This window comes from Anopheles darlingi, chromosome 2 (assembly GCF_943734745.1).
Source record: "Anopheles darlingi chromosome 2, idAnoDarlMG_H_01, whole genome shotgun sequence".
Classification (NCBI taxonomy): Eukaryota; Metazoa; Arthropoda; class Insecta; order Diptera; family Culicidae; genus Anopheles; species Anopheles darlingi.
The window spans coordinates 65,956,057-66,011,056 of record NC_064874.1 but is presented as its reverse complement, the minus strand read 5'-3'; the positions used below and the strand labels follow the sequence as shown (position 1 = coordinate 66,011,056).

The following is a 55,000-nucleotide window of genomic DNA, read 5'->3' as shown; positions in this document are numbered from 1 at the left end:
AGGGCAGCCCCTGTGGCCGGGTGTCAAATCGCGCAGCACAAAGCAACCGCCCAAGGAAATCCTGCAACCATTTTGTACCGAAACCGTACGCGCACGCGAGGCGTGACTCCGATATCCGGTACCCGGTCCGGGAACCGACGCCACGTGGACCTAATTTCAATCAATTAGTCTGTTTACATGACGTTTATCGGTCGGTTTTCCGGCTCCTACCGAGCCACGCTCCTACCACTGTTGGAAGCTGTGGAAATTCACAGGCCAACCTGCTGCTGCTGCTGAGTCCGGAAACCCCTGCTCGGAAAGCCTGCACGAGGACGCATATCCTTCTACACCGCTTCCGCATGACTCGATCAACCCTGTGCCCCCTCTGTTTGGTGTCCCGGAAGTCGTCCACAAACAGCGTTTATCATATCCCGCTAGGAACGCTATTTTTTAAAGATCGAATTTCCAATTCAACAGCAAACACAAGAAGTCCTTCTGAGGCCAGCATTTCCCGTTCTCGCACTCGCCACACTATTTGTGTGTGATTTCTTGTTCCGCTTCCTTTTTTTAATAATAATTCCCCAACCAGCACCACATGACGCCCGGCACACGCACAACGCGGCGGCCCCGTAATCGGAGACGTATGTTACGGTATTGTTGGTTAATTATCCGGATTATTGTTGCATTCGAGTGGGTTTTTGGTAGCAGAGAGAGTACGTCGGGACACGTTTTTTTTTCATGATTACTGGGATGCCTTTTTTTTTTGGGTTGCACCATCACCACACCTCTGACTGTGACGATTGGCCCGATGGCAGCCTCGCAGCGGGACGCGAACCACGGGACCATTTAGTGAGTGAGCGTGGATAAGATGTAGCGTGTTATCGGTGGGAATTTGTGCTTTTGCTGTGGCTGACGGCTGCATGCGTGATTGCATTTGCACGGTATGCTACGGTGCAGTAGCCACTGGTAGGGAGTGTTTTCCCAGGGAACGAATAGAGTTCGTCCACGTGAAATCAATCCATGTAGCACATACTAAAACGCGGTAGGCGAGTATATTTTGATCCTAGAAAAAAATGCAAAGAAGTTTATTGAGGACAAGAACTAGAAGGATTTTTCCTATTGTACTCATTACGACACAATATTGAAATCGTGCCTCAAGTTCTTTCTCTTTCCAGTTATTTGATTTCTTTTTTAAGCCGGAGCTCCGTAAACCGCAAAAGATAGCTAGAACTGGGGCCATTCAAAGATGAGGTGAAAACTGAAGCTTACCAGATAAGCGGATAAGTCCATCATGCACCACCAACGGTAGATCATGAAGAATATTGAGATAGACGAGGGTTTTTTCAATTCCAAAGAAGGTATATTAAACTTTTTTTTAAATATTCATTCAATATAATAAAAGTGGCCTAAAATCTTATTAAATCTTTTATAGGACTCAACAAGTGGTTTTCATCTAGAAACAGGAACTGAAAAACACCAATCGAAATAGAAGGACTTTACGAAGGTTCGTACAATTAGTATTCCCTCTGATAGTTAAACAGAAAACAATGCAAACAATGAATGATCTAGCGCATTTGTTACCTTACCGTAAAAAATTTCTATTAAAATCAAAATGCTATTAAAAGGTTGATAATCCGACTATTGGCAGCACTGTGGCAGCGTCCAATTAAAGTTCCATATTTCCGAATGATCTAGGATTTTAGAAGCGATGATTGCGATGCTTTAAAATAACAATTTGAAGTTGTAAACCTACTTAGCCAGCTTAGTATAATTGAAAAGAAAAGATTTTCTGGAATTATTTCGCATAATTGATACATCTTAATGATGTACTAACTAAGCTAGAGGAATATTGCTTCACAACACCATGACTCTGCTCAGCTCGGATCAAAATGTTGATTTAACTTTTGCCAAATAAAAATCCAACCAAAACTGACTGACAGCCGAGCACCGAGTCAGTGGGAAAGCCGCAGGGAAATCACAACATTAATTTGCGCTCATCAAATCAATCGCATCCACCCGTCACCGATAATTGACGCTAAATTTGTGCCAAAGAGATGCTACGCACGCTACAGCCCAACACGAAAGGGGTACGACCATCCTGCCCGCTGTTCGATGTCATCTCATTTGTTGCAATTCATCCTTCGTCATCACGCGGTTCGACCTTGCCCACCGCCGCCAACTGCTAACTCGCGGGGAATGGAACATATTGAATACCGATCATTCCGATGCCATACGCGAATGGTCTTAGCGAAGGGAGGGCAAGGAGGGCCCATGGGCGTGAGCGACGAAACATAATCACGTTTGCACCCGAGGCCGGCACCCAAAAATACAACTTTACGGTCGAGACGCATCAAAGCGAAACCCATGATCAGTGAATTCTGTTGCTTAATTCTCCATTAATCCTACTAACAAGCCGCTGATTGGGGTGTCCTGGTGGCAGGGCAGGTCGGAATGGTGGGAGGCGAGCTTGTCAGAGCGTGAAAGGAAAATCGAAAGTCGGAAAAACCATCACATTCACCCTCCTCCCTTATGCGTCTCGAATGGAGGGCAAAAAGTCACTTCAAATCTCGTGCCCAAACCATTCGGTTCGACTGACTCTCCTTCATCGTCCTCGGCTTCGATGAACTCAAGTGCTGTTGTCCTTATAGGCGCCGGTTTGGAAGGACGAACTTATGCCTTCGCGCTTTGTCGCTATTGCTTTTTTCTTCGATTTTTCCACGGTTTGGTTCAAGTGGAAATTCTAGGAACTTCCTATCCGCAGGAAAAAGGACATTCATGTAGTCAAGCAGGAGGTGGAAGAGGAAACCGGAAAGGAATCTTAGCTACCAGCGTACTGTGCCGGGAAGTGCCGCGTTGTTATGGTAATATGAAGTGTCTTTTCATATTCGTCGAATGGCGATATCCTGTGGCGAGTTGCTAGAAGATGGCCGGGGCTGAGATTATCAGCGAATCGCTGTCGCCTACTGGACGCTTTATTAAATTTCGAAAGCCCTCCATGCGCTGGCATCGTTGCCAGTCAAACAGCAATCGCTTGAGTCGAGCAACTGCTATTGTTCTTCGTTCAGGTCCATAACAGGTGAGAGAAATTGTAAATTTATATCGGATTAGCTTGAACAAGCTAAGGGAAGCGAACGTAAATCGTAAAATTGATTCCAGTTTCCGGCCATTTCCATGTTGCACATCAGCGTTTAGTGACATATGTTATCGTATTCATCAAACAAACTTTATCACTCAACCAACCACCCTCAGCATGATGTTAAACAAGAATAATTAAGAGGGTCGAGATACAATCATATCGCACACCGGACCCCCTTTTGCCTTTGATCTGGTCGCCATGATATCGGTCGAGGTGGCGGACGGAAGGCAATTCAATTGATGTACGGAGCGTACCTCTTGTAAGAACGTTTTGCACTATCTACCATCAGTAACGCACCGGGAAAGAGGGTCCCTGGGCACCGGTAATAACCGAACAAAAGGTGACGAAAAGCCGGCAGCAGGAGGGCCGCCCGCCTATGCCAGCGTGACATTACTCGACACGACACGGGAAGTCGGCAAAGCCAATTCAAAATAGATAATGCCACCTGAATTGTATTACGGGAACAGGGGTTTTCTGTCTGTCTTATGGCACTCGATGCAAACTACTATCTTCGGTGTTTCCGATAGGATGTTCAACGTTCTTTGAGGGAGAGGGTTGAGAGGTGCGTTACCATGGCATTCTGCCATGTTGGCTTCGGTGGAAAACGACAGACTAAACATGTGAATCATCACATCATTATCGATATGATAGCTTAATTGATGATTGTGGCCGAGATGGTCGTAGCAATTCAGAGAAGGAATCAATGTCAGTTGGACAAACATTCGATCAGTGTGTCAACGGAAATCATGTGTTAAGTGCTTAAGCCAGCTTATAGGTGCCACGAACTCATTTGAAGGAAATTTTATAGAGTTCTTCCAAACTGTTCTATAGAAGTGGTCCTATATTTATGTTGAGGAGTAAAATGCAAATCGTTTTGCAATCTCAATTGCCTATATTTTTGCCTGCACTCAAAGTTTGATTTACGTCGATGGTTTGAGCATTTAAAAGTAATTATTTTTTGAGCATCTAATACGACCTTTCTAATTGAATGATATTTTATATTTTATGTAAAACTGTTAGTTTCATGTAATAGTTTATATAGTTTATTTGTTTATTATTTGTTTATTAAATCGTACTAGAATGCACTACTCTAACTTTCTTATTTCTTGAAATTATTAAACGTCATTCGCAATACTAATGAGAATTATGTTATAGTAAATCTACTGTAGATGTATCTACTGTACAGTATCAGAAATTCTATTGATTTTCCAACCTTGTTTACGAATTTATCCAACATAATGCATCTGATGCCCTTTTCCTATACTTGAATTATCCGAAACGGATGAAACTGATGCGTCAGGCGTGTTCGCTTCGAGTCCTCCGCTCCCGATCTTATCGTTTCGGTATCTTTCGCATTAACCCAGCGTCTCCGTCCACGAGCCACGGGCCTATTTGGCATTCTAAACGGCTGCGAAACGCTTAATTACGCCTTTATTGATGGTATCTTGATTTAATAACAATATTTACATGCGCACCACCCTATTTCCGGCCACTTCATTCGGTTTCCGCCACTCAACCGAACTGAAGGGACCACGGGCGCACATTTCCCATCGCGACCGGTCGCTCACACCAACCGCTACAGTTTCCCTTTGACTTTTTGGCCCAAACTCAGTCCAAATAACCACTTTCCCGATGTGTCGTCCCGTGACATCCCAGCGAACGATAGGAATAAAAAATAAAAACCGGCAAAAGCCTCCGCCTAAGCGCGCGTTCGCTAACTCGCTGTCTGCAATCAATTCGATCAATTTTCCATTTGTCCTGTGTCGCGTGTTGCCACGCGTACACACACACAGGTTCTGTTCACGGGTGATAAAGACCCCTTGAACCGTGGATGCTGGGATCCGTCGTCGGTCGGTCCCGTCGTGCTCCCGGTAAATCAAAGCGAAAAACTGAAGCTCCCTACTTGATTCCGATTTTCGCTGCTGGTGCGGAGCATCCAAACCCTTTTTTTCGGTACGGCAGATTTCATGTGCCTACGGAAAAATGTGTATTGGGCAAGTGGTGCGGTAAATGTTTTATACTGAACGCTACGGTAGTGTCTGACAGCGCACTTACGCACCACTCACTGTCGTTGCGACTGGTGAGAAGAAGGGAAAAACTGGCAAAAACGCTTCCAAAGTGGTTGTTGGCTTGATTTAGCTGAATTTGGGAAAATAGATTGAATGGAAGTAAAAAAGGTGTTAGAAAGTGCCCGCATTGTTGCGATCTAAAGAGATTGATACATGTTTTGCACTTAGTTTGTGATAGTTACTTGGTCTGAGAGCGACTCCATTTGATGCACTACTAACGACTAACTGTCTATTAGTGAAATGAAAAACCGGAGATAACCGTTTGTAAATAGGCAAAAGAATTTGAATTTTATGGAATTATCGGTAGTATTCCAATATCCCTCGCTATTTCATCCTCCGTTATGCCATTCACTCCACTTGTTTTTATTTTTATCGTCATTATTTTTTTCAAAACTGAGCTCCTCAGGGTCAGGAATAGTACCTCTTTGAGCCTAATGGTCCTCAGTAGTTTATACAAAGTAGAAAATTGATAACGTTTTCGAGCAACGTTACGTACGTCAATACCTGCAGCATCCAGCAATTGTTGCATTATTGACTTCCGACGAGTTGCTTGAACATTTCTAGTAATCAACCCCCAACAGGAGGCATCTCGAATGATAGCTTGAGATAACAGTTCCTTCACTCCTAGGACCTTTTGTTCCTTTAACTTTTCCAGACTGTTTGCTTATTATTTTTCTTTCGTACGATTACACAGCAAAAAGTCTTGATACTCATTAAACCACTAACGAGATTAATTGCTCGGGTAAAGTACATCTCTTGAGTGTTGTGCGTTGTGTAATCATTCCTGACAGTGAGCCCTACGACCTATCTATGCTCTCTACTGTCGACAAAACATGTGTTTACAAGGAAGCAATAGACTCCCATTCAAATAACAATGATAGAATAGACTTCCGCCGGAGCACCACATCTTTGGATCAAATCTAATCTCTAACAGCCCTTAGGTCATTCAACTATGACCATATCTGTCCATCTTGGTTGCGCATCAAACAAACACTTGAGCACCCCGTTGATTGTCACTCGTCGTACGCGTCATACATTGTATCACACAAAAGCTTAATAAACATTCCTTCCTAATGATGCCATCGAACCCGCCGGGGTCCTCTTCCCTTTACCGTAAACGACCTCCTAACCGTGAACCCCTTTTCCATGTCACAATACGTGTGAGAGACTTCTTCACCCGTTTCCTGCTGCTGCTGCTGGTGCTGCTGCTGCTGCGGTGAATGACTACCAGAAGGTGGGATATGCTTCTCCTTTACGGATCCCAGGCGTCCGCAGTGCAACAAACAGTGCAAAAATGCACATTGCCCCTAATTGCAGTGCATCATCTTTTGCGGCCCAGCATATGTGTGTGTGAGAGTTAGAATATTACTTCACCTCGCACTCGCGCACCGGGCCACTTCGGAGTTTGTCACTCCTGCGTCTCGTCAGGTTCCTGGGACCGGAAGTAAAACAAAGCAATCCGGGTTGACGCTCGTTGACAATTTGACAGGTATGAGGTGTGTGTGAATGAAAAAAACTCCGGAAGAGGTTAAGTGGGTTTCGTGTAACACGGCCCGCTCGCTTCTCACCATCCCGCTAATGATGGTGTGTGATACGGTGATACGGCTTTGCTGGCAGGATGCAAAACGATAATGCACCGATCATGCAAGTGCGCCTCACACAAAAAATAAAGGCATAAATCTGTCCTTGCTCCGATTGCTTTTCCTCAAACTCCCCGGCGGACCCGGCGCCCACCTCCCGACGGTTGATTTCAGCTAACGTTTCCACCGGAAAACGGATCCACACATTACGAGACCGATCAACGACGCATCGGTGTATCTCTATTTTCGCCCTTCGCCTTTTTGACGCGCTTTGTGGCGTCAGAATTCCGCCGGAAACGGCAAGTGTCACCGACACGAACTCTGCCTACTTCATCGTATCACTTACCTGTGTAGGTGCCTGGGAACAGAACACTCCCGTCCGCCGTCCGCCGATCGCAACCACACAAACCACCATGGGAAATGTCGGGGAACAAGGTGCGAAACTTGGAAAGCCAGGAAACTGAGGACGTCGCCGCTAGGAACGAAACGTGACTTCAAACCGATCAGCAGCGCAACCATTTCGCTAATTAGCTTGTGTTAAAGACTTTGTGACATGATGGCACGGATCCCTCGCTAACCGGTTCAGAATCCGTGGAACCGTGTCTGTGTCACGTACGTACTACCGCGTATCGGTTGTTCTCACAGCTATACTGTTTCAAAATGTTGCGCGAGATGGAAGCGACAGACAGTGATCGTGCTAATGAGTTTGGATCGATTATAAGCTCCGGGTGTAGGGGAAGTATCTTCAAAATGTGTGTTAAACAACTGTCTAAGGTCGAAATGTTGGGTTGCAGGTTAAATGCTATACTTGCAAACTATTCCTATCACTTGAACGATTTCTTCTACCACCACAAGTAATCTTTTAATCAAAATTCGAAGTTTCTCATCATAACTAGGCTCTAGTCAAGAATACTTCCTGCAGATTGATATCAAACACACTTTCTATTCATAAAAAGACGTTTGACGAATATTCAGACATTTTCTTCTACCATCTACTACCCAATTAGTTGCAGGAAAATGGAAAATTCCTTTTTCCATTCCCTTCCACCATCCCGCTTCATCCCGCATGCTCACGGAAGCTAACGAATCGGAAACCCGAAGAAGAAGGCACGACGGCGAGCGGTCGAGACGTTTCCTTTTCTTTTGCACAACGCGGTCATAAAGTTTAATAATGCGCTCAATCAGAAGATGATTTGTGGTAGAAGGTCCTAAACGAATTAGCCAACACCCAACCCAACCCATACCCCATCCCCATCCGAGCATCAGTAGTAGCCCCGCCGTAGCCCCTCGGATGACTGACTTCCGACTTCCTCCTGAACGGGCGAATCAGTGACGCCAGCGGGTTGATTGGCGAAGCGCACGTACATGTTTGTGTCGTCGGCGCACATCAACCATACAACCAACACACTTCATCCTCCCAAACCCCTCTCCTGACATTCACCTCCCCCCCCTCCCCCTCCTGCCCACTGTCAACAACTGCGCTCCAACGAGCGGACTCCACAAACGAGAAAAATGCCAAACGAGCGCCGTCACGAGCACGGTATACCGTGTTCCGGGGTCTGCCATATCTTCATCAAATATAATTGGAACTAATGAGCGGCAGAATGTTTTTGTGTCCCCCCCCCCCCCCGCTATCTCACTCTCTGCTTTTCCAGATTTTCCTGGAAGCGAAGTGGCAGGAGTTTTCCTCGCTTCCCGGCGAGATCCTTAGTTGAACGCCAAGGTTTCCACTGGACAGCGAGGAGATCGAGGACATATGTACACATGCGCGCCCGTGTGTGTGTGTGTGTGTGTGAGGGTTGTATTTTTTCGCTGGCAAGGATAACGATGCGCACGCCCGCTGGCCCCCCAGGGCAACGAGAAGCCATTCATTCTCAAGTGGCAAGTGCCACAGGGGATAATCTTCGCTCGTTCCTCCTTCCCGAGGATTCGAGGCCAGCCAGTCTGTGTGTGTGTGTGTGTGTGTGTCCTTTGGTGAAGCTTTGAGACGTGTCCTTATATACCAACTCATCCGCCATGTGTATCTCGCACACAATCAGGTGAGTGCGTTGGCTCCGCCCATCTCGGGGTCTGATGAAAATGTGGCCGGAAAATTGGTCAATTTTCGATCCGCTTTTTTAGCTGCAGTGCTTGACCTCGTTATGGCTGCCATACGGAACAGTACATTAAAATGGTTCTTCCACGGTCATAATTAGAACTTACATTGGAGGTTTAAAAGTAGATGGAAAGGATTTTTCGGACCAAGATATTGACGGACGGTGAAGACGCAAAACCACTACGAGTCACTTTATGTTACATTCGATTTACAAGCATTGGTTTTTTATTACTCTCTGATTATGATTAATTGTTGCACCCATTGTTACGGCTTTACAGATGAGACAGACGATCATTTGCACCTTACTCTCTATGACTAGCGCGGCGTTTCTTTTGACTCATTCTCTAAGCTAAGCCTACTCTATGCTTTATCCAACTAAACCTTACTGGCACGTCCTACGTCATGTAACCCTGATCGTCACCGATGATATCGACGTCACTACAATCCGACTCACTATCGTTCAGTAAATCGTCATCTTCCTCATCATCCGGATCGGGACTTAGTGAAGCTCGTTCACCGGTACGATGCGGTGGACCTAGCGGATGTCCTAGCTGGTGCTGATGATGCGGAACCATCGATTGATACGGATGGGAGTGCAGCAGTTGTGCGTGCGGATGAGATGGATGGTGCGACGGAAAGGGATGATGCACACCACCAGAAGAAGGAGGAGGAAGAGGAGGAGGAGGATGAGGTCCTTGTCCAACGGTACCATGCATCGAGACCGGCGGAGGCAGATGTGATGGAGCACCGTTGCTCATGGCCGCTACAGCCGCAACGGCAGCCGCACGCTTTACCAAACTGAACGATGAGTGAAGCGGTCTACCATCGCTGCCCGGTGGGATGTTGGTTAATGTTTTCAGTGATACGGCCCCTCCACTTCCGGTGGATGATGGTGGATGAGATTTTGATCCGAACGCGCCACCCGTTGGCTTGCCACCGTACGCCGTGAATCCGTTTTTCTCCACCATCGCTCCACCGGCCGAGGAGATGATCGAGGAAGTTGAACCAGAAGAGGTGGAAGTGGAAGGTCCATGAAGACGCCCTGAGCCGCTTGAACTGGTACTGGTGGAGCTGGTATTGACGTTGCTGGTGGCGCTACTGTTGCTACTGCTGCTGCTGGTGTTGCTGTTGTTGCTACTACCGCCAGTGTTACCGCCAGATGTTCCACTCGTGCCGTTCGTATCTGTGCGTGAGAAATCGATCGGTTCTGAAAGGAATTAGTTGTCAATCCTTTTGGAGCGATCCATAGAATTCCAAAGCGTCCCGGTTTGGCTCGGACAAAAAGACTACTAACGGAACACAAAAGAACCTTTTCCCAAGAATCCAATACCCGTATTCCCGAGGATATGGCACAATGGACGATTCCAATATAAGGTTCTAGGATCTCCCGCAAAGTCATTCAAGTTTGTGCTCGACGTGCTAGCGTCCCCTCAGGCGTATCCCGGTCTCGACAAGAGTCCCTGGCGACCTACTACAGCGCCGCTAGTATTCAAACCGGAAAAGACCTTTTGTCTGTCTACGGCCCTCAATATTCCACTCGTTTCCATAAGCGGCGGTCGAGCGATTGAATTGAAGATTGTACGGCGCAGGAGTACAATAGACGGAACCACTGCAGTTGCCCTGGCAACCGGCGAGTAACCTGGTATGCCATCCAGTCAGGTGCTCGAATCTCTTTGTCAAGTGGAATGTTCGGTGCACTTTACTCTGGTCTCTGGGAAAATGGCGTTGCTAGTACAGTGCGGTTTGGTGCGGAAGTTGGACTTCGTGGACTTCTTAAAAGCAATCCCTACCCTAGCTTGTGTTGTCCCCAGAAGTGGGCGCCAAGTCTTCCAAGAAAGTGTTCACTTCCCTAAACCATCCTTCCGTTTTAAAAAGCCCAACCCAAAATGGCAGAAAATGGCCACCAGGCCGGGCGAGCGTCTTTGACTTGGTAATTCAATTTGTGCCTGGACCTAAACTGGTCCGCCTGTCCTTCGGGAAAGGGTTCTCTTCTTCGTTCTTTTGCATAAAATGAAGCCCACCGCGCCGTAGAAGTTACTAAGACACTCTCTGGACCAACCACGGGGTTGGAGCACAAACTTCTGGAAAGAAACTTTCGGCATGGACGGCCACCGGATGGCCACCATTTTGCATTGGATAAAAGGATTCGTCCCGAAGTTCGGTCAGAAGGTTCAATTGAATTTGAAGACCATCCAGTCCAGTTCAGCTGACACTTACCAGCAGTGGCGTTCACCTCCCGGCGTCGTAGCTGTTTCTTGTGCTTCATCCGTCGGTTCTGGAACCACGTTTTGACCTGCGTCTCGCTGAGTCCGAGGGCCGTCGCCAGCTCGACACGTTCCGGTGTTGATAAGTAGCTGTCGAAATGAAAGGTATTTTTTATTGTATCATTATCGAGGAGAAAGTTTTGGTTCCACAAAAAAAAAAACATGTTCCTACGGTAGCACACTGGCCATCAAATTTCCTTTCTGTTCAGACCAACTTTTTCAGTTACAACACCCCGCCCTGGCAATCGACCGGGTAATGCTTACCGTTGGGCTTCGAAGCGTTTCTCCAAACCGGTCAGCTGCGGATCGCTGAAGACGGTGCGAGCTTTACGGCGTCGACAGTGACGCAGGGCGCTCATGCCCATACCAAGACCGAGCGCTATGTCCGGACAGCCGGCCCCGGGAAAGAGCGATGAGCTGGCAAAGATGCCTACATACAGGTTGGAGAAAAATCGAGAAAAAATTAAATGAAAACTAAATTAACTATGTCCTCATCACCATCGAACCAAAGGACAAACTCCTTTGGTTCTCCAAAACTCAATTATACTTTGGCAAACAAATGGGACCATTGCGGGGTATCCTTTAGCTTTCGATGGTCACTCGTGGTCAGCCGAACGGTACGTACCTTGCGATAGAAAGTACGGATCGACGGTCTTGTAACCGGTGGACGAGGGGGCCAGATAGGCACCGAGGGCCATCTGTAGGTAGGCAGGATCGTTGTACGGATTGGCGGCATACAGGACACCGGCCGACGGTCCGCTGGTAAACTGCACCGGTCCACCGGAAGGACTGCCCGTCCCGGGCGGTCCACCACTCGGTAGCGCTGGAGGTGGTCCTGGTTGCCCCGAAGAAGGTTGTGTGGGATGCGATGCCATGGAGACGGTATGTGGAATGAGAGGTGAAGCACCGAGCTTACCGTATCTAGGGATGGATGGAGGTCGATGGAAAAGCAGGCCATAAAATGTTTTGTAAACTCAATTGATGGTTTTTGAATGTCAAAGGGCACGACCAGAAGGCCAGATGAATAACGCTTTTACCGGACTGGAGAGTCTTTCATCAGAATTTTACTGATCACTTTTCATTATCTGGCTATCAGTGCTCGATTTTAATTAATTGACCTACATAATACAATGAATGTTTTAAAAACATTTTTCATTTCTATTCTTTATCGGTTGTTTAATTTTTTAAATAACTCTTGAATCTAATGGTTTAGCTTGAACGAAATACCCATTATGACAAGACATTTCTCTTGCATTTTACATCTTTTTGGTGTAGTTATGTAGTTTAATGTGTTTACCGTCTACTCTGTGTGTTGTATGACTGTAAAGTTAGTTTTAACTTTCAAAAACAGTCCGTTCTAACTTATTCTTCACATTTCTTCTTTTCTATTTGTGTGTTATTCCTCACAATTAATTAGGACTATCTAACTTTGGCTTTAGGCGATTTTGTGCTAGATACTTAAGCACTAGACTCATTATCGTTTGAGAAACAGTATTGAAACACACGAAAGAGATGCATAAAGAGGTGGTTGATGATCATATTCGTTTGATAAAATCAATACTTTTACATTCCGTAAAGGACGAATGTAAATTTAATCTCTTAAAGATACATCTGATATCAACTTGTTTAAGAGTAGCTAATAATATAGGAATCGAAGGAATTCTAAACGGCAATCGGCTACTAGCCTTGCAGCTAGAAACGAACATTCACCGATCTAATGCTATGTTCTTTTTCGGGCAAGATAGATTATCAACCGAGAGCGTCATATCCAAAGCAACACCAAACGGCATCTCACCTTTCCGATTGCAACACTTTCCGGTAATCTTCTTCCGCACGGCACGGCAATCCCGCACCGGCCGCTTGATTCGGGTGGCACTGCTGTTTACCATTGCCACCGGTATGTTGATTGTCACTTCGATTAGTCACACTAGCATACGCACCATTACTAGCGCTAGGTTTTCCACGGTTGTTACCACCACTCGGTGCCACCTTCTCACTGACACCACCACCATCTCTGCTGACCGACGACACCGGCGACGAAGAGGATGGCGACGACGAGGAGGACGAGGAAGAACTGGAACAGTTTGGTGAATGTTTGGCAGATCGAGCGGCGCGTGTCACGGACGTGTCGGTGTTATCCGGTGGTAGTAGTGGTTCACCGTCGGACAACGGAGAACCTTCCCTGGCCACCGTACCGACCGCCGCTCGCGGACTTTGACCACCGGCCGAGGCGGCCCCATTCTGGAACAGAATATCCTCGATCGAGAACGGTGTCTTGACGGAGATGGCCGTCGCCATCGTCGGGGATTTACACATGCCGTTGGCCACCAGTAGAGGCCCCGAGCCGGGATGCAGCTGCTGTGTCATCCGCTGATCCGTAGTGCACATGATCACAACACATACGAGATCGCGCGCGCGCACTTGTACTAAGAAACTGATCACTTTTCACTTGCTTGTTGGTGGACAGTTCGTTCTTCGCTTGATGCTCCCGGAAATCCGTATCCTCATGGCACTCGTTGGATGAAGTGTCCGTCCGATGCAGTTCCCTACAGCCTCGCCAATGAGTCTATCTGTATCCGTGGCGTGCTGCTGCTGCTGGAGGAGATCCTTTCACCACCGTGCCACACGGACGACTGTTGACGACTGCGATGGCGATGGGCCGTCCTAACGAGCCGTCGGGATGTCGTTCCGAAGGGATCGAAGGGATGGGCGGGCAACGCTGGCGTTGATGGTGATGGTTGTATTATGTAGCTCTCAAAGTACCTCCGAACACACGACCGTGCCATGGCTGCTATGTACAGACAAAACCCGGGGGCAAACGGGGCGAGAGATCCTGCTCGGAGGGAGTAGCAGAAGGAACAAGAGGGTCCTTCTTCTTTCCGCAGAGGGGTTGTAGTTGTGTCGTTTGGCACAAACACCACAATCACGACGACTAGTACATAGCCAGGTTCAGCTCCGGCATCTCTTCTCCTCATCATTTCTCCCTGGTCTGTTCCCGAGCGACGATTGAGGCGCACAAATTGTCTGCTAAATTGTGGCAAAATTATGTTTTATCAGCTCCGTCCTTCCGGTGAACGCCCGTGTCCCGGTCCCTCGCACAGATCACAGATCTGTCAGTTTTGCGATGGCGCTTTATTGCCAATTAGTGTGAGTCAACTCGGGCGGGAAGAGCGGACAACCAGGGTGAGTTGATATGAAATTCATCCAGGACCTGCTGCTGCTCCTGCACACTGCCTCACTGCGTGTTGATCCTTTTAGATGAGTTTTGCCCTTTTCGGGATCCAAACGAGAATGGCATTTACTCCACGTCTAGTGAAAGAGTATCCCTCGCGCCCCTCCCCCGGGGGGTCAGATTTTGTTGCAGATTAGGTTTTCGTGAAAAGGCTGCGATTACGGTTTCTGTGAGTGATTGGTTGCGCGGAAGCGCGCTAATTGTTCACTGTAAACCAATTAGCTGGCGTCTCATTATCATTAGCGTCGTAGCGTAGTTGACAGGGCAGCAGGGCTCGAAACTCTTTAATTGCTTCAGTATTTTACTTGCAAAGTGTCCAATGGTAATATCAAGAGGAACAGGGACATAGAATAGTATTTACAAACGAAAAGAAGCTTTTTACAGGACCACAACAGTTGTTTTACTGGATACAATAGTACGTGCGATATTGTTTAACATAATCTTGAGTTATATAACTGAAATGGTTTGATAACGCAATGTGCATTTCAACTTTAAATTTCAGGAACATATCCTTCCAATGCCTGGAACCACCAACCGCAATGAGAGGAATGCAACACGCCAATGTTTAACATTACAAAATCATGAATCCAGCGAATTCTTACAATTAATCAACCGCATCAAACTGGAATGCCAACCACCGCCACCACCACCACCACCGGGCAGCAGCAGATCCACGGGAATGGCAACAATGTCCTTGACGTCCTCAGGGTGGTTGGTGTGCGTATGTGCGGTCGATCGGAAATGTTCGTTCCTGATGCCCCACGGTCAGTGCGCCCGAGCTCTGTTGTGAGTAATGCTGTGCTTTACAGCCTCACTCCCAAACTCCTGGAGTGAAAAGGGGTCCGGGGTAGAGCGGACCATAAAATTATTATCCCAATTAGCGGTCGATAATGTGCAGTGCGTAAGCGAAGGCGAATTTGCACTGTGTTGCTCCCCCGGGGGGAACGGCTGTTAATGCTCCCCATTCCCTGGCATTTGCTGGAATCGCGGTCCCCGCGGCACGGCCGGAAAGCGAATTCATTGAATTGCTCGACCAATTCCTCGCCGTGACACACACACACACGCACGCATACTGGTTCGCTAATTAGCTCTGGTGACAAATCCCGGTAGAAGAGCTTTAATTTAGTATTTCATCTTTTACGATAAGCAGCGCATCGTATTTGAGTGTTGAAGTTTGAGTGAAGAAGAGTTTTACGGAAAATTATCCTCCTCTCCGTGGCAGGGAATCATTAGCTTTCAAGCAACGGTAGAGTGTGGCGGGTGTGGGTTGAGGTGGCTGCTAAATCGATTACGTAGGCGCATCGTTGATGATGGTTGCTGATTACCTGTTTATCAAAAGTACATTTTACCTCACGACTGCGTCACCACCGGCTGTGGTTGTGGCGGAAAGGGCAGGTTAGCAGCTATCGTTTGATGCGCTCGTTTATTAACTTTCACCATGGACACGGACATGGCCGCCTGTCGTACCTACCACACCCACTCCATGCCCACCCCCGTAGGATGTGAATGATGTCGATGATTTTCAATGTTCTAAATGAAACCATAATGCCTTCCCGTAACACAGTGCTTCAGGCGACGACCATATACTACTGCGTGAGAGGAAGGGGGGGGGGGGGGGGATGGGCGGATGATTGCTACTGCTCGTCAAATAGCATGTACAGTGTGGTGTGGTGGAGCGGAAGGACGAAAGAGATCCTTGCTAATGGCACAACAACGAGGCAAGATGAAAACCGTAATGTTTCATTTTCACATTAAACTCAACCGGGAGCAGCGAACGCGTCAAACAGGTATATACTACCTTATGTACAGCGGGCACGCTGTCCTCTTCAAGGGGAACGACGAAGCCGAGGCGAGCGGAGGGAAACGAATGGATGCGGCAGGTCCTGCGCACATCATCCGGTATAAACCACGCCCGTGGAAAACCGTTTTTGAAAGCTCCGCAGGAGCGAGAGGCGAGATGTAGAAAAGTCAAGTGGTATGAGTAAACGGCACGTTTCTGTTGGTATGTAGTGGACGGTGGTGCTATTTTATTACAAGGTAACATATTTTACAAGCTTTTCATCATAAAGACCCCAGATTTTCACGTTTTGTACGGTTAGAAGGAGAAAATTGTTGTTATGAGTTTTAATCTAACCGTTTTTGGCACATAATCGAGGGGGGTATAGCTCAGTGGTAGAGCATTCGACTGCAGATCGAGAGGTCCCCGGTTCAAACCCGGGTGCCCCCTCAGGCTGAAGTTTTTTACATTTTTCCACCGACTACGCTTTCTGCCATCCACAGCAAGAGAACTTTCCAGTGTGCAGTGTGTGTGTGTGTGCGGATAGAATCTTCTTGGTTTTTGTTGGTTCTTTTGTCGGCAACTGGATAAAAAAGCGGACTCCACCATAGAGAAAAAGAGAGGTTCCACCGAGATTTGAACTCGGATCGCAGGATTCAAAGTCCTGAGTGCTAACCGTTACACCATGGAACCTGCGATCGGGAGGGCACAAAAAACATGTTTTATTCATACGCGGACTTGCGGTACTACTAAGCTTTTGTCATAAATGATTACGCACTATAACATTGCATATTAAGGCTATCATGTCTGTTGTCTCATTGTAATACTTTTAAAGCCAAAATTACATTAGAAATTCCAATGAAGATTTACAGTTGTTTACATTTTTTTACTTGCACTGGATATCGTAGGAATAATACATAATTTATTGGAGTTGTGATAAGCTTGATTAGAAAATGAACATCTCCAGACCATAAATTCAATGCAAAAGTCCCGTGCTCCAGGGAAAAATGCGTCGTGGCAATAACATTCAAAAACTCGTATCGGATCCGTTTACAAGTCATCAGACATTTCGTTAAACTGTTTCATTTCGATATAACATGGATTAGTGACGGCATTATGCACTGTAGCATTGGCAATCTGGTGCTCTTTAGTGCTGCCTAACGATTCGTTTAAGCTAGAAGGCTCAGTTTTAGCCTTCTCTTTGATTGTTTTCATGCAAACTGGCTCATTAATTTGATTGTTGGAAGTATCTACAGTCTCTAAGTTCAATGGATTGTATGGCAATGCAGCATCATTATCGTCAGCAGTATCTCCATCAGCATTCGTTTGGGTTTCTGTTACTTGGCTTAAGTTGGTTTGTTGAGCATCAGGTGCTGTATCAAGAGAACAGAACAAGTAATGTGGGATGGGTGGAAGAATATGCTCACTTTCGAAGGATGCTTACATGAACGAGCAGAAGATTTTGTAACATTCACATAATCCGGCTCCGAAGGAACTGCAGCAGGGTCCCTAGGAAAAGGAAGGTCTGTTACATCTCGTTTTGTGCCCTCAGCATTCGTTGCAAGGTACGATTCGTTCAGTCTAAATAAACGCTACAAGGAAATGTAGTTAAAAACGGGCTAACATCAATCTTACCTCTTTACATACATCTAGCATCTTTTGGGGCATCATGGCGTTGAATTGGCTCTTGAGATCTGTAAACGATGGTCGTGAACGCGGATCATCTACCCAGCAACTCCGCATGATATCGTAGATTTCTTGATTGGCAAAACGAGGCTTTTGCATCCTATAACCATCCTGTAGCATCTGGTACAACTCCAGATTGGCTTCCAGCCCGGGGTACGGTGTATTACCGAGGGAAAATAGCTCCCATAAAACTACACCGAATGCCCATACATCCGACTGAGTGTTAAATACATTGTCCCTGATGCACTCTATTGCTAGCCACTTGAATGGTAGCAAAGCTTCGCCCTTTTTCTTGTATACATTTTGTCGGTAAACCCGGCGGGCCAGTCCAAAGTCGCAAATCTTTACCACATTTTCATCGCTCAATAAAATGTTACGTGCTGCTAGGTCACCGTGCATAACGTTCCGAGAAGCTAAGTATCCCATCCCGCTTGCCACTTGCGCTGCCCAACAGATGAGATCTGTTGTGTTGAATGGTCGTAAGGGAGCTACGCAATCATTCCCGGACTGCTGCACTTCTAGACATTCTGTGCGTGCATCATTTATTCGAGAAGATTGTTCGTTGTCAGACATATCAGTCCGGCCACCAGAGTCGGGATTGTTTAGATTGTTTGTAGAAAATAATAAGGTTACGTATTTCAACCCTTGACTGCGAATAACAAAAAAAAGAACACATTAACAATTAAAAACTTATTATATAGTGTGAGGCGCATTATATCATCAACACAAGAGCCAAGACTCTTTGTGGATACCGGGTTGTACTTACACGTTATATTGATAACAGCAATCTTGTTCATTTGATTTTATTAGCTTATCCGTTTGACGGCTTATCCGATCCATGAAACACTCTCGATTTTTTTGCAGGAAATCTTGTAAGTTTCCGAGCGGACAATATTCGACTATAACCATCAGCTCATCTGCAAAGAGAGCCATGATGGCAAATGACAAACGAACAAGGAGGCTAGAGTGCTGTCAGCAACTTACGATTTGAAAGGTTTTGCGTGACGGCTCCAAGAAGGTTCACCACGTTCAGGTGGCGACCTATATATACCATTATCTTGAGCTCCAATAAAAGGGCACGCATAGAAACACCATCGTGTTTGTTCTTCACAATTTTAACGTCAACTGTCGTTGTCTCTTCGTGTTCCTTGATACCAGCGGCTGTTGCTTTCATTACCACACCGAAGGCACCGATGCCAAGTTGAGTGAGAAGATTCAGTCGTTCTTTAGGGAATTCGTACTGTGGGTTATATGGCAGAAGATCGGCCTGCTCGTTGAGAGCTATATCGGGGTTATAGCGTTCGAAGTTGCCGTCTACTAAGATTGGAATACCGAAAGGTTTCTTCATGTTTTTGCAGTAAATCAGATAAGCCAACACGATGACTATTATTAGAAGAAAAAGAAGCGCCACTGTGAGGTACAATATCGGCTGGTTCGAATTGTTTGCTGGAGTAGAAGATAAAATGTCACGAAATGCTTTAATAACATATTCAAATTATTTGGCCGACAGCTTACTTACTTTGTACGGTAACATTCCTGGTGATCATCATGCTTCCTTTCTTATTTTTTGCAACGCATTGATACAGACCCGAATGAGTTAGAATCGCATTATCGATTATGATCCATGTCGCATTGTTTGTATTGCTCGTAATGTACTCATAAAGCGCTCCATCTTTGTACCAAATTATATCCGGATCAGGTGTTCCAATAACATCGCAATTGAATTCAATGCGATCAAATACGTCAACGATTAAAGTCTGATTGATCGCACCAGAACGCAATCGAGGAGCAGTAGCCTCTATTACTTCCATGTGGATAAATCTTTCTTCTTTTGCCATCTCGCTGTGTATGTAATTAACTTTACATGCTATGTTACCCGTATCATTCAGGCCAACATTCCACAATTTCAGTTCGACGTTCCGCATTTTCGAAATGCCGGGGGAATCGAACTGTTTCCCTGGATCTTTATATTCTTTTCCATTATGCTCGAATCTCACGTTAACGGTATCCATGAAAGTAAATGCTGAACAGATGCACGTAACATTATCTCCTACAGTAATTAATCCCTTTGGTTTTACCAATTTCAATTGAACAAAATCGGAAACGTTTTCCATCAATAAATATGCCTGGGTCGTATAATTTCCTTCGGAATTGTTAGCGTTGCAGTATACGACTCCAGGTTCATCGACAACCAGTTGGTACGCTACTTTGAATTGCACGTTACCCAGCCACTTGTCATACCACTTATTTGTCACTACCTGTTTATGAAGAATCAATTAAAATAATTTTCTAAAACACTGGTTGACCAGTTTACCGGTTGTCCAAACATAACATTTTCATTTTCATTCATAATTGCTTACTAAATTTTTGACAATTATTGAGATTGCTACATAAACGCTACTTACTTGCCATATTGCTTCTGTATCCTTGACGCCATTACATTTTCGCCAGGGTATTTCCTTACACGGCTGGAACATAAAACTCACCTCCGGTGGCGGATAAGCTTGGACATTGCACCGAAATTCAACCGTTTCCCCTTTATTCGCTCTTCTGCTATCCATATCCAGGAAAGGCCGACCTGAGAAATATTGTTGGAATTAGAAGGTCGGCTAATACTTCTTTACAGGAGGTTCGCTTGCCGTGGACGTAAACAGACATGGTGTACTTCGCTTTTGCGGTTCCTGCAACGACTTTGACTGTATAATTAGCCGTACTCAAGGTTGACGGTTTCATGATTTTCAGTTTGATATAGTTTTTCCTTTTATCTACTTTATAAAATTCTATATCGTTGCTATCTATGAGGCCTTTGTCTTTAAACCATTTATAGGATATTCTGGTTGGATACGCCGTATACTGGATTATGATTTCAATCGGTCTAACTTCTCCATCCACCCACATAATCCTTCGATTGATTATCGTTCGATTGTGAGCTGCGCTAAGTATAACGAAGTCATCCGGCGTTTCGCGTACATGCAGCTTAAAGTTGTGATAGTAAGTTTTGTTTTCACGATCAACCACTACACAACGATAAGATGCTTTGTGCGCTAGAGTAACATTATCAATCATGAGATGACGTGTGAAAATGTATCTGGAATAGTCGTCCATGTTGATCATACTGATTGTTCCATATTCTGGTCCAATAAATATTTTATTATTCTGGAATAATACGGAAGATACAAACGATATCTCACAGCAAAACTGATTCAATAATCTTTTGAAATAGTAAATATCTTACAGTCTCGTTGCGCTGGATTCTTAAAGGCACGTCCCACGTTAAATGATAGCCGTTATCAAAAATATCTTCGACCTGGCACGTGAGTTGAACGCTTCGCCCAATGGGAACCTGATCGCCAGCATCACTGTCGATAGTTAGTTTTGGTACTCTTGCTGCAAAATTTAGGGAAATTCAATTATTGCATGGAATAATAACAGACCAATACAGTTCAATAAATAAGAATGACTGCATAAGTTTTACGGGCTTATGTTATATTTATGCCTTCGGTCAATTATTTATGTAACAAAAAATCTATACACTTTTTAAGAATCTGAGTGTTAGTTACATATAACAGTGCCTAGGTGTAGTTTGAAAGCACATATAGTATAGTACAAAAGATATATTGTAAAGGTCATTAGAATGTGAAAAAATATATTTGGAAAAGTCGGTAGTAACATTTTGAATATTATGAGAATGAAAAAAATATATTTCATTATCATAATCGTGTTGAAAACCTAGTTAATATCGCACATTTTGCTACTTTCAGCAGTTCAGAAGATCTTACGTTACTCAGCCGAAAAATCGACGTTTGTTTTGTTAGATCACGATTTTTGTTAGATGTTAGATTTTTGCAGATATTCTCGCAATGTTTGTATTTCGTTATCTACATCAACCTTTACAACACGTGAATTTTCAATCATTGTTAGTTTTCTCCGATCGATACCTGCATTTTTGATTGTATATGAGAGGTGAGTACACCCAAATCTATTTTTTATGTGTTGTTATGACTAATCATGGCATATTGATAGGTTAGTAAATGAGAAAAACAAACGTACATTCTGGTACTTCTACCAAATATACTCGTTTATCCCAACCATTTGCTTGGCAATAAATTTCTACAACAGTAACGTAGTTGCTTAATAAAAGGGAAAACCCTTTTGTTGGATCCGAAGTCGCCATGCAGTCAAGAGGATGCTAGAAAACCATACATATGTATTTTAATTCAATATCTTATATTTGATTTTCCTCGTAAAACCTTACGTGGAGTGAATGGACACACAAATCCAGCTCTACTTCTGGATACGAAGGTTTGCAGGGCACAAACAATTTATGTCCATAATTGTAATATTTATATGGAGATGGCGCAATGGGATGAAGAGGATCCTCAACATACACGTAAATGCTGCTGGCCCCGTTTTCAACTATCGTTTCATCTAAATAGTCATGTTGCTTTTCGGAATGTACACAGTAGTATCTGCCAACCATCAATGCAGATGCGTTCGAAATAATAAGCTTGATTCCATATGGCATTTCAATATCCGTTGTATTATAGTTGAAAATGGTGATGTTCGGAGGGTCCTGCGAATGTTATTAATGACGTAAAGCTCGGTAAATCTACCTACATTCATAAAATAATAGATTTTAGTCGACAAAAACGCTTACCCATCGGTACTCGGGTTCAAAAGTTGTCCATACGATTGGCTTACGACACATACAGGTAACGTTCCAAGTTGCACCAAGCCGAAGTACTACCTCGTCAACTGGGTATTCGATTTGAGGCAAGTCAATTATACCCTCACCATCGCTTATGTATACAACTTCATAATCTACGGCTGCTCACATAAGATGTATGCAGTGGGTCAATTAGAGGATCGATACGTAGGATATGAGATTCTAGAATCTTTTAAAATGCATCATTTCGAAAGATTTAGGGTTTATATTTTATCAAAGCTGGTAGAAAGCCTTGGCTCATGAACTAACTCATGAATCTATCGGTAACAGTAAATGCACTAACGATTTAAGCAAAAGAGAAAAATTATGTAACATTCTTCTTTGGTAAGCGCCAGTCACAAAAAACACCTCAACAAATCACAAGCGAATTTGAAATTCACGGATCACAAGATGAATGCTTTAATTTTGTTCTTGACAAACGGGAGACAGTCGATTGCCTGAGTCCATCCGATATTTAACCTTTAACTCACCTTTTACTGATGTCAATTGATCAAATCTTTCGAAGATCATACTGCTTATAGCAATCATTAGAAAAGATCTCATCACAGTTCCTACCATTTTGACACCGAAGAGAATCACACGAAAAAATTTACTCTCTCACATGCTCAAGAAAAATTGGCAATGCACTGTATGATGTAAGCTCAATAAGTTTAATAAGTTTCACGAAACATAAAATCACTATGAATAACGAAATGATATATTTTTTGCTTAATATTGTGAACAGTCGGTAACTGGCCCCGCATTTATTCTTTGAGAACAATTGGTTTGCATCGTTTCTCCCAAAGGCACGCTATTCGACTGACCATTGGACCTGGAAGGAAAGACCGAGCACAGTCTTTCAAAATTCTTTTACCAAATTTATCTACATTTATTCCCAATTACTCATTGCCTCATGAGTAACATAAAAGATTACTACATCATATTTGGATGATATACGAGTGCTGAATGCAATCTGTGCAGCATTTGGGGGGTCCAACTTACAGTCCTGTGATAATAATGTACAGTTGATGATTGGTTGTTTCAATTCTAACGTTAATCATCATCGGCTACGGAGGAGAACATTCTAATATTTCCTAGCAGTTGTTGTGTAAATACACTAAGGTTGCAGTGGTTGTGGTTAATGCAGTGGTTAATTGTGTATAGCTTATGTTAGTGTTATATGGTAGTAGTGGAAGAATGTAGAGAGAACAGCTAATATTAGTGGATGAATGTTTAATGTTTTGCTTTGGTCATGGTTTAAAATTTGTTTTTGTGATTGATATATTTGAAGATAATTGAAACCCATCGATTATTACATCACCTTCGAAGGGGTATAGTCAGTCAGGTATAGTTTCGACATAGTATAGTCGAAAGAGGGTTCTTCTAGAACATTGGCAAAACGAGACAAGTCATCCAATGATGTTGCAGTTATTCCTCCTTTTTGCTCTAATTATCGCGACAAATTATATGAATAATTTGATGATGCTTAAAAAGGTAAGTTAAGAAATCCTCGATAGAACAATAGAAAATAGATTTTAAAATATACTTATTGGCATTAAAAGCCCAACTCAGCGAAGGTTCCATGGTGTAACGGTTAGCACTCAGGACTTTGAATCCTGCGATCCGAGTTCAAATCTCGGTGGAACCTCTCTTTTCCTCTGTGGTGCCGGAGTCCACTTTTTTATCCAGTTGCCGACAAAAGAACCAACAAAAACCAAGAAGATTCTATCCGTACACACACACGCACTTCACACTGGAAAGTTCTCTTGCTGTGGATGGCAGAAAGTGAGTCGGTGGAAAAATGTAAAAAACTTCAGCCTGAGGGGGCACCCGGGTTTGAACCGGGGACCTCTCGATCTGCAGTCGAATGCTCTACCACTGAGCTATACCCCCCTCGACATGTGACCAAAAACGGTTATATAAAAATAAGCAGTTACTACATTGCATTGTTTATGATAATGAATTATGATAGTTAATCAAATAGCAACGTATCTCGTGGCGACATTACCCATGGTTTACTTAGTTGCTTTTGTTATGTGTAGGAAAGCGATGAATCATCTTATCCTTTATACGTTTCACACCAGTGATGCCGCATTGTGCTAATGTACTAATAGTTCTCAACTCCAATCCTAGAAATTTCGTCAATTACAATTGCTTGCCGGGACATTGCTTGCCAAATTGTTGTCTATCGACGATGTTTACGTGGCCTTCGTGCTGAAGTCAATCCAGGCGAAGCTAACTTTTCAATGAAAATTGCTAACATTTGCCATATGTGACGGACACATCATCTTACATTTTTAAACCTGAGCTCGCTCGGAGGCAACTACTCTTGTTGTACGTGATGGAATCATCCTTCATGCCCTCCTTAGCAATCGTAACACGGCAAAAAGCAATCCTAGGAGCTTTTGGATATGTGCAGGTGTTCTTCACTGTTAATGAACTTCATTAAGGCATGAATGAAAAAACCAATAAAATTTTGACGTCTACTTAATAGAAATCGTGAGTTGTTTGTAGATAAGATTATCAAAATCGAAAGGAACATGTGAAACAGTTGAAAAAAAGTTGCCATTTTTCACACTAAGGTTCCACCGAGATTTGAACTCGGATCGCAGGATTCAAAGTCCTGAGTGCTAACCGTTACACCATGGAACCGCTTACTGAGTGGCTGTTAATAACAAATTTAACCAGTGACAAGTTCGTGGTACAGCATTGCAGGTCTGGACAAAATCATGATAAAGAAGCAATTCCAGACCCTACGAGAGAATAATTTTCTTTAGCGACACCTGTAAATTGGTATTTAGTATAACGAAGGATAAAGAACGGACCATTCTTGTAGATCACAACCTGTTATTTAATTGGATAGTTCTTCGGATCTTCACTACAATTATGTAGTCTCACTGTTCCATTGGTAGACGAGGAAACATTTTTACTCTGTTTCCATGGGGTCCCTTTAAAAAATGTATCCATCCGGTTGTTCTGTCCCTTACCACCAGTGTATCAGACACGCTTAGTCTTTGGACTAAGTATTGTACACACCTTTGACGCATGAAATAGAACTGGTTTGTCGATTCATTTCTAGCTAACTTGAATTTCGTCTTTGTCGTCGCTAACAATCGTAAACGTGCTCGTAAATCCTAAGGAAGCCGATACGGGATTGGAGATAAGGGATCATCACCGCGTGGTATTACGAGAATCTTAACTTAAATTCAGTCAACCTGTGATCGCTTTACAAGACGTTTTGCCTAAGGGTCGATTTTATTTAAGTATATACAACTTATTGTGATACCATTTTTATAAAATTCAACGTGTTTAAGACTGCGTAAACCGTAGGTAATTTTCCAAAAGTGTTAAAGCAGAAAGATCGCTTTTTGGTAGGCATAGTTTACAACAGTTAACAAGCAATTGATCGACACAACGGAAGCTTATTTTAGTTCACCCTAAACCAATGTACTTCTTCTCAACGTACTGCTCACGATATAGAACCATGTGCATTACAATTTAAATTTTTTTACACAAAAAGGATAATCACACGGCTAGACAGCAATCGTTTATAATATGCATGCTCAAGAAGCTGGCAAATGGTTGACCGTAGCACTTTGGCTTCGCTCTAAAACTAAGCAGAAACTTGTTTCTCGAAAACTTGTTTCGGTAAAAACCCAGTATTGGACCCTTCCTCTTTACGTACGCTGGTATCCACTGGGTCACATCTTCAGAACGTAAATAAATTAGTTAGGGAGGGGATGAAGGGTGGATTTGAACACTAGATTTTATGTAATACTGTTTGAATTTGTCCAACTGAGTTTATGAGCTTGCGATAAGGGGCCATTCAGAGACTTGGGTTTTTACCCTTGCCAACCCTGGTGTTAATGGTGGGTTTTACCCTTGTTTCTCTGAAAACGTGTTTTCGAGAGCCGGCGGACGTCCTAATCAGTGGTTTGTATTGATGGCACCAATGATCTTCGCATCCAAACATGATTGGCTGGTATTTCTATGTAGGTGATTGGAGTCGGGGAAGGTTTAAGTAGATCAGGAATAATAATCGAATAGATCACATAGAAATACGCTAAGCAAAAATGGACGATAATCGGTTTCCTCGCATATTTATTTGTATCATCACTTTTCATTGCTTGTTGTTGTTGAAGCTCGCTTTTTTAACACATTTTTTTCGCTTTGTGAAGAATATTTCTCCTTCGGGACACTGTTTGTTGACTTTGAGGCTGTACTAAAATAGACAAAAGAAAAAAACGTTTGAATTCCAGCCAAAGTTGTAAATCACCGGTTAATTCGAGCAACACTAGCACAGACAACTTTCCCAAAGCCATTGTTGAACAGTACACAAAACAACACCCGTAAACGAATTGTATATTTTTTTATCACACTTTACACCAAACTATGGTTGACGTACTTTGATACATACTTTGCCAAATTTAGACGAATCCGAATATTTATGTTTAACAGTTTCGTCGGTTACAGATAGTTCTTCGTCCATAAAAAGCTCAACCTCTTCCGCTGTAGTTGTTTCGATTACATCTGATGGCTCTGTGTTGTTGGTTGATGGGATATCTTCCGAGGGAGCATCGGAGTTTAAATGGTGAGAATAAGTGATCAACAAAACCACACTGGAAACTATCGCCAGGACAACGAGCGCTAAGACAGTGATGCGCTTCATGCTGAATGCAAACAGATACTGAACGATACGTGCTCCCGATCCATGCGCACCGCTCCATCGCGGAGTTCGCTGCGTAGCCAGGACGCCCCAAAAGAAACGAGGGAGCTACAAGAGAAGGTGTCAAGGCCTCCTCGCTTAAGCCTTTTATACTTCCCTTACCACAATATTTCTTGCGATCCATTAAGAGGCGGAAATCATAAATTGTAACTTAAAATAGTACAGTGTGGTCGTATCGTAGGTATTATGGGCACATCATAATATATGCATGAGCATAGAAGCCAACTCAAATAGCTAACTAATGGTAAATAGTTTATGTATTACAATGAAGGTTATATATTCGCCATATTTGGTGAAAGAAATGAAAAGTTGATTCCGCATGAAAAATTGTATAGAATGATGCGTTAAATCGTTGCGATTTAATAAGGAGACGTGCCCTCAGCCAGTGGTGTTTGTGATTTATCAAGAATCGGGAGCAGCTTAAATAATCCAAAGAACCATCTCTTTTGGAGACCGCACGCCAGTGTCTCGATTTTAGGGTCAATATCAGGTTGTGGTAAACATAACAATACGGTTCTTGTTACAAGGCAAACTATCAACAAACTGTACAACTTTCTTTGCACAAAAATCACAGTCCTCACATTAGTTCAGGGGGAGCGATCAGTCACAATCGGAAGCAACTCGCTTCGAAATGTTGATATGATGAGAAGAGACATAAACGACAGCTGAACGAGAAACACGATTGTTAAAAGTGCGAGCGTTTAGTAATTATCGATGGGAAACAGATCTGTAAGCAAGGAAATCACATCGCGTCCTTATTCTTTTAGGTTTTTAATAGTTTTGCGCATATTTGTCATTTAGCGAATATTTTTCCTTCGAAACTTGACTTATAAACTGATAAATTGTAATTTACGTTGCACATCACCTGGGTGGTTGCACTGACACAGAAAACTTTATACTTTATGTGAATATTTGCGATAATCAGGTGCATCGTTGTTGTACCTTCGACTAAATCCAATCGGTCAGCGCTTGTGATGGTTGAGGTATCTTAAGAGGTAGTATCAGAGAGCCAAGCGTGGGTGTTTGGCATCAATAGACACACAGAGAAAGCAAGTGCCAAGATAGTAATGTGCCTCATGGGGAATGGAAACGGAGACTGGAAATGTTCCCCTGGTCAATACGCACAAAATCGGTTGTGATAGCTGTAGCGAATAGCAAAGGATGAGATAAGGCCTTCTTCTCGCTTTTCATTATTTGCATTCAACCGTTTGCCATTAGAAAATTGAGATGGATTCAATTGCGTTCTTTCCTCGTCATCTCACAGCGAGCGTCTTGCTAGACCGCATGGCTGGATGTTCTTAGGATTTCTTTATCACACTTAAAGAAGCGTGAACGAAATTTGATGTCGATGGGCCGAAATGGAAGCAAACCCTCTGTTAGTATAGAGTATTTGCCACTGGATGCTCCGTACATGAAATCATCTATCCTTATCATATCAACGACACCGACAAATGATTTATTGATTCTATGTATGCCACATAATGAATCTGGTCTTTCTTAACCTATTCGACCCTATATTAACCATATGAATGCGTAACAGGGAGCGTCTAAAATTCAGATTAACAGCTCGTCAACCAGAAACACGCGACCAATCCGAACATCCGTGCTCCGTTTATGAAATGCGCATTATCATGGTCATGCCCTTTTGATTGTTTCCAATCATTGTTCTAGACGTAGATTCAGTATAAAACATTCCCCCGAAATCGTGGAGTATCATTCTGAATGGTCGCATGGTAGGCGATAGTGTGCTCCATTCATTAATCATGAAATTAAGTGTTTGTTTCTTCGTGTTATGTGCGATGATCTGTGTGGTTGCGGGTGACCAAAGTGCCGATCACACCGAGCCTGTCATCGCTGTAGGAAGTGAAATTTCCCTGATCGAGTTAGTTCTACGGACGGATCTTTCTATTTACTTCCGAGGTGAATTCAGCTCTCAAGCGAACTCCGAACAATATTTGTTTGTTTTTACAGATCCTCAAACCTGGATCAGATGATAGCTGCACCAGCCAAGATAGAACAACCGTTCTTCTCCTCGTGCAGGGATGTACCGTCGAATGTGTCAGGCTTCTATCCATTCCGTGTCAGCAATGATAGTGAAACGTTTCCTGGATACTGCGACCAGCAAGAAGTAGGCGGTGGATGGCTTTTGATTCAGTTCCGGTTCGATGGATCGGTAGACTTTTATCGTAATTGGACCGAATACCGCGATGGATTCGGTGACAATCAGAAGGAGTTTTGGATCGGTCTTGAAAGATTGCACCAGCTAACATCTGCCACTCCGCATGAATTGTATGTTGCACTGAGGGACTTTGAGGAGGTCAACGCCTATGCTTAGTACAGCGAGTTTGAGATCGGAAGTGAATCTGAGCAGTATCAGCTGAAAAAACTTGGAAGATATTCTGGGAGCGCCGGTGATTCGATGAGGCAACAGCTAGGGATGAAGTTCTCAACCAAAGATCGAGATAATGACGAGGACAGCACAACACATTGTGCCCAAAAGCATGAAGGCGCCTGGTGGTACGGACATTGTGGCGATGCAAATTTGAATGGGAGGTACGATAGACTCGAACACGCAAAGGCATCATTTTGGTATCATTTTCATAAGAACTATGCAGGAATGGATCACTCAAAAATGATGGTTCGCCCACTACAGTAAAAACAAGGTTGACAGCAAATGTGCAGCATGCTGATCGTATTACGAAAAGGTATGTTCCCTTTTTGGAGATGCAAATAAAACTGTATCAGTTTCTACAGAGTGATGTAAGTGAGAACCTCACGAAACGGATAGTCAAATTGCGGAATAAGATGCTTGGGGGGGGATTTGAGTTCAACATAAGATCACAAGATCACAGAGGATCCGAGATGCCATTGGTGGAACTGGCGGAAGAAGTTTAGTTCCTCCTTTCCTTTGGCAAAGTTCCTTTGCTGAATCAGGGACATCCCAGAAAGGGGGTGATGAAAACCTTTTTGACGATAAATTCCTTTTAGCAAGTAAAATTTTAAGCCTCGTCTTAACAGTAAGCATATTTCGACATATAATTTTATTTCAATTGTAGTAGATATAAAGTGATGATAATAAGTTGTTTGTTTTAGTTAGTATTTTTTTAAATGAAAAGTAGATTAATTACTACTCATAAGTGTAGCATTTGAATTAGAATTTAGAGATGGTCAGTATTATTCAATTCCTTTTTAGAGGGTAGCTATTTCGCAATTCTTATATTCATAAATTTACTCCGACATACTTCAATTCAGATCAATTCAGAACATTCTCATTCCGCTGGCGACCATTACTATGTGTCAGCTAACTCGTCATGCCTTTGTTAGGTACACAATTATGTTCAACAAACACTGCCTCTAAATTAATCTTCTTCCTCAGACTCTGTAAAAGACAGTGAGTTCAAATGTGTGTTGTACATCTCATTCCCACGAACGCATTTCGTAAAAGTAAGTTTCTTTAAGTTTGGAAATTTTTCCTGGAGCCCAAGAAAGCGTCTGGAACTAACGTTGGATTTCTCGAAATGTAACTGGAGCAGAGAGTCCAAGGGAGCGTCCATGCAGAGGAAACATGACTTCTCAAAACGTCTACGGTAGAACTTGAGTACTTTCAGTTGTTTTAAACGCGACAAGGCCTTCATAATTTTATACGGTGCATGATATTTTAATGATATATCCTGCTCATGAATCTCCACTAATAGTTCTGTCAAATGCGCACTAGAGCTAAGGATTGTGTTACATATGTTTAGTTCAATCTCAGAGGAGATACACACCTTTAGCTTTCTGAGTGACATAGGAAACTTTACTGTTTCCGCCGCATTCTCTGCATGGATGTTCCGGATGTGAGATGGTTCGACTGTTCGTTCCCTTGGTCATCGGTTCTCCGTAATCTTAATTTCAGGAGATCTTGCCGTGATGATGACTGGAAGGAGAATTCGATTGTTAATGCAACTGGTTAATCCAGAAACATGAACTTTAAAACATACCGACTTCAAATGGTTTCCTTCCGAGGTTTCCCGGATCTCGGTCGCAGGTTTCTGTGCACTCTGTGGTTGATTGTGGGTTGCCTGATTGCGTTGCGAAGGATTTAGAATCCTTTTTCGTGGTTTCAGAACGGTCTTTTTGGAATCGTTCGCGATGCGGTTTTCTAAGGTTTTTTTACGCTTTTCCAGCCTACTTTTCCAATGGGAACGACGGCGGGAATTACAAAAAAAAGCTAATCTGCCCTTATCACCTTCGTCTACATTAAAAATTCTTCAAAAGAGTTCCACTTCTTCAAAAAATCCACTTTTAACAACGATTTTCAAAAAATTTAACCTCAAAACCAATGGCACAGGGTTGCGCTTATTTCCTGCTCAGAATTTTGTTTAAAATTTTGCTTTTTCTTGTTCAAAATGCTCATATTTCATCGATCATCACTGTTAAATTACATTTGGGCTGCAACCCTGGAAAAGTGTTTTGGCTTTGAGGTTAGGTCGCTGGGAAAAGGAAAATTTTTAATATTTTCCAACATTTTTCGTGAATTTCGGAATAAATTTGCGCGATTTCAGAGCAAATTAGAGTCATCTGCAATTCCCGCCTTTGTTCCCGTTGGAAAAGTAGGTCTTTCTTGCCGCACAGCTCCTACATTTCTCGTGTATTTCCTTTAACTTGTTTTGGTTTTTCTAGGGTGAAAATCGGCAGAAAAGCGGCTGAAAATGGCTCTTTACGACGATCTGGATAGTAAACATGGTCCGGATAAGGTGGCCGGTTGGTCGTCAGGTATCAAACTGCTCCAAACGCAGCTGCAAGTGAAGAAAAATCAGCCGGTCATCACACCGAAGGCGATCCTGCGAAAACCACTTGGGAATAAGGTAAGAACTGCGTGATTCTACATCCCTGGTGTGGCCGCTAATCCATCATCGAACCTTCAGATACTGCCACCGGTCGTGCTGAAGGCACGAAAAGAAACATCCGCCGAACCGACGGCCGGCCAGGTAACAGTGGAAACGACCGCGATTGTTAAGGCGAAACCGATTGTGGTGACTACGGCCATCCCAGCCCCGAGCCCGATCACGACAGCCGCATCGGAAGATTACAGCTGGGACGTGGTCGACGAATACGATCCGATGTGGCCCAATGAGTACGACAAGCTGGTGAAAGACCGGAAAAAGGAAGCCCCGATCAAACCGCTGCAAAACAATTTCGGACGGAATCGACGGGAGTACAAACGGGGCGGTGGGTTCGGCGGTCGAATGAACAACAATAACAGTAACAGCGGTGCTGGTGCCATGCCGAGCCACCCCAATCCGGCAGCCGGAGTTGGTGCCGAGGATGAGGGCCCGACCGCAAAGAAGTACAGCGGTTTCGCCGGCCGACCATCATCGGACGATGAAGAAGAATTCCGTCCTGGACAGTCTCGCCCTTCAACGGGGGCCGCTATTGCACCGCCACCGTCGTTGCAAGAATCCAGTGGTGCTCCGTTGCCTGAAGGTGGATCCAAGTAAGTCGTGGCTGCTAAAAATTGGAAAGCGAGTGGGAACGTTTTCAGCGTAAAGAATGGCTCCTTTTTCTTTCGACAGAGTACCGCAGTTGGCTGCTTACGGTGGCAGCTCGGTTGCTGCTAAAATTATGGCCAAATATGGATTTAAGGATGGCCAAGGATTAGGCAAACAGGAGCAGGGGATGGCAGTTGCGCTACAAGTGGAGAAAACGTCCAAACGCGGAGGAAGAATCGTCCACGAAAAGGATATTCCTGCGGGAGGAAGTAGTGGTACTGGAGGGAATACTGCAACGCCGGCTGGCGGAGGTGAGCCTGCTACTGGGTCTCCACAGAGAACCGGCTCCGCCACAGAACCATCAATCACCGAAATAATGAAATCACCCAGTAAAGTGGTGCTTTTGAGGGTAAAGCTAAAGGAATATTTAATCCTGCTGGTCGCGTGCGATGTGTTCTAACTTGAGTTGCTTGGTTTTTGCAGAACATGGTCGGGCCGGGTGATGTGGATGATGAGCTGGAACCGGAGGTAAAGGACGAATGTAACACAAAGTACGGAGACGTTGTGACGGTGGTGATACACGAGGTTCCGAATGTGGTCCCCGAAGAATCGGTTCGCATCTTTGTCGAATTCAAGCGGATAGAGAGCGCGATCAAGGCGGTAGTTGATTTGAATGGACGTTTCTTCGGTGGCCGACAAGTGCGTGCCGGGTTCTATAATCAGGAACGTTTTGAAAACATGGATCTTGGTGGTTAAACAACGCTGCGGTCCGTTGAAACTTCTTATAGAAGTTTCTTCTGCAAAGTACCAACCTTCTATTATTTCTCACGCGGGAATCCCTACGATTTCATTTGCTACGTGGAATTTTGCGGTATGTAATAAAATAAGCTGTTTCCATCCCAAGGACGCAAATGTGCTGCTGCAAAAGCATGAAGCAAGTTTCACGATTGTATTTTATCAGAATGCTTAACAAAAGCCAACGGAATGATAGTAGGGTACAACAAAGTGCTTCAGGTCCAGGTTACGTATGATTGAGAAAGATGAGCAAACACGTAATTGAGGTAAGAGTGTGCGCGAGCGACATAACGCCTAGTAATCCTCCCGAAAGAGCTTCATATCATCCGCCGCTGGAATGTTTAATGACTAGAGATCGATGTTAATTGCCGCGTTTAAGCAAAGCTAAGGGACATTCGATGGCACGGGTAGCGGAAGAAGCTGCTGATACAAATACCATGATCAGAGATCACTGCTGATGGACGACACTTCCGGATGGTCCATCAAACTCATCTATCGCATCGTTTATACTGGTTTCGGATTCGGTATCTTGTGGATGGATCACCAGCGTTGTGACACCGCTCGTGACCAGTTTGATCGGCGGTGGTGGAGGTGTGTTACAGCTTTCGAAGATCGTCTCACCGTCCTGCCGCGTTACGCGAGTGATGAGAATCTTACAGTAGAAGCACTGTTTATTGTTCATCAGATGCTGCATGATACACGTCCTGCAAACAGATCGTTTCAAGACGATAAGAATTAAGGTGGATCTATGCAATTCGTTTCAGAGATACATACTCGCACGATTGATGCTGGCAGGGTTCGAAGACGGCCGAGTTGGACTTGTCGTAACAAATCGAACATAGTGAATCCTCTGAGAGTACGGTAATCTCGGAAAGCAGCGTTTGCCGGAGTTGCAGCGTTTCAATAAGCCGTAGAATTCGTTCCACCTCCTCGACCGTCACGTGACTAGGGTCTGAAACGAAGCCAACACAGAGCGAGGTACTGTGAGCATTGTCCAACCGAAAATCGATCTAATCTGCTCCTTACAATCTGCCATGTTGAACTTGATGATGGGAGGTTCGGGAATAATCTCCTTTACTCCGCTAGATGTTCCCGGTTTGCTGAACGGTGACGGTGCCCGCACTTCGTTCGTGAGCGGATCGATGTGTGCCCGCATCTTCGGATCAAAGTTGCCGCGCGGTGCAGCCTCACCACTGTTGCCGCTATTGATCGGGGTTTTCACCTCACCGATCGCATACTCCAGGCTGGCAATGTGAAAACTCGTGTCCGTTAGCAGAAACTTGGAGATGAGGGGTATCTTCGTGATGCACTCGGTACTGTTGCTGCCGAGTTCTTGGCGCATCAGGGCAAGCAGCATACCGATCGCTGCACTAATGATCGCAAAGTGCGTCACGTTGCCTAGCTCCGGTAAGCACAGGTCCATCACGTGCTGAAAGCAACCGGGTGGTACGGTTACCCGTGATAGTACCTGAACGGCCAGCTGGCAGATACGATTCAGAATTATCTCTCCATTGGCACGGGATATATCCTCCAGCAGACACGGCGTGATCGTGACGATCATCTCGAGGGCACGCATCAACGATATGGTCAGTTCGAAACACATCGAACAGATTTTTAGTTGCTTCGTGTCGATCACGAGCTGTGTTTCCCTTTGCGAGAGGTTTTGTATCTAAAAAAAGCGTAAAATACGATCAGATGGGTTGTGCAACGTGATACCTCGACCACGTCCCGAAACATACGTCCTGCAGGATGTGGATAAACTCAGAGAAAGCCCAGTTGAGTTGCGATAGCACCGAATTGAGGAATGCTGTGCAGTATGGTTCGTCTCGGCTAAGCGTATCACAGATCAGCTGTTGGAAGTGTTTCGAAGGACAAGCCGGTGCTACCAGATGCAGCAGTCCGGTGTGTGACCCACTCTTCGATCGGCTACGGTATAGGCCGAGTGATCGTAAGGCTGTCGGATCGGCCGTCCCAGCTTGCCACACGCATGGTGGACGTGATTCGCGAAACGCAAAGCCATCTCCGAGCCAAAAGCGCAATAGTAGCCAGTTGCTTTGGCCCCAGGCACGGTTTTCGTACGGTCGCAGCAATGCCTTCACCAGGGCCTGCTGGTTGTCGTGTGATGCATTTTCCAGTGCTCGGATGCCTGCCTCGTGGCAGGTTAGGGAACCCAGAGCTTGGATAAGAGCGTCCTTACATGATGCCAATATAACGCGACCATCGGCCAGGTGCCGTGCAAGGAAGTTGGCCGCACTCTGGATTAGCGACATGTCGGCAGTGAGATCGTGCTGGATGGCAGTGTCGTGAAAGCTAAAATCCAGCACCGTATCGAGCAGAATGGGCGTTACGTTGATGTAGGTTTCAGGAAGGAATGCGAACAGGATCTCTTCCGCGCTGTATTGGTGTAGCGTTTCGAAGATGATACTCAGCAGCCAGGAAAGCAGCGAACGACGATGTGAACCCAACGCCACCGATCGATACCATGCCTGTTTGCGGGCCAATTCCATCGAACGTTTCTGCAACATACAATCAGCATTCAAGGCTTTCAATGTTTAATCCGTCCGAGACCTAGAGGGCCATCAATCTTACCGCAAAAATACTCTTCCTCTGACCAAAGCGAGCATCCAGCTCATGCAGTAGCTCTTCGTGCGACTGCTGACTAGCGGCTCCAGCGATACCTGCGCCAGCTGAACAACGCTTCAGTTCCTCCAGATTGTGCATTACCTCATCGCAGTTGCTTTTCGTTTCGAGCAGGATATCCGACAGGTGTGTAATGTTGTCCCGCAGATCGGCAATCATGACGACGTACTTGTGCGCCACGGCATTGTAGAAGACGACGCAGCAATCCAGAAGCTCGCACACGGTTCGGTACGGCTCTATCGGGCCAGATCCAATGGATCCTCCGGGTCCAGACGTTCCCTTAGGGCCAGCGCTTGATGAGGAACATTCGTCGGTACCTAGTTGCAACCGTCGTTGTTGCTGCTGCTGGTGCTGTTGTAGTAAATGCTGTTGCTGCGGCTGATGGCGCCGATCTGGTACGCTGTTGGCGGCTCGGGATACCAACGAGTAGGTCATGGTTGGACCACCGGACACGAGAAACATGGCCGAATCGAGGAACACATTGAAGGCAGCTTGATGCGGAGGGAGAAAAGGCGAATTTCAGGTGTCTTTCCAGCTCGAGATCGCTTGTTCGTGAGGTAGTTACCAATTTCATTCCGAAGATCGCTCGACTGATCGCTGGAGGCGATACTGGGGTGATCCGCACCAAGTCGCTCTACCAGTTGTGCGCGGAAATGCTTCCTGAGGTAGGTCAGAACACCGCCGATGCGGTCAAGATTCGCATACTTGAAAGAACCATCGTAAAAGAAACGATAGTCGATGGTGGGAATGTTGGGGCTACTGGTGTCCTTTCCGTGCTGGTCACGGCACTCTTCTTCCCAGAGTGTCTTGGCAACATCTAGCAGAGTACAGAGAAATGATAGTCCAATCGCTGGTTGAGTTGCAGAAGAGTGTATACCCTGTAGGATGGTAAAAAGCAATAGCAACTTAAACGTTCGGTGAATTGTTGCGATCAATTGGCCCAAGGTACTTACCCTCAATTCCACATTATTATCCATTACAAATCGGCGAACTTTCGCTATAAACAGCCGTCTACTGCTGGGTGCACCCGTTTCCACATCACCATCCTCATTGTTCATCAGCACGTGGATCAGATTTTTCTGTAGCGTATAGAGTACGGACGTATGGGACCTTAGCTTTCCGCAAGCGGCCAGATACGTTTCCCGTGGTCCACCCAGGCCCGCCGTCCAGATGTGGTCGTCGGGTAGGAGCTGCTCGAGCGTCGATTCGTCCGGGGGTTTCGTGTAGAGAAACAACGGCAGGCAGTTTTTCTTGAAGAACTTGCACTCGAGCAGATACTTGCGGGTGGTCGGATGGTTGCAGATGCACGTCAGGATAACGATCGTTTTGCGCTGCTTCTCGTACTCCAGATCGACCGGCGTTTCCTTGTACGTATTGGCGAGGAAGTTGAGCAATTTCTTCAAAAACAATTTCATCTCTTCCGGTTCGAGGTAGGTCCAGAGAAGGTTGAGAAAGGTACCGAGTGTACTCTCCGGTGCCCCCGGTTGTGTCGGTGCTTCATTACGGCCACCAGCATTACTTCGAATCACACAGAGCCCGCGGATGTAGCTGAACACTTTGTCCTCCACGACGTACGAGTTACCGAGCAGTGGGGCAATCCGTTCGATGAGAGTGGCCGCGAGTAACATGTACACGGCATCCGGCGAGACACCGTTCGGGGCACTTTCTGCCGTTCCACGGTCAGTGTGGCGCGAGTGTAGGGAGATGGTTCCGGAGAGGTTTACGAGATACTTGAGCAAGCAGTCCGCTTGGTAGAGTTCAATTTCCGGTGGCTCTTGCAGCGGTTTGTAGCGTTCGACCGGATGACGGAAAGGTGAACCACCAAAGTTGGCCGTAAGACTGTCGCCGAGCGCCAACGAGACGGCCGGAAACAGGGCAAGGCCGGGACCGCGTTCAATATCCTTGAATGCTTCACCGAGTGGCGCTCCGTTGCGGTAGTACTCGATCTGACCGCCATCCATATCCACGCACACACCAAAGATGTCCCCGGAGCGCCAGAATGGACCATACTTTTTGGTGTACACGTGCCAGATCCTTTGCTTGCTTCCATCCAACCCATAGCTGTACCGCGTATCGCCGACACCCGTATCCTGCGTAAATTTGCAGTGTGCCGAGCACCAGCCAATCTGCATCACACCCTTGGACCGCAACTGAACCTATCGGCATATCGGAAAAAGATTAGCACGCGTTCCGGGGCATATTGTTAACCGGCTACACCTTACCTCATACATCCACCGGCCACTGTAGACGCAGCAGTTGGCTTTCACCGTAGGGAAAGGATTCGAAGACTGGAGCGTTAGTTTATCCTTGGAAATCAATATAGAACCATCATCCGGAACATCAAATATTGTTCGCCGTGGTCCTAGCCGCCCTTCGATCGGTTCGTTCGTGGCCTGCCGGGTATCGAACGCATGGTCATTCAACTTCTCATCCAGCCACATTCCAATTTCGGCAATGTATCTGCAGGATCCGCATCGTACGGGGCACAAAGGTGAACGAATAGTTATGAGGGTATCAATTTACATATTGACGACACGGCTGATGGGTTCGAGGACTGCTGTACTCACTCCGAAAGCATAAATCGATCCTGCGGGTCGTACTCCTTGTGCCTGCCGACGGATGTTGGCCGAAAATCGCCATCGAAAATGTTGGCCACACTCGTGAGGAAATCCATTGCTGCGCCGACGTTTTTCCTTCCGGATGCCAGGATGAAATCAATTTACAAATTCACTGAAACCTCTTTCTGAATGCTACATTTTCGAACGAAACCGAACTTCACGAAACACAAATCGTCTACTGCGGCGGATCACGGCTTACTGGCGTGGAAACAAAGACACAGCATGCTTGTTCCGGCAGAAGGTGAGGCTTCGGCAAAAGGACAGCGCGCGTGGGTATCGATTGGTGTAACTTGACACCGCCGGACAAAGATAAGTGGCGCACCTCCCGGGGACACACGCGGAGCAAGGATGCGTTAGCAAACAGCTGTTTTCGAAAGGTGTGCGCAGGAGCGAAGGACGCCGTCGGAAGTCCTGTCACTCGTCCTGCAACCCCTTTTTCCCTTTTTCCAGTTGCAGTTCATTGAAGAGCCAGAATTGCATTCGGTTGTAAATCGAATTCGAAACAAGCAGATTTTGTGAATTTTTCAATAAGAATCCACTTGCAATTTATGGGCCCTATTGGATTACTCGTTGGATTCGAGTGATTCGTTTTACACAATAGGGCCCTATTTTATGAATGTTTTTTCCTTTGCTTCCTATTAAAATAATTTATTTGAGTAAGAACTATTGATAGTACCTGAAAAAGATCTCGCCATTATTCAGCTGGCTCCTAATTACTCACGAAGGACGCTTTCCGGCGGCGTACGATTTTAGGACGATTATACGCAAAATTTCCAACCCAATTTCCATTTTCCTAATTTTTCAAGTAGTCTCCAGACACTAAACGCAGTTTACGCAAAAGAAAAGAAACCGTTTATCACAAATTTCATTTGAGTAGTAAATCAAATGTTAGTGGAATTAGTCCAATCGAATAATTGACGATCGATCATCGTCTGCAAAAAAGAGTTTAGCGTTTTAGTTGCTGAAGTAGGTTCACAATAGACTAAACATTTCCAATTCAAGCAAGGGGGTCCATTCATTGTTTACAAGATTTGGCGGCAAACACGTCGATCGGAAAATGTTCATCTGGGAATCGAATAAAATTTCGGAAAAAATCCAAAAACTACATCTGGTTTATAAGCCAATAAACTTAAACCTTTTTTTTCAAAGTGTCAAGCCATTAACGATTGATGAACATTTGTTTGTTAAAAATGGATCGCTACTGTGTACGTCATTTGACCAAAAAAGAAAAGGAGTATATAATTGTTTCTAACTATTCCAAACAGATCAGAGAATAAGATAATGCCTTATGTACTTACATACCTTAAATTGAATGCCATGCTATTCACTTACCTTGTCAACAGATCTAGCCGTTCAGCTGGGAAATTCATCACAGCCTGCCAGAATGTCCTTTGGTTCTTCTCGCACACGCTCGCCAATGGCAACGGATCGGCAGATAGTACGCACTCGTGATCGTAATTCATTCGAATTTAATTATTTATTAATTTCAATTTCATACTCTACCAAGCGGGAGAACACCTCCCCGTGGACGCTGTAAATTACAATTTCATCGCCGGATCATAAATCGAACGGCATCATGTGTCTACGATTGCTCCAAGCAACCTCTCCCCATTTCCCGTCCCCATATTACAATCATTTCTCGTTCATTCTCGCTGTCTACTAGCCAGCCAACGCCGCCAACTCCAACGTGAAAGGTCCGGATCCGGCAGAAGGCAGCATTCGATGATGGAACGAGCGTAACATATCCTTGTCGCGTGGCGCTTTATTTAATCATTAACCGTACACCGACAATCCGACCGACGGGCCTGCCAGCAGAGTCCGAGATTGTGGCGAGACGCCCCGCGATGATAGTGAGGACCCGCTGTTCTCCCACTATCCTCCAGTATCCAACCGCTGCTATTAATCCACGCGGAAATCATTAATTCTGCGGTTGCGTGGTGCGGTTACGTCGGCGCCGCTGATTCCATTCCCTCTCGCTCTCTCTCGCTCTCTCTGTCTATGACGTCACGTTGTTTACAATTTTCTTCTGATTTTCCTTGTGCTTCTCCGCCTTCAGCCGCAGGTCGACGATGCTGGAATTTTTGTCGTGGGTCACGTGCGTGAATCCGGGCAGGGTGGCGACGGCCGCCGCCGCCGCCGTCAGCCCGGGCCGATACTGCGACAGGGAAAACAGTCCGGCCGGTACGGTACCGGAGCTCAGCGCCGCGGCATACTATGATGGAAAGGAAAAACGGGAAGAATCAATATGGAGTTTACTTACGGTGGTTGCTCGATGGTTTTACCTGATGGGCAGCGGCCGAGATGAACGCAGAATCGAAGGCAGAGAAGGCGGCAGCGGAGAAGGGATGGTTGGCGGCTGCGGCTGCCGCTGCTGCTGCTGCTGCCGCGGCTGCAGCGGCCGCTGCTGGACCGGAACCACCACCCGAAGGTGGAGGTCCTCCTGCACTTCCCCCAGGTGGGGGTCCACCTGGACCGGGACCTCCGCTCACCACCATCGGACCGGCGCGCAAGGATGGAACATTGACGTACGGTGTCATCCGACAGGGTTCCAGTGGAGTCGTTACCGGGGGACTGTGGCTCGATAGGATGATTCCTGGGTACATAACGGAAGGTAGAGGAACGAAAAGGTCTTTTTCTTTAGTTGCGCTCTGGTCAGTGGTGCTTGGAAGAAGAGATTTATGGGAGCACCCTTTTGAATGATGTTCCACTGAATTGGACCATTCGTTCGTTTCAGCCTTAGTTCGATCACAGGAGAACTGGTTGGTATAACGCTGTTGATTTTTAGTCTTTGCTTGCTTTAAGTATGGAATTCTTGCAAATTGTAACATAGCATTTTTAAATGGTAAGCAGAAATACGCATATCATTTTTAAATTGATTCAAGATATCATTAAGAAAAAAACAAATACTGGTCTTCTTAGTAGCTCTTTTCATTATTGCTTCATATTTCGGTATTATTTATCGATTTTACAAACAAGAGATGCATGTCAAACACTGTGGTTGATTATTCTTTAGTAGTGGAAATAATAGAGAACAATCGCAGAGGACCACCACGAAGATCACGACATCAACGATTTTCAGGACTTTCAAGATTTCCACGGTCCCTCGTTTAGTGATTGTGTTCATCAAATAAATCCTTATCCAAACGAAAGCTGATGAGTTTTTCTGATGAGATCGCATCACCTTCAAAATCAGTTCAGTAGTTTTTTTTATTTTAACTTTATCTCAGCTACTGGCTGCTTGCAATCCCTCGACTTATCTATTCCTAAGTTTTTTGTTTTTATGATGCAACGATGGCTAGTGACTTTGAACACCGTCATGTATCTTCCGCGATATTTCAAAACGTTGGTTTTTGACTATTTCATATGTAATAATCCGATTCTATACACAATTATTGTGAGAAAATGTCTCGTAAGAAAATTTAATAAATATGCTTTCTTTAACTACATTAAAAAAGGTTTCACCAACGTTATTTTGTGAATCCAGAATTAGTCCTAGAATAGATGCTTGCGTGCTGTAGTATAATACACTCTAAAGGCAACAAATAAGTTTTTATATGTAGTAATATTTATCTGGTAGCAATAATTACTGGCAGAATTTAGTCACTTCAATTATGAAAATTATGAATAACATCAAAACGGACATTGCAAGCTACGATGATTCGAGTCCATTAGGCTGCAAAAGTATCGACGCACAATGATGTATTGATGGAATAATTCGGAAAAGTACTTCATCATGCGAGTATTATTTGCTGTATTGTTGTAAACAATGTTCAAAAAATTTAAACTTGCAATAACTACAATAAGTGTGGCCTGAGACACGGATCGAATTAAATCAAATACTGCCAACAACGTGGCGTCACCGTGTTATCATGAATCATAAATGCAATTATCATACGCTTCTGTTCATTTCCAATCCGCAATGTTGCTTTAGAATCATCTCCTTATCGGCGCATCTCCTGCTCGCTGCTCACCTGGTTCCAGATGAGAATTGGATACTCAAAAGAAAATCGCCAAAAAATGCACCCTCCCTGCTTGGTGCTGGAAAACACGAAAAATACTCCTCCTTCCCCTCCTGCTAAGACGAGGACGGTCTCGACCTCAGCTTTGGTCCGGTTTTCACTTCGTCATCACGCATCACGCTCCGCGCTCCTCAACGCTGAGTTTTACGATCGTTTTCTCGCTCACCACGCCAGCGTTCGGCGCAACTTTATCTTTCCACTTGATTTGGGATTAACTTCCGGAAGGTGGCACACGCGCGGGGTGAGGTGCGGTAGGTGGTGCAGCGCGCCGAGAAGATGGAACGCGGCGCTGTTAATTCAATTATGTGATTACATTTGATGTAATCCCATAAATCCGAGACTCCGACACTATGAAGGTTCGTGCCATTGCCAGCCAGCCCAACGCAACAGTTCCGACTGCAGACGTAAACGGTGGCTGGCTGGCTGGATGGCTGGCTGGCTGGCTGGATGGCTGGCTGGAAATCCCTAAACCATTCCCCCGGAGCCAACCAACCACCGTATCACTCCATCTGCTGCTCGTTCTGGTCGTCAGACACTTTATTAAATTATCATTTCGTGTTGTATTTATTGCCAAACTGCGCCATTGCCACAACGACGGACCGAGTTGAGGCCGAGGGTGGTGGTTGCCATCTGGGGGGTATAGGAGAGATGGGGTTGATTTGGGAAAATAAAATCATTCGCCTCGTCTCGGGCTTCGCTTCCGAGGTCGACTTGATACCGTCTGTAGAGGCACGAAACCGGCGCCAGTCCAGGTGACACGCGACCGTAGACCACGGACCACCGTATTCACCTCACGTCGGTGCCACTGTTTACCGGAAGTGGTCGGAAAGTAGACGAAAACACACCGAGCTGGTGCCCGAACCGGAAACCGACCTCTCGAGTCTGGAGGGAGTTTTACTAAAAAAAAAACACCCCGAACGTGAAAAGCCATCGTTGGCGTATTGACGATGTCACGACCATGCCATGCCGTGTCTGTATGCCTGAGTGTGTGTTTGGTTTCGAGTCAGCATTTCGAGCCCGATGCTGCCTGCCGACGATGTTTATCCCGGAAGTCCCGGCCCTCGTGGGCTGTAATTTGTCAATCTCAAAATCAAACCCAGTGTGTGTGTGTCCCATGTTCCGCAAATGATGATGGTCCTGCTTGATCCTTGGCCAACCGGAAGCCATGCTCTCCACGAGAGAGCTGCGCTGCGGCTCGTGCGGTGAGGTCGAGGACGACGTTGCATAATTTAAATTTGCATGTATTATGTTCCACCGGCGCAAAACATTCACAGTGCCATGCCATGGCGAGCCCCGATGTTTACACTGTGTTTGTCTGCCAATTTGGCTACGCAAACATAGATCCTCACACACTCTTCCTCCCCGGCAAAATGGTCCTACGGAATCGATTGCTGGAAAAACCGACAGAACCGGCTTTGTGGCCTCGACTGTTTCATACCTCCGTTCGACGAAACCAATGTTTTCCTGTGTTGAACTCCGATTTTCTATCGAAAAACCGCTCCGGACTGTTAGGAGCGGCTTCTGGTGGCTTCAAAGGGGATCACCCTTAATTTGTGCCCACGCTGGACTGCCTGATCTTGGCGCGAGAGTTGATTTTATGTTGATTCAATGCACTTCTGCCTCCGGGAACGTCTGGTGTGGCCGATGTTTGACTACTGGTTCGTGTGGGAAATAGCCACACACACACACATGCCCTTTTTTCGTTTCTCGAAGACGATACTTTTGCATAATTGGCTTAATTTGGGAATGTGATTTGGGAAATGATCAATTTCATACATTGGATGGCCTAAGAACTCCCCCAGCGATCATTCTCTTCGAACTCGTGAGCTTTTCTTAGTTTTCTCGCAATATCGAATATACTCGAATAGTAAACATTTTTTAAATTTATTGGAATTTATTTAAGAAAAGCATAAAACACGCACCAAAGGTCGTTGATCAGAATAAAATCAACTTTCCATATTTCTAAACGTGTTTTAAAGAGTTTGGAGTCTGTGAAAATGGGAACTTGCTAAGGCAAGACAGATATATTGTTTGGATTTGATTTGGTTTGAGACTTTGGTAAATAAAAAATCATGTGCTTTTTTCATGACATTAAACAACAGGTTTCCTTCGTATTGAAAGCAAAAGCACAAAAATGATAAAAAAGGAACAGTGGACAAATAATATTTGCTGCTTGCGCAAACATCGTCAAATCAATTTAAAAAAAATATCAATTTTATGGTGGTAATGGTGATTACGTAAAAAGTTTTGTTGCTATCTTCACTTTCAATGCGACAACAAGTATTGCTCTGTTTTAAAATAATTTTAATGCACCTATAACATTCTTTAACCATACAATTGACTTATCTAATAAATCAAACTAATTCAATCAACTAATGTTTTTTTATGCGAGGAATCAGTGCAAGAGTGAACGTTAGATCAGTTATTCGCATCGAAATAAGGGATCCCTTAAAGACCAATAGTAAACTATTAGGAATGTAGTAAACAACATAATTTTTACATAAATAAAAATGAATAGATTTTTTCCTCTTAAAGTATAATCTTACGACAGCAATAAAAGCAACAGCAGACAATGTGAATGCAATAGTTTTTTTTCAATAAAAAAAACTAAACATCACTACGAAGTGATCTAATGCGGACAGCAAAGGCGCATCCAGGCGCAACAGCAACTTTCCCCCGGAATCTCACCACCAGCGAGTGTCGAAACTAAGAACCGAATCTGTTTCAAATATTTCTTTCCCCAAAACATGGTACAGATTGGCAAAGTCTAGCAGCAAAACAAAAATGCCACTGCCTAGCGCCATCGGGGCAAATCGGACACATTCTATTCAATTTTCCAGTGCTCCGAAGTGCCGGATCTTGTGACCCTGGGTCGTCCCCGGGCGCATATTCCCAGAGCAATAAATTACGCCACTCTCGGGAAGTAAATCACGGTGATGTCCTTTTCTTCGGTCCTCGCTGGTGGTTTCCGGCATTTCTCTTTCTCTCTTCCTCCACAAACCAGATTTTCGGCTAGGTATCTGCGAGTGTGTGTGCGCGGGCGTCTGACCACTTTGGGGAGGTGGAGGATGCCAAAGTGTTTGGCGATTTGTTTCGATTGTGTCGCGGTCTTTCAAGTGTCGAGCCTGTCTGCCTGTCTGCCTGCCTGCCTGCCCAAGCATGCCCAACTTCTCTGTGCGCAAGAGCAATGGGAAGGAGAAGAATCTCAACCCTCCCGGTGCCAGGCCGATGAGGGGTTAGCCGTTTCCCCGCTTTTGTTCTTTTGTCGACTATTTGCTCGGCAACACCCTCCTGGAAAAGGGGTTGCGGACCGCGGACCATCACCAGGGAGGGGTAGAGAAGGGCCAAAGCCATGTTTATCCGATAATTGAGTGTTTATGCTGTGATTGAAGCGACGAATTCAATAACATTAATTGACTCTAGCCACCCGGCAAACTGCTGGTGCTGGTATGTTTCTTGGGTTGTGTTGGTCCTGGAAGAAAAAGGGGACTGGAAGTAGGAGCCCGGAAAGTGAGCTGGAATACCTTTTTTGGGGGCGAGGGTAGTACTTTCGGGATGCGCGCTGTAACTGTAACCCTCGATTGGTATTCATCATGTCAATCGCTTTGGGAACGTGTTTTTATACCGACTCCAAAACTACCGACATTTAACGAAAGGGGACCGATCGCCGGACCGTTTGCCGAGGAGATGGCGCACTCCTTGTTATGCTGCTTCCTGCGATACTGGCTCGTTAAGCGGCGAGCATAATTTGATTAAATTTGTTTAATCTAATTAAATTTCGTACGCAAAACCGAAAACGCACGGCGCACGGAGGCTTATGTTTGGCGGTTAGTTGGCAGGAGCTGGAGCAGCAGAAGCAGCAGCCCTGGGAGGGTTACCGAAACGATGGACCGATAAATTGTCGACTCAATACATTTTTCATAAGCGACTCGCATAAAATTTAGAAAGCAAATTGATGACAGTCTGATCGAATAAATATCGGCGGAGCGCAAGGCGAGAACGGATCGGGACCGGGGTTTACGTATGCAAAATATTGCGAAGCGTACGGAACGGAAGGGGCTCGTCCGATTTTCTTATCGGGCTATGGTTTACTTTTATAGCAGCACGAAGCAGCAGGACCACAACAAGCAGCGAATGGAAATTGATAAATTGGTCGAAAGTAGAAGGAGAAAGAATATTGAGAGTGTAGCCATGTGTGTGCGAACATAAACGGTGACATAAGCTACATGTACCGGATCCTGGCTGGCCGAAGGGGTGTTCGAGGAGTGCGAGATGAATACATTCAGTGGAAAAGTGTCCAGTTTATATTCTTGGCCAATGACTAAGGACCATCGACAGAAGCACCCCATGGGTGGTACTGGACCATGTCTTCTCCGATCAGGCTTTAGTTTGCTTGAGAATTGTCTTTATTGGAAAACATATTTTTCCTGGTTGACCAGTGTTTGGGAAAAACTTTTTCAACATTCGGGAAAAAGTCTCTTCGATGTTGACAAACGTAAAATTATGTTATCTTTTATCATAAAAGAAAATGCTTATTAATCTCAATTTTCTTCCATTTTCATTCTATTCTATTTCATGATAAAATTCAACCAAAAAGATAATCAAAATATTAGTAAGAATTAAGTTTCTTCTACGGATTGTTCTTAAAAATTGAATAAAATTTTGATAACTTCAACTGACTCCGACTAGTTTAGAGTAATATCCCTAAAATAACGTTGCTCTTCCTTCTGCCAGATGCATCTGAAACCGTTCTCCGATAGCACGGTTCGCATTTAGATGCCGTAGTTCCCTGCTCGAGACGCAGTCGAACGATTCCCTGCTGCCCCAGCCAACATAAGGGACATAAACATAAATCAACACAAATTATTTCATCGAATTTGCAACCACCGACTCCGGCCTCTTCCCTTTCCACCGGTACGGCTACTGGCAGCGTAATTCAATAAATGCGTGTGCATACACACATACGCACCGGCGTGTACGTGTGTGCATGATGGTAGCGGAGAGGGGAAACTCGCACCTTACACTTTGCTTTCGATTTGCGTATGGTTTTATGTTTTTAATAAATTTCCAATCGTTCCAATCGAACCTCGGGATAAATTAAAATCCAGCCTTCCGATACATGCCACATTATTGCCAATTGCTGCCGATCGGGCGCTGGCCGTGCATGATGATTGCATGCGTACGTTTGAGGAGGGGAATAAGAGGAGCACTATTAGCACTGCTTGCCAGGCGGTAGCATAATTCATTTAGTTCGTTTAGCAATGCATTTATTTGCTTCGTTCACAGCCCCTTAAAAGGCGGTGGCGGCGCAATCAGAAGAGCCGCATTAAGCTGCATAGGAGAGTTGTGCAACGATGGTTTTGTCCACACTAATTGTCATACAATCGTTCCATTATACACTGACACTGTGATGTTGTGTACTCACCTTTGTGTAGCTGGTTCTCGTGCTTCCGGCATTTCGCTCTCCGATTTTGGAACCAAACCTGAAAGCCGAGAGTGCGGAAAGAGAGAAGGAAAGGAATGAAAGACGAGATTACATTAGTCCAAAGCGTACCAGAAAGGCTCCTCATCCCGTTAATTATGATGACTTATGGCGAGTAGCTGGTCGGGATTGTTACAAAACTTTTCTAACCGGAGGCGTTTTGCTCATCTCGCCACTTAATCATCGAACAACATCGGAGGCGCCGAGCCAAGACGACCTCATTTCACCCACCATAGAGGATTTGTTGGTCATCTCGGCCACCAATACAATCGGACAACAGTGCGCAATCACTCACGGGGAGCGAACTTTCTCTGAGATGCTTTTTTTGTTGGTTTGACCAGACCTTTCTTCATCTTCTTCACCACCAAAAATTCAATTAACGTCCATCTCTTTTTTTTCTTTCACTCTCTCGATCGTCTCGGACAATCCTTCTAGCGTGGGGATGCTCAAGGATGTCCTGGAAGCGATGGAGGGTGTGGAGCAAATTATGATTCCCGCCGGTACATAACTCACGGCTAATTTAACGGCCATCTTGAGTGAAATTGATATAAATAGCCGGACGGACCGGACGGTGACTGTGGGTACTGGTGAGCGTCGTCTTTTACTTTGACGCTCGGGTGTGAGTGAGGACCAAGAAGTGAAAATCATTTCTTCGGTAAATGTAACGCATAAATAACTTTTCTAGTGTAATTCCTCAACGAGCGCAAACGGCCACAATTACGCTGGTGATGCCTACACTCTGGACCGATGGTGACGTCAAACCCAGTAACAGGTCAGACCGCCATTGCCGCACCTCAGCTGGAATGACAATTTCATTGTTAAACCATAAATAACAGATCGAGAGTGTCGCTGGTTTTTCGGTATCGGGTAGTGTTTACCCCGTAATGCGTAATGAGCGCGCCATACGGCTGCTAACACTCCAGACCCTCGACGGAGCGAAAGAAGGAAGACGAAAAAAGAAGAAGAAGAAGATGGAAAAAATGCGGGAATAAAATGCGAAAATCCAATCAATTAGTGGAAAATTAATGTCCGATTCGACGCAACGAACAAATTCGCCAGCTAATGGTGAGCAAATTAATTTAATTAAATGCCACTTTTCGCACACTAACGGCCGAATCATTCCTGCAGCCAGCCAGGCAGCCAGCCGCCAGCCAGTCAACCAGGCTAGTGGCCGAGTATGTTTGGGTGGCGCAAAACGCTAAGGACAAACAAAAACCGACACGGGGGGAACAGAACGAAACGTAGTAGATTCGTTACCGAAGTTTGGTTGATGGCACATCTTTATCTGTTTATTGGTTTATGCAACATACGGATCGATGTTTGGGGGTGGACGAAAGCAATCGATTTGAGGGGAGCGTTCGGTAAATGGAGACGCCAGGCATGTAAGAAGTGCGTGCACTAGATAAATGTGTTTGGTAACCTTGTCTGGCCTTTTGAGTTTAAAAAGGTCGTCGGCAAATGTGCTTATCAAAATAATGTGTTTCCCTATTTTTAGAATTTGAGCATCTCTGAACCGATCTATAACTCTACTTAATAGCTTAAGCATAGCTTAAGCAGCTTTAAGGGTTGTTAAATAAATGAAGGTTGGTCATTAATTTTATTTACGAATTTTAACCCTCGAAACCCTTAGTTCGCGGAAAGAGGTTTCGTATTCTGCTGCAATCTATACCAAAAACGAATTCTATTGCGTTTGTTATTGTGAATTCCAGCTCTGTTGGTCCTCCCATTGGATGGGACAATCTTTAAGCAACATGATAAAAGGGAACAAGTGGTCCCACGAAAAGCAAGTGGTAATTCATTGAATTTTACTGCCACCTCTACGGCCATAAAGGGGCTATTTCATCTCCTTTATCCCTCTTCCTTTTATCCCAAAAACCCAACATCTCAAAATCCAAACCACCTAACGACGCAATCCTTTCAATTTGCCTAAGTGAGTCCCGCCGTTTGGTAGGGAATCGCGAGTTCGTTTCCAAAATGGACGTGCAGTTTACCCCTCCACTTATCAGCACCCGGCACTTACCTGCACCCGCGCCTCGCTCAGCCCTAGCCGCTGGCTCAGCTCCTCGCGCATAAACGCATCCGGATAGTGCGTCTCCTCGAAAAGGCGTTCCAGTTCGTTCAGCTGCTCGAGCGTAAAGTTGGTGCGCGAACGGCGCTGCTTGTTGGCGTTGCTGTTGCTCGTCAGCGTCGACAGGGGTCCGTGGCCGTTGGCGAGGTGTGTCACTTCGCCCACTCCGGAACCATTTTTCACCCTTTCCTCCGTACCACCACCGGTGCTCACCGCTGCCCCCGGGGTTCCCGTTGAACCCGTTGACGCAACCGATGGATCGACACTCGAATCATCCTGGTCCGGTGTCAGCGCTTCGTGAGGTCGTTCTGTGAGGATTGAAGGAAGGAAAACCCCAGTAAGCGTTGAGAAGGGAAAACGAAAGTCTGGGTTGCGATTATTGCGCTTGAATTAAGAGACGCCAAGAGCGTGCTGGAGTCGACTATTCAGCGGAGAAAAAATGATTAATGATAGCCGCAAATCTCCCTCGATCGAGCTGCCCGGTGAGATGTGAGTGTCCGCAAGTGATTACGATTTGCGGTTTCTACGCTTCGGTGACTTCGGTGGAATAAGAACGTTCATTTGTCATCCCTCGTCGGCAATGCAGCGGCGCGGTAATCAATCAGGAAAAAGAAAAACAAAAACGTAGCACAATGATCATTTTACCAGCTAACCAGCCTTTAAGAACGGAAATAGGTTTCCAATGACCGTGAACGCATTATTACGCCAAGTGCCCCACTTTTTGGGCCAGAGAACGAAAACTAGACAACTCTCATAAACAATGCGGAATTTAATCAAAGCTTTCAACTTCCTCGTTCAGAGCGGACATTGTGAGCTGCCGCGGCACCACTTCGCCCGTTTGGCCGACCTTTCCTTTCGCCTCAGCACCGCGGAATGGTTTGCAGATTAAACTTCAGCACTACTATGGCAGGATCGCCTCAACACTTCCCGCCATCCTGGGCACGACCTAACCGTGCCGTAGTGGAAGTGTTGTTCCAAGCAGGGGGTGTTCCAAGGGGGGTGGGTGCACGCGGTAGATATTTTATTCATGATTATTTGTAATGCAATTTATATCAATTTAACACAATAATAGTCTTCGCACAGAGGCTAAACTGAACCTTCGGGTCTTCGAGCGAAGGGTGAATATTAGATGCTTTTGCTGGTTGCTCCCTGACCCGGAAAATCCCTGGCCCCTAGCTGCTGCTGACCTTCGGACGCAGCATGGCGAAGATAACTTCTGACCTAACGCTCCACGCTCGCTTCTCAAGTATGAAGTGCTGGCGCGCTGTACCGTCCCGAGGAGTCGTTAATAGCAGCAGAGGAACAGGTAAAAAGTGCTCCAGAAATGTTGCTTTTCGTTGCGGGGTGATTTCTTAACATTTTCTCCCGTGTTTTTCTTTTTATTATTATCGGTGCGTTATCTTTTTTCCACTCAATTTTATTGTAACACTCACTGGTTCGCCCCCTTGCTCGGGGGAGAAGAGGAGAGATGATATAAAATGAATTTATTGTCCCGCTGTGTGTGTGCGACTCCCTTTGCTCGCAAGTCCAGGGAGCAATTTGTCGGTCTCGCAGCATCAATGCATAACTTTTATTTACTTGCCAAGGTTGTCTAGTAGAACCTGCTTGATGGTGTGTGCGAGAGTGAAATTGTAAAACAATCGTACACTCGTCGCGAGCGGGAGTAATGAGTTTTACGGGCATTATGTTTCGATTTAGCGCGTGAAAATGAAGTACACAATTCAAAAGAACACGCTGTCTCAGGGGAAATGGGAGGTAGGTAAATGGCGATAAAATACTTATGCTTACGGATGCAATTGGTGCGTCTTGGCAGATTTGCATAGTTGTAATGTGGTTATGATTTAATTTATAACATAAAGTTGAAGTGCAAACGAGGGGTGAAATCAAATTAATCTGTAATGTTGTTCCTAAGGATAATGCAGCATTCCTTTAGCATGAGTATAAAATGGTAATCTCAACAGAGAATGGAAAATTTGAACTGCTGCACTCATAAATACAGCAATCAGTAATACCTAGAATTGTTTCCAACATGGTATTTGAAAGGATTATCATTTTCCCATTAAAAAATCATTTACAAATGCCTTGTCCATCCGCGTGCTAAAGTAAATCCGACAAGAAATTAAAATGAAAATCCTTCCAAAAGTACCATCCTACCTTATGGCTCAATTAATATGAGCGCTGTCGATGAAGCTTGTTCGCAAATTAGTCTCCATCTATTGCGCCCCTTCTTTCTTCTCTTCTCATCTCATCATAATCCCGGTGCCAGTAATCCTCCCCGGCACGGTTGACATCCAATTGAACGCGGAGAAATCTTCAAGAAGCAACCATTTAATTAAGTCATCTTCCTTACGGCACGAGCAATTAATTAATTAACGCGAATGGGTGCGCGCCCACCTCGTGTACGGCGGCACGGAGTTCCTGAGCGGCCGCTAGCAAAGTTTTCTCGCGTTACAAGCACCGGAGGGCTCGGAGAATTGGAGAAAAAACCGAAGGATAGCACCATGAACGCTCAACTCTACCTAGGAAAGGCTTTTACGCGAGAGTCTGCGAAATGATCTACCAGCCTGTCGGCCCTTACATTTCCCCCTGCTACACTTCTGGCGTTCTTGGGATGGATAATGAAATGTAAATACGGCGAAGTGCAGGAAGAAGAACTCTTCTTCAGAAGAGTTAAGTCTTTGGGCTTTTGCTTTACCGGATAATGAAAAACGATTGGCCCGGCGCTGCTGCTCCCTTCCCTTTGCTGCAACTTAATCAAACTGATTAACCTTCTGAATCGTTTAGCATTTGGTAGCGGGGCTCGGGTTGGGAAGGCTCATTGGTGGAATGGAGCTTTGCTGAGTCTCGAGTTCTACCGGGAAGTTGGGATTTGACTGCCATTTGCAAACGATCAAACGAACGGGAATTGATGGTGTTAAATTAGGCGAATTGACAGAAACATTTGGAAAATCCGACTCCCATTGCTGGTGCTTCTGCCGCAGCGAGTCAGGGCCAAATTTGCATTCCAGGCACATCGTCCTGGTAGATCCTTTCTATGGCCTATTGATCAAAGTCCGCGATGAGAATACTTGGGTAACGCTCTTTATCAATATAGAGGATTAAGAAAACATGTTTTCTGAATTTGGCAGTGTATTTGCCAAAGGCTAATGCAATTAATTTTATTACTTGAATTGGTAGAAGATGATGATGGGCCAATTGATTAAGTTTATGGAAATAGCATAAGTTCTAGATTTTCAATATGCAAGTCTTGGTAGCAAAAGGTATTTTTCTGATATCTACAAGGTATGGTTAGTTGGTGAGTTATACGCATCTAATTAATGCAGGATTGTTATTCTTCTCAATTGTGCAAAGTATTATTAATTGGTTTGAATTCCTTGGCACAAAGGCCTAGTTCAGTGTCACCTACTCAAGTCGTTATTATTTGTCTAAAGAACGATCTGAACGTAAAACCAAAATTGAAGACAACAGGCGCACTAAGCATCTCCTTAATCTCTATCACATTCCCACGATTACTATAATCATCTTACCCGAATCCGATTCACCGTTGGCTGTTGTTGGAGCACTCGAAACGCTAGCGGCTATGGGATAATGCTGGTTGCTGATGATATCGACACTCTGTTTGAGCAGCTCGGAAGCCGGCTTTGGGCGCACCATCTGCATTCCGACGGTGTCGGCTTTGGCTTCATTCCGATCTTCACTTTCGGACCGCACTAGATTTAAGGCAACATCTTCTTTGGTTTTAACTAGAAGGAAAAATGGGAAAAATAGTTTATTATTACTTTTCTTCGAGGAAATTGTTGTTTTAATTTTCAGACTTGCATTATGGACTGTTCATACTTAATGCAATGTCTTCTAGACCCATAAGACTTGGCCGGTAAGCGATTTTATTCAAGTGAATCTGTTAAAAATAATTCCATTACTTTTTATCTAGGTAGGCATTGAAGTTATGGCAACAATAAACGACTTATTCATAAACTATTCATGAAAATGGTAACCCATCGCGACGATTGATAAATTGAAGGTGCCTTAACCTTTCTTACCTTGACTGCACTCGTCCACTAAATCCGCAATCAACCAATTCCGGGGTACGTGCTTCTTAGTGATTCCGATGCTCTTGACTCCAGCAGCAGCAGATCGCTCCTCACTGACCGCCTTACCCTCCTCGCGCAATCCACTCTCCGAGGATTGCTTATTGTCAAACTTACGGATCACACTCACTCCGTTCCGATCCGTCGCATCTTCCACATCACTACTACGTCCGGTAAGCAATAAAAGTGAGGACGTTTCATTTGCGGCCCCCGTTTGGCGTTCGGATTCACTTGCACTGACGTCACTGTTATTGCCGTTAGCTACCACCACATCACCACACAACACTTTTCCAGCGCCAACACCAACAGCAACTGCTGATGGTTCCAGTCCTTGCAGCGTTTGGCTGGCACTGAGTGCGGCGGCCATTGAAGGATTAGCCAAGGCAGTGATCTCACAACCACCATTTACACCCTGTCCACTACCGGTCGCGTACGAAAGATCCGTAATTTCGATGTCGATCGTTTCCTCCTCCTCATCGCACGGCACCTCGCACGGTCGAGTGTTACTTGGTGACTCTGGCCGATCCTCGATCGAGCTCATCCGCGCAGGGGCGGCCACTACCAAGGAAT

The 55,000-nt window shown here is 45.0% G+C and overlaps 4 protein-coding genes and 5 non-coding genes across 9 annotated transcripts; 3 read left to right on the top strand and 6 right to left on the bottom strand.

The window, feature by feature from the left end:
• Positions 1-9,254: 9,254 nt before the first annotated feature.
• LOC125959459 (brain-specific homeobox protein) lies at positions 9,255-13,511 on the bottom strand. Its single transcript, XM_049692282.1, has 5 exons — positions 12,919-13,511; positions 11,749-12,044; positions 11,388-11,553; positions 11,077-11,213; positions 9,255-10,042 (listed from the first exon to the last, which is right to left on the bottom strand). Exons 1-5 carry the CDS (start codon positions 13,509-13,511, stop codon positions 9,255-9,257), a joined length of 1,980 nt encoding a protein of 659 aa, XP_049548239.1.
• Positions 13,512-16,510: 2,999 nt separating this feature from the next.
• On the top strand, positions 16,511-16,582 carry Trnac-gca (transfer RNA cysteine (anticodon GCA)). Its single transcript has one exon. It is a non-coding gene; the product is annotated as a tRNA-Cys (tRNA).
• Positions 16,583-16,753: 171 nt separating this feature from the next.
• Trnaq-uug (transfer RNA glutamine (anticodon UUG)) lies at positions 16,754-16,825 on the bottom strand. The gene has a single exon. It is a non-coding gene; the product is annotated as a tRNA-Gln (tRNA).
• A 653-nt stretch (positions 16,826-17,478) lies between these two features.
• On the bottom strand, positions 17,479-19,368 carry LOC125959458 (vascular endothelial growth factor receptor 3-like). Its single transcript, XM_049692281.1, is given in 6 exon segments — positions 17,479-17,505; positions 17,768-18,438; positions 18,441-18,462; positions 18,587-18,735; positions 18,803-19,264; positions 19,338-19,368. Coding segments are annotated over 6 exon segments (1,362 nt in total).
• A 4,731-nt stretch (positions 19,369-24,099) lies between these two features.
• Trnaq-uug (transfer RNA glutamine (anticodon UUG)) lies at positions 24,100-24,171 on the top strand. Its single transcript has one exon. It is a non-coding gene; the product is annotated as a tRNA-Gln (tRNA).
• A 173-nt stretch (positions 24,172-24,344) lies between these two features.
• Positions 24,345-24,416, bottom strand: Trnac-gca (transfer RNA cysteine (anticodon GCA)). The gene has a single exon. It is a non-coding gene; the product is annotated as a tRNA-Cys (tRNA).
• Positions 24,417-25,103: 687 nt separating this feature from the next.
• Positions 25,104-25,175, bottom strand: Trnaq-uug (transfer RNA glutamine (anticodon UUG)). The gene has a single exon. It is a non-coding gene; the product is annotated as a tRNA-Gln (tRNA).
• A 6,530-nt stretch (positions 25,176-31,705) lies between these two features.
• Positions 31,706-34,138, top strand: LOC125948450 (splicing factor 45). Its single transcript, XM_049674506.1, has 5 exons — positions 31,706-31,841; positions 31,912-32,096; positions 32,157-32,725; positions 32,805-33,129; positions 33,204-34,138. Exons 2-5 carry the CDS (start codon positions 31,941-31,943, stop codon positions 33,474-33,476), a joined length of 1,323 nt encoding a protein of 440 aa, XP_049530463.1. The 5' UTR covers positions 31,706-31,841; positions 31,912-31,940; the 3' UTR covers positions 33,477-34,138.
• LOC125959457 (E3 ubiquitin-protein ligase RNF123) lies at positions 33,964-38,843 on the bottom strand. The gene is made up of 10 exons (XM_049692280.1): positions 38,723-38,843; positions 38,378-38,615; positions 37,109-38,311; positions 36,721-37,033; positions 36,521-36,646; positions 36,105-36,451; positions 35,255-36,031; positions 34,542-35,184; positions 34,290-34,467; positions 33,964-34,219 (listed from the first exon to the last, which is right to left on the bottom strand). Exons 1-10 carry the CDS (start codon positions 38,827-38,829, stop codon positions 33,964-33,966), a joined length of 4,188 nt encoding a protein of 1,395 aa, XP_049548237.1. The 5' UTR covers positions 38,830-38,843.
• Between the last annotated feature and the right edge of the window lie 16,157 nt (positions 38,844-55,000).

Bases quoted from the DNA above. Each gene is read 5' to 3' on its own strand.
- LOC125948450 (XM_049674506.1), top strand. From the start codon at position 31,941: ATGGCTCTTTACGACGATCTGGATAGTAAACATGGTCCGGATAAGGTG. The intron at 32,097-32,156 runs GTAAGAACTGCG...TCGAACCTTCAG, and splicing joins GAAAACCACTTGGGAATAAG to ATACTGCCACCGGTCGTGCT. The intron at 32,726-32,804 runs GTAAGTCGTGGC...TTCTTTCGACAG, and splicing joins TTGCCTGAAGGTGGATCCAA to AGTACCGCAGTTGGCTGCTT.
- LOC125959457 (XM_049692280.1), bottom strand. From the start codon at position 38,829: ATGGATTTCCTCACGAGTGTGGCCAACATTTTCGATGGCGATTTTCGG. The intron at 38,312-38,377 runs GTAAGGTGTAGC...ATATGCCGATAG, and splicing joins GTGGCCGGTGGATGTATGAG to GTTCAGTTGCGGTCCAAGGG. The intron at 35,185-35,254 runs GTATGTTTCGGG...CGCTTTTTTTAG, and splicing joins TTATCCACATCCTGCAGGAC to ATACAAAACCTCTCGCAAAG.
- LOC125959459 (XM_049692282.1), bottom strand. From the start codon at position 13,511: ATGTGCACTACGGATCAGCGGATGACACAGCAGCTGCATCCCGGCTCG. The intron at 11,554-11,748 runs GTACGTACCGTT...ACCTGTATGTAG, and splicing joins TCCGTACTTTCTATCGCAAG to GCATCTTTGCCAGCTCATCG. The intron at 10,043-11,076 runs GTAAGTGTCAGC...TCTCACGCACAG, and splicing joins GGAGGTGAACGCCACTGCTG to ATACGAACGGCACGAGTGGA.